The following is a 62,748-nucleotide window of genomic DNA, read 5'->3' as shown; positions in this document are numbered from 1 at the left end:
AGGATGTTCATTAAAAGTCCAAGTCCAAATACAATATGCATAGTACTCATGATATGATTGGATTAATCATACCATTTTTTTTTTTTACAAATTAAACTCATCTTCATTTATCTCTGATAACACACGTTTGGTGGTCAGTCACACCAAACGTGTGCTGCTTTTTTTAAAATGTTACAATTCATGAAGTACATCTGAACTCTGGTTGTATCCAGAAAGTTTTCTTCTGCCAGTGAACAGCATGTACAGCTCAAGCACATGCGTGATCAATGTATGTTGATCAATTAGAAGTAAACAAAGACATTCTTTTTTCTTTACATCTACTGGTCCTGTAAAAATATTTATGTATTGTTCCTATATTTACCACAGTTCTCTCAATTATTAGCTATCAAATGAAAAAATATCTTTATCACACATTCTTACTGTTAAAAAAATGATTTCATGAATACAGTTAATCTGAGGTTTTACTTTTAACTGCATTCATCATGTATAGGGTGTTTGTGGCCCCTGCTGACTTTTAATTAGGAAATCTCAATAAAATCTATCAACTCACAACCCATTTAGATCAGATTGTTTCTATTTTCTCTTAAATATATATACTAAATATGTGGTATGTAAAGAATTAGAATTAACTTATGTCCAAATGAAGTTTACCTGTAGTTTCAATATTAATTAGATTTGTTACTTATGTTTAATATAAAATATTAAAATCATGGAAAACATTGGGTTTGATGCTCCTTGGGTTAAATAGAAGTTACAAATCGGAGGAAAAGAATAATAATGACAACAACTAATAAACACAAAGGAATTAATTAAAATGGAAAAATTTAAGACAGTTAATGAACAACAAGGACATGATCAAAACAGAAACCCACAGCGTTAACAGGATCATAATAAGCAACTGGAAAGACTGAAGAGACTTTGAGCCTTAAGACTTCCTGGAACTCCACTGTCGCTCCTCTCGCTGCCCCACCCTCCTCCCTGTCCAGTCCTGGTATGAAGCTCCCCTCATACCAGGACGCAGGTCCAATGTATCACAGTCTGTTGTGCAGATGTCCGTCTTCAACTCTTAGGAGCATTTGAACAAACTGTAAGTTTGCTTTGTTTCCTACATGAACTTTGTCTTCTTTTGAATAATAATCTAAAGGATTATTAGATTATTAACTGAAATCAAGCAACACTATGAACATCTGATGATTGTGAAATTTAGATAAGAAGAACTCTGTTGACCCACTCAAAGTTTCATGGCTTTAGATAATTTGTCTAAAATCTAAAAATGTGGTTCTTACACAGAGGAATGTCCTTGATATTGAGTAAAAACCACATTTTAACCTCCAACCAAAAATCTTGGACTCTGTGAGAAAACATATTTTTTTAAAGACTCTGCTGTTGCACTAAACGTACAAAGATCCAATTGAAAACTGAACCGTATCATAAGACGTTCTGCAGATATTTAAATGTTATGGGTCATCTTGACTTGTTTCTGTCCCTTTAAGAATGAAGATCCAGTTGATAAATGTAGAGAGAGATTAAAGCAGAACTTGTGATATTTCTCTGTCAGATATTTCTCCTCCCTGTTGTTTATGGCAGCTGCTGTCCAGAAAGCAGATTTAAATAACAGCTGAACACCTGAAGGTGTGTTGAATCAGGCTAGAAACTATAAAAGCTTTAAACTTCTTCAGATTCAACATTTTAGATTGGAATACAAAGAACAGATACAGTATGTCCAGATGCAGTTGAGGCAGGTGATGTCAGTCACATTGAGTCTTATACATCCACCAGTAAAACCATTATTATTTTAAACAGTCAGACTTAAAGATTGATTTCTTCCTGAAAGTGATCAGTTTGTTGTTAAAGTGTCGACCCATGAGGGGAGAATATTGAATTAGGATTCTTTTTCTAAATGAAGTTTGAGGAGGTGAAAAAAACTTAATGAAAACATTTTATTTTCCTTAAGTTAATATTTCAGACAAATGTGACCGAGGAAGGGATTGACATGGAGAAATGGATCTGTTAGGGCCTTCTGCTTCAGACTAAACTAACCGATCAGAGCTAGTGAGATCTGTTTGAAGTAGATGCAGAGATTTGCTTTCAGATATGTTCTTCACTTCAACATGTTCAGGTCTTCCTTCAAGCACAACTCTGAGGAACTCTTCATACACAGTGTTTCACTGCAGCTTCACCTCCAACTGATGAACCAGAGGAGTCTGTGCATGTGTCAACATGAAGCCGTTCACTTGGATTGATGCTGAAAGAACTTGATGCTCTGGACTCACTGAATGTAAAAAATAGTGAACAGAACCATCAATCAGTTAGTTCATTAAAATGTTTTCATCCACATTCTGCTCTTATCATCTGATACCACTTTATTTTTGTTGGACTTTGGAATTAAAAGTTGATGTCGCCTCAGAATCCAGTTCAATAAAATCCACCATTTACTGCTCTTCCTTTCTGATCCAATCTGAATATTGTTAACTTTGATCTTTATTACCCTTCTAAAGTTGTTTTGTTAGATAAGATGGATAAAAACCTTTCTAGTCTGTCCCAAAGGTGACAGAAATTCTTTTATACCAGCACTCAGCGTTAAAAACACTCATTATAACCCACCCTTTATGCAAAAAAACAAATAAATTAAAACATTAAGATAATGCAACTATGCTGCCTTGTTTAACATGTTTTTTGCAGAGGGGATGAGGGATTTTTTTGTAAATGATTTTCCTGGCTATCAGAGCTTTATTACACCTCCCAGAGAGGAGAAGCTGGAAAAAACACTGAAGGGAATGTGACTGGTCATGTGAGTGACTACCTGGTTAATGACATGGGATATTATTTTTGTTTTTGTTTCTTTTTAATGAAACTGTGCCAGATGGAGATATTAAATATGAGAATGGCCTAAGAAAACTGTTATTGTTCCACTGCCCGTACAACACAGCTTCTCAATTTTGATAACATTTAGGATGACAGTATGAGAAAGATATTCTGTGAAAAACAGAGTTCCTCTGCCTGATTGATATAGAATAGAGTAGAATAGAATTACTTTATTCATCCCAGCAGGGATATAATGGTCCTCGCCCACTGTGCTCAATGAAAACATAGCCAAGACCAGAGTACAATGCTGTGTAAAAAGGCCCTAAAATGAGTCAGAGACTGTTGACCTGGTTGTTCACCCCTTTCAGTAGGGTTGAGTTTGAGAGGTGGTTACAGTCTTTGACAGGAAGTAGATAGTCAAGAGAAACTGATATTTTTAGCACATACTGTATGTGAAGGATGATTAGAGGTGATGTGCACATAACTTGTGTTTCCTCTTCAGGTGAAGGTACAAAGTGTGTGTGAACTGATGTGGATGTGAAATCAGCAGCATGGTTCAGTGTGAGGACACAGAGGAGAGAGTCCTTCCCTCTAAAACCACTCTGTGTGGGGAAGATGAGAGCCAGACCAAAGGTCACAGGTGAGGTCACCACCTCTAAGTGTCCACAGCCCTTTTCACACTGCGTTCACACAATAAATGTGAAGATCAGTAGATGATCACTGAATGACTGTTTCTTATTATAAATCATATTTGATCAGACATTAAGGAGCCTTATTTAGTTGCAGTTTGTCGCTACCAGAGCAGCTTTAATTTTAGTATATATCATGTCATTAAATCAAACTGTCAACCATCACATTATAGTTTAATAAGTTATCATGATTACAATTGAAACAATGGCACTGACCAGGTGGAAATAACAAACTCTTTGATTCCACCACAGTAGGTTACAAACAGCACCAACACTAGGTGAAGCTCCATCTGTTCCTCATTAAACAGTGACAATGAAAAGGTTGAATGATTATTCTCCATCGAAGAGCTCAACACTGACATCATCAAATTGTCACGGTTATGAACCTGGAACTGGACCGGAACCAGAGCTGAGCTATCTGTCCATGGAGAGTAACAGATTGGAGGAAGGTTCATCCAGTTTTAAAGAAAGATGTTCAGCCAACAAGATGTATATTTTTAAATAAACCTGGATGATATACAAGATGGCATGTCACTAAATATATTACATGTGTTTCAGAAGCAGATAATCACTTTTTCTCATATTTTAGATGTCATTTTTTTAGGCAGAATCTTATTTTACAGGCATTGTTTGAACATGTAATTGGAATTGATTTTCATTGAAAAGTATAAATAATATTTTTTGATCAGGATCCATCAAAGACTCAATCCTGAACCTGAACCCAGCTGTGTGTCCTTTAAAAGTGAATGGTCCAAGGATCTTCCTGTTAAATTTAAAGCAGCCCACCCTTCATCAACTGAGAGGTAATCTATATCTCACAACATATGAAATCTGCATCTGCTTTTTTTTCACAACTGTGTAGTTTTTATTGAACTAAATATTTTTTACATAACTTTTAACAAGTCAAAGTTTATTTTACTTTTATGGTATTATCTCAATTATAACAAAAACTACAATAAACTGTACTATACACAAATGTGTTATTATGAAACAAATTTACTAGAGTGACGATATCTAAATTAGAGCCATTATTGATCAGGCACTTATAACAACTTCTACTAATTAGAGGTAAATCAGTTTTGATTTCACCTCACTATGTTACAAACACAATACCAAAACATAACAACAGGCCAACATTGAATGATAAGGTTTCAAATAAACCTGGATAAAAGGCATGTTGTCTGTAAAATTAAATATGAATTTATTTCCCAGGCAAAAAAATATATACTTTAGATGTTGGATTTGAGGTAGCTATGTATTTTGCCCATATTGTTAAAACAATATATTGTTTAGAATATTGAATTGAATGTCAGTGAAGGGTTTTCAATTATATTTTTTCTTTCAGGAATCGTCAGAGACTCAATCCTGAACCTGAACCCAGTTGTGTATCATGTAAGACTGACTGGTCCAAAGATCTTCCTGTTAAATTTAAAGTAGCCCAACTTTCAGAAACAGACAGGTGAGCTGTATGTCTCAAAATATATGAAATCTGTGGAATGGTCTGCTTTATTGTCACACATCTACTAATTTGTTACTAGATGCTAAAAGCTCTGACAAATACCTGAAGTCTGATATGCCACATCCTGTTTGTTTATAGTTTATATTTCAGAATTATACTATTTTCATTGTGTTGAGATTTAAGTCCCTTTTTCCTGATTATCTCAAAACCTGAAAATATGAGAACATTTTTGTTTTCATTAGTGTTATTAGGATGCTGTAGACTTACAGATGTTTCTCACAACTGGTCTAATTCAGAGCTGTTTTAATTGGGATATCCTAATTTGGACTGGTTATCGTTATCATCAGACACACTCAAGAAAATCTATGATCTTCTTCATTTAGAGCAGATTGTTCTCTATTAAGATGTAAATAAACATGAAGGAAATCGCAGTCAGAAAATTAACTGAGAAATTGTTTTAAAAACAAATCCTCACAATTTATATTTTTTAATTCTTTTTTTGAAGCAGCTTTTTTATTTACAAGCATTGTTTGAACATACAAATACTTCAAGTATTAAAATTGAAGTTCACTGAAAGATTTTAAATGTGAGGATTTTTTCCCGTCAGGATCCATCAGAGACCTGAACCTGAACCCAGTTGTGTGTCATTTAAGAGTGACTGGTCCAAGGATCTTCCTGTTAAATTTAAACCAGCCCAACTTTCAGAAACAGACAGGTGAGCTTTATGCTACAAAAGATTTGAAATCTGCATCTGCTTTTTTCAGATTTGTTCAGTATTTTTTACTTTGTTCTTTTCACATAATTGTATGGTCTACTGTATTCTCACACATCTGCACATTTTTAGCATTAAGTGCTAAAAGCTTTGACACAAACCTCAAGTCTGACATGCAACATATTGTTTTCTTGTTTGTTTTTAGTTCATATTTAAAATTTACACTATTTTTATTGTGTTGGGATTTAGCTCTCTTTTTTCAGATCTTTCTTTCAAAATCTGAAAATGAGAATATTTTTGGTTTTATTGATTATGTTAGTGTCTGCTCTAGACTTACAGATATTTAAGTCTGTAAATATCTGACAGACTCAGAGCTGAGTTATGAAACTCAGAGCTGTTTTAATTGGGATGTTTTTATTGGTACTGGTTACCTTTATCATCAGACACCTTCACAGAAATCTATTATCTTCATTTAGTGCAGGTTGCTCTCTATCAAGATGTAAATAAACCTTAGTAAGATACAAAGGGAAATTGTTGTCAGCTAAATTAATTGAGAATTTACTTTAAAAACAAATCAGCTCAATTTATGTTTTAGGTTCTATTTTTGAAGCAGCTTCTTAATTTACAAGCATTGGTCGGACATACAATTATTAAATTATATAATAATTATTGAGTATTAAAATTTAATTTCACTTTCAATTTCAAGACTTTAAATGAGAAGATTTTTTTTCTGTCAGTATTCTGCCCTCATGATGTGTTGCTCTTACAAAGCTAGACAGCTAGCTAACACTTGAAAATAATCCAGTCCTTGATAGTGTTTTTTTTGTTTTGTTTTGTTTTTTTGTTTTATTTTGCAACTCTTTTCTGGTTTGTTTTTTCTTTTGTAAAACTGTAACAATGCACAAAAGTACACATCAACCACAGACAAAATGCAGAAAACAACTAGACTACTGCAAACAAATGACTCCCAATTATCACCAATTAGCTAACGATGTAGCTTTAAATTTTTGTTGGGAAACATAAAACATTTCTTATAAAATATTACACAATACTGAAATGATAATTAATAAAATAAACTTACAGACAAATAGTGTCCAAGGAACAAACATGCCTGAAGGACAGTCGATAGCATGCGTACAGCTGGACGAGTTCTGCTGACACTATGTGTCAGTAAGGCTCTATAGTTTAACTTACAATTTACCATTGGAAAACTAAACAAAACATAATGATGGAGTCAGCAGTCAGGATCCATCAGAGACTTGAACCTAAACCCAGCTGTGTGTCCTTTAAGAGTGACTGGTCCAAGGATCTTCCTGTTAAATTTAAACCAGACCAACCTTTAAAAACAGACAGGTGAGCTGAATCTAACTGTAGCTAACTGTAGCTAACTGTAGCTGCTGTAGCTGTGTAAACCGAGTCAGTCTGAAATGTTTTTACTCCAACATGTGTTAATGTGAGTTCATCTCTTTTCCCCCTATATGTCCAACTGTAAAACAGTTTGAGTTGAGTGTTCCCCTTAAACATGTGAAATGTGGAATGGAAAATGGGTAACACTTTATTTGACGGGTTGTGAATAAGACTGTCATGACACCGTCATGAACATGAATAAGTCTTCATGAAAATTTATGACTGTTGTCATAAAGTGTCAAATTTGGTAAATCATGACACTTTTAATACAAAGTTGACATTATTCAAAATGTCTGTTATGACAACTTGACATTAACCAAGAATTCATGAATTCATGACATAAATTTGCTATAAAAGTATTACTGATTAAACTATTAAAAATTAAAAATTATGTAGCTTTATGTTATTAAAGCTAAAGTTAATTCCTGGTGTATTCACCCATCCTGGAGTGTGTATGTCGATCCATCCTATCTCAGTGTTTTTTTCTGTGTGGACAATGAATAGTTGTTTTGCCTTTATTTGGTGGGACCTAATGAGTTTGTCTCTGTGTGGACAGAAAAGTTTTGAGCGTATTTTTTATGAATGCTCCCCAGAGTGGATCAGCAGAGCTCAGAGGGTTCCAGTGGTCCATCTGCCCAGCAGCACCAAACACAAGTGGACTCCATATTTATGGTCTGTACATGTTCAACAACTACTTTTCCATGGGCTCTGTTCCATCTTCTCCATGCTGCAATATGTGAATAATTAGACTGTCAGTCTGTCCAATATGAATCTGATGTTTGGCTTCATAATTTTAGGTCTAATGTGTCCGTCATATATTGTTCTGTTCCAGCTGCTGGAGGACAACATTGTCACTTTTGTGAAGAACGAGTTGAAGAAGATCCAGAAAATGTTGAGTCTAGATGATCCAGAATGCCCAGAGAGTCAGAGAGATGATGAGCAGGTGTTGGAAGGTGAAGATGAAGACCAGAGATGGGATACAAGAGAGGCAGTGATGAAGATCACCCTAAAGTTCCTAAGGAGGATGAAGCAGGAGGAGTTGGCTGACCATCTTCAGAGTAGTAAGAGTATTGCTATAAGTATTTAACCTGATGGATATTTCAAAAATAATTACTGATGTCTAATGATGATACTAATTATTCAAATAATCTTTATAAAATCACTTTGTTTCCATCCTCGTGTTTTTTGTGTTAATTTAGAACATATTGCTGCAGTTTGTCAACGCGAACTTAAATCTGGTCTGAAGAAGAAGTTCCAGTGTGTGTTTGAGGGGATTGATAAAGGAGGAAGTCCAACCCTTCTTAACCAGATCTACACAGAGCTCTACATCACAGAGGGAGGGACTGGAGAGGTCAATGATGAACATGAGGTCAGACAGATTGAAACAGCATCCAGGAAACCACACAGACCAGAAACAACAATCAGACAAGAAGACATCTTTAAAGTCCCACCTGGAAGAGATCAACCAATCAGAACAGTGATGACAAAGGGAGTGGCTGGCATTGGGAAAACAGTCTTAACACAGAAGTTCACTCTGGACTGGGCTGAAGACAAAGCCCACCAGAACATCCAGTTCATATTTCCATTCACTTTCAGAGAGCTGAATGTGCTGAAAGAGAAAAAGTTCAGCTTGGTGGAACTGATTCATAACTTCTTTACTGAAACCAAAGAAATCTGCAGCTTTGAGCACTTTCAGGTTCTGTTCATCTTTGATGGCCTGGATGAGAGTCGACTTCCTCTGGACTTCCACAACAAGGAGATCCTGACTGATGCTACAGAGTCCACCTCAGTGGATGTTCTGCTGACAAACCTCATCAGGGGCAAACTGCTTCCCTCTGCTCTCCTCTGGATAACCACACGACCTGCAGCAGCCAATCAGATCCCACCTGAGTGCGTTGGCATGGTAACAGAGGTCAGAGGGTTCACTGACCCACAAAAGGAGGAGTACTTCAGGAAGAGATTCAGACAGACAAAAGAGGCCAGCAGGATCATCTCCCACATGAAGACATCACGAAGCCTCCACATCATGTGCCACATCCCAGTTTTCTGCTGGATCACTGCTACAGTTCTGGAGGATGTGCTGGAGATCAGAGAGGGAGGAAAGCTTCCTAGCACCCTGACTGAGATGTACATCCACTTCCTGGTAGTTCAGACCAAAGTGAAGAAGGTCAAGTATGATGGAGGAGCAGAAAAAGATCCACACTGGAGTCCAGAGAGCAGGAAGATGATTGAGTCTCTGGGAAAACTGGCTTATGATCAGCTGCAGAAAGGAAACCTGATCTTCTATGAATCAGACCTGACAGAGTGTGGCATCGATATCAGAGCAGCCTCAGTGTACTCAGGAGTGTTCACACAGATCTTTAGAGAGGAGAGAGGGCTGTACCAGGACAAGGTGTTCTGCTTCGTCCATCTGAGTGTTCAGGAGTTTCTGGCTGCTCTTCATGTCCATCTGACATTCACCAAGTTCAGTGTAAATCTCATGGCTGATAGACACAAAGCCTTCAAGATATCTTCATTGTTTAAAAAGCAACCTAAAAGGCAAAATCTTTATCGGAATGCCATTGACCAGGCCTTACAGAGTCCAAATGGACACCTGGACTTGTTCCTCCGTTTTCTGCTGGGACTCTCACTGCAGACCAATCAGAGACTCCTACAAGGTCTGCTGACACCGACAGAAAGTAGCTCACAGACCAATCATAAAACAGTTCAGTACATCAAGAAAAAGATCAGTGAGAATGTGTCTGCAGAGAAAAGCATCAATCTGTTCCACTGTCTGAATGAACTGAATGATCGTTCTCTAGTGGAGGAGATCCAACAGTCTCTGAGTTCAGGAAGTCTCTCAACAGATAAATTGTCTCCTGCTCAGTGGTCAGCTCTGATCTTCATCTTACTGTCGTCAGGAAAAGATCTGGATGTGTTTGATCTGAAGAAATACTCTGCTTCAGAGGAGGTTCTTCTGAGGCTGCTGCCAGTGGTCAAAGCCTCCAGCAAAGCTCTGTAACAAAACACACAATTAAATGTTTGTTGTAAATATATCTGAATATTGATGACAAGCAACTAGTTTATAGCTATAATATAATATATAATATTATATTATATATAATTAATGTATATTATAATATTATATATAATTATATAAAAGCTAATATTATATAATATATATAATATAATTTCTACACAAGGAAATGTGCATTAGGGTACATGTTTTCTTATTTCTCAGATGTCTGTCATTTTATTATTTTGTTGAGAAAGAGAGAAAAACAAAAGTGCCTGAAGAAGACGAAAAAAAGTCGAAACGTCGCACATTTCATATAATTTCATTAGCTTAAAAATAAAAACAATCTTTTGATTCGGACTTTTTTATTTTTTTATTTTTTGAATTAATTTTTTGGATTTATTTTCATTTATTTTAAAAAAATATTTCATTTGGCTTTCCATAAAAAATAAAAAATACAAAAACATAATAAAATAAATAAAAAAACACAAAAAAATTAAAAAACATACAAAAAAGTACAAAAAATTATAAACATATCTAACTAACATAAATAAATTAAATATAAACACCTATAACTACTAATAACCTAAACTAAATATATGATTATTGTTTAAGAAATAAAGCTGCCTGAGTAAAGAAAATTAAAAAATAATAATAAAAGACAAAAACTGAAACAACCAGATATAACACACAGGGATGTGGCCGGAAGAGGAGTGGAAGGTGGTCCGCTATGGAAGGAGACGGCGTGAGCATCCCCCTGGTCCATCCAACAGATGGGAGGAAGGAACGTGGAGGAGGAAGGAGAGAGCACCTCCTGCTGCCTATAGGGGGCAGGCAAGAGCATTTGGCTCCAACTTACCTCTTCCTAACCCTCCCAATTCAACCCTAATTGACTGTATACTCTTAAAAATAAAAAATGAAATAAAACCCTAACCCAACACTGTGCATCACAAATGTATATACACCTTTTTTTAACTTTTTGTATGGAAAACCTGTAAAATTTTATAATGTATGTATAGTATGAAGGTCACTCAGGACCAATTTCATTGTAAATATCTGTATATATCATAATTTTTGTAAATATTGTAAATAATCTGCTTTCTCTTGTACATTTTTGTATTATCTGTATTATTTTGTATATATGTTTGCTGGAACGGCTTGAATTTTCGGTGCAATGTAAATGTTTGTCCAGCAGGGGGAGGCAGCGCAGTGCAGCCCAATCAGCTGAGCGGCTGGGCCGCTCCCCTCCCAAATGTAAACAACGCCGAATGCGGCGCTGACGGCCAATTAGAGCCTGCCTTTTTGTAAATAGTTTTTAAGCTCGAAATTCGAAAATGTTCATGTTGTATATATAGTTTTGTTAACGGACTTTCTGGCAGATGAGACAGTGAACTGCCTGATGAAGGTTCTTTACAGACCGAAACGTCGCAGTTTGTTTGCTGTCTCTGCTATTAAAGTGCCTAACGGCATTAACAAAAGCCGATTTTAGTCCGTTTTTCATTTAATTCTTGATTTAAAAATATTTCTACTATTATTTTTATTCAACTTTTTTTACAATTAATTTTATTTAAACAATTTTTTCGAGCTCTTGGTTTTTACGACTCGCCCAATGGCGTGGGATCCGTATCCAGATGATGAGGGGGACTGGACTACGGTCCGTTATTACCGGGGCAGACAGCGCACCTGGCAACCGGCCGACCGACAGCGCTACAGACCCCCGCAGCAGCAGCAGTACCGGGGACGCAGCTACGCCTCCGCCGTCCGAGCCCGCCCCACGAGCCGCAGCCGAAGCTACCGTCCTCCACGGTACCATCCCCAGCCGTACAGACAGCCCCGCCCCCGCTCTCGTAGCTGGCACCGAAGCTCAGCGCAGCAGCAGCAGCAGCGGCGGCAGCGCTACGCACCTAGGGTGCAGAGCCGGGACGAGCACCAACGATCGGACGACCCGCTCTTCACAGTAAAGGTCAGGGCTCTGCACAAGCTGCTAAAGGCGACACACCACCTCCAGAACGTGTCCAGGAATGACCGTGATCCGCCTGCAATCCAGCGCATCACGGCTAACCTGGCGTCTGTGATAAAGCCGGCTCATCCCAGTCCTAAGACGCTGGAGCTGATCGACGGCAACGCTAGAGAATGGTCGTGGAACACGATCCTCATCTTGCGCCAACACTATGAAGAGGTGCGTGCAGCGGAGAAACAGCTTCTCCAGGACCTCGGCGGGGACCTGCTGGCTCCGCTGGAGGTGGCAGTAAAGTGGGCAAAACGCAATCTGGGCAGCAGATTCAACCCAGAAACAGCAGATGAGGTCCAGATCTACCTGCTCAAGAGGGAGAAAAGGGCAGCCTCACCTTGCTCTTCTTCCTCCTCCTCATCTTCTGCCTCCTCGACTCCCCCGCCAGCCCCTCGCCCCCCTCCTCCTCCATCCTCCTGCTCATCTGCTAGCTGTCCAGGACGTAGAGACCAGGCGGTGGACACAGAAGAGGACCTGGATGGACCTCTCCCTCCTCCCTCTGCCACGCCCCCTCCCTCTCCGCCCCCCCGCCCTGTCATGACAACCACTGCAACCATGACAGAGCCCACGCATGGCGGCTGGACCCCACCAGGCTCAACTGAGGAGGACAACGAGACGGCCACGCCCCTTCCGCCACCGACTGAGGACGCCACCCCGCTCCCTCAGCGACAGGACAGAGCTCACAGCAGGAACACCGCACCTGCACCACAGGGGCCCCTTCCCCCTCCCCCTCTCTGTCCTTCTCCACCAAAAAGGGCAGCACCCCCTAAAAGAACAGAGAGAGAGCTCACCTCGGTCGCTGACCTGCTCAAGGAGGAGGTCAAAAAGTACCGGGGTGCAGCTTCAGCTCCTCTACTGTTCCAGGCCTCCGACCTGGCCCAGCAGGAACGCAGGGCTTCACTGAGGCCGAGGACGGTCCCCCTTCACCTCAGACTGCAGGTCAGCACTCAACGGAGGCTCACCTTTGACCCTAGGGTTGAAACATCGGCTCCAGCGGCTTCCTCTTCCACCGGTGAGTCCACTGCTCTTCGACCTGCACAGGTGACGGCCGCAGCTAGACAGGTGGGAACCCTGAACAAGAACCGCAACTGGTCTCTAGATCTGACCAAAAAATATGTCATCCTGGGTGACTCCAATGTGGCTAGATTTCCAGCCTCTGATAACCCAGATCTACAGGTGGTCAGCTTCCCTGGGGCCAGATGGAGGCATCTGACCCACCTGTTTGCGAGGGCACCGGTGATGAACCAGGTGGAGCGCATGATTCTCTCTCTGGGCATCAATCATAGAGCCCAGAGGGACAAGAGAGCAGCAGTGAGGGAAATGAAGACAGCGCTGAGGACGGCTAGGATCAAGTGTCCCAACGCGGAGATTTTTGTCCCTGCCATCAACTTCTCCCTGGCGCTGCCCGTCCAAGAACAGATGACCCTCACTCACATAAACATCGAGATCGCGCAGCTCAGCCGGTTCATCCCAGCCCTGCCTAGACGGTCCTTTACAGTGAGTAGAGACAACATTCACTGGACCAAGTCGACAGCAGCTCACATCTTCAGCCACTGGGGTGAGTGGCTAAACTAGAGTGCCCCAAGAGCCTTCATGTGAAGGAGGGGCATGCTAATATTGTAAATAAAAATATATGTAACCTCTCTAAAACTTTCACCCTTAGTGATGCACAGTGTTCCCTTTTAAATAAGGGCTTAACTTTCATTCCCACTCAGGGTAACAAACCTTTAAAACATACAAAAATGCAAATGAGGTATGATCTGCAGAAATACCACAGAAGAATTAAATTGGCCATCTATTACAAAGATGATGTTGGTAATGATAACAAGAATAATTTACCTTTTATGCCAGAGTCAGACTGGGCTCCTCCAATCGCCGCTCTCCCTCCTGAGGTGGAAAACTTAATTTCCCAGGACCTTGATTATTTGGACAGAGAATTTAAATTTATTAAAACGATACCTAACCTAAATATAGAAGAAACAAAAGCACTAAAAGAAATAATGATCAATAAAAATATTATTATAAAACCTGCCGATAAAGGCAGCTCCATAGTGATTATGGACAGGGAGCAGTATCTGTGGGAGGGATACAAACAATTATATAATGAAACATATTACAAAAAATTAGACTCTCCAATTTATAACAATACGGCCCCCCTTGTAACCAAAATTTTAGACAATTTACATAAAAAGAAATTTATCAATGCAAAACAAAAATCTTACCTGCGTGGCTCCCCCGAACCTAGAGCCAGGAGATTTTATCTCCTCCCGAAAATCCATAAGGAACCTGAAAAATGGAGTAAACCCCATGAGATCCCTCCCGGCAGACCTATTGTCTCCGACTGTGGGAGCGAAACCTACCACACAGCGGAGTTTATTGATCATTATTTATATCCCCTATCAATTCGGCACCAAAGTTATATCAAAGACACTTATGATTTTGTTGAAAAAATTAAATTAATTTCTCTACCTCAGGACTCTATTCTATTTACAATTGACATCGACAGTTTGTATACTAATATTGACATAGATGAAGGAATCGATTGTATTAAAAACGTATTTCTGAAATATCCAGATTCGAGGAGGCCAGATCGTGAACTCATTCTATTATTAGAGATTAATTTAAAAAGAAATGATTTTGTTTTTGATGGCCAATTCTTCCTCCAGGTTAAAGGCACGGCCATGGGTAAGAAATTTGCACCGGCCTATGCCAACATTTTCATGGCCGAGTGGGAGACCGGTGCCCTTCGTACGTGCAGGAGGGCACCCCTGCACTACTATCGGTACCTGGATGACATCTGGGGGGTCTGGACCCATTCTGAAGCAGAATTTCAGGAATTCCTCCAGCACCTGAATACACATAACCCATCTATCACAGTAAAGTCCACTACCAGCGTTAAAGCGGTCGACTTTCTGGACACGACCACATATAAAGGTCCAAATTTTGATACAACACACAAATTAGATATTAAAGTTTTCTTTAAACCCACAGACACACATGCTCTGCTATTTAAAACTAGTCACCATCCAAAGCACACTTATGCTGGCTTAATCAAATCACAACTCCTCAGATTTCATAGGATTTGCACACAGAAAACAGACTTTGAGGAGGCAACTAGAACTCTGTTTTCTGCTCTTCGTAAGAGAGGATATTCCAGGTCTTTCCTGAGAGCAGGCAGGAAAAACTTCCTTGAGTCCAGACCCCCCGATTCATCTCCGATGATCCCTCTGATCACAACATTCTCCTCCTCAGCAGGACAGTTTGTTTACAAGGTTAAACAGAATTTCACTAAATTCCAATCTGACACTTCTTTGCTCCCAAATTACAAAATAATTGCGGCCTACAAAAGGAATAAAAACCTGAGGGATTTCCTCGTCCGTGCTGAGGTCAAACCTTTGAAGACACCAAAGGTCAAAGGTCAGAGTGGATTCTTCAAGCAGCTGCACTGGGTACAGAACAGATTCAACAACACAATTTTCAAATCAGACCAATCAGGAAACCCCAAATCAAAAAATTGTGTTTATTTAATAACCTGTCTAATTTGTAAAATCAGTTATGTGGGTGAAACGAGTAACAGTATCCTTACTCGTTTCACCCAGCACAGACATAACATTCAAAAACACAAAAAAACACATGTACCTTTAGTGCAGCATTTTATACGCCACGGCTGGGATGCAGTTTCAGCCCTGGTGCTGGAATGTAACCCAGCCTGGTCTTCAGCCCAGAGGAGAAGGGCTGAAAGAATCTGGATCCACAGACTGGATACACAGATCCCAAAGGGTCTGAATGAGAGGTAGGCTCCACCTGGTGGACTCCTGACAGGATGGCCCGTGCACATAAGGGGAAGGAGAAGAGGGTGAGGGGGAGAAGGAAGGAGGATCAATTTTTTGGACCTCTGACCTTTGACCCTGAACCCAAACTCCAACCCCTAACCCTACCCCAACCCTACCCATCAAATCAAATTTGATTCAGGTCAATTCAGTTTTTTTATATAGTGCTAATTCACAATCAATGTAATCTAAAGGCATTTCATGAGAAAATCCTTTCAATTCAAACATGGATACATTCCAATTAATCTTAGTTTTCAAACAATATGCTCAGTTAATTATTCAAAGGAGATTAAAAATTTCTATCCAACGAAACCCAGCAGATTGCATTGTGTATTTGACCTGCAGTATTCACTCCTCCTTGACATGCACATAGTAAAACACGGCTTGCATTGTGTTGTTAACTTTACAGCAATCCCTCACGCTGAGCAAGCACGTAGCAACAGTGGAAAGGAAAAAAATTCCCTTTATCAGGAAGAAATCTCCAACAGAAACTGGCTCAGTACAGTTTAACATGAACTCAATTGGCCTTTTTGTTTATAACCTTTTTGTCATTGTATCTGAAAACCTTTCTCAGTTATGGAATGTTTCAGTTCTTGTCAGCTGTAATTGGAACAATCACATGTGTCCTAAATTGTCTCCAAATCTGATCAATTCAATCAATTAAAGCCTTTTCATTTACATTACTTTGCAATAACTCCACCCCTGCCACTGAATGTTAGCAGGTGTGGCTGGGGAAGATGTGCAGAGAAATGTGAGCTTTTGTCTGTACCAATATATCTATTTGGCTTACCTAGTAAGAAATATATATATACAGTATATATATTTTACAAGTTTCTAGCTTTTGTCACATTTTACAATAAGGTTGGGAGCGTCTGTCTTGTGAGCATTTGTCATGGAGTCAACTGTGAAACCAAAACTTTTGTGGAATTGAGCCATTCCTAAATACATACTGGAGGGACTGTTTCTAAATCTGATCAGGAAATTACTTGTGATTACCATGGATGAGCTGGTTAAATATGTCCATAAAATATAAACCCTTGTATTCATGTTCATTTCATCAGTGAATTGTATTTATTTACTGATGAAATAAATACAATTCTGAAAAAAAATAGTAATAGCTGTTGATGTGTGTGCAAAGCATTATAAGGAAGCAAAATTGTAAAAAAAAAAAAAAAGGCTCTTAATAACTGAGACTCCATAGTTCTGGGTAAAAATTCAATCAACAGAATCAGCTTGTTTGTCAATATTACATTATTACTCTGCGAACTGACCGTGTGTAAGAGGAAGAAAATAATAAATATGCAATGTCTTGCAGGTCTTGATGCTCAGTTCTAATTTTTTTCTTTGCTGAAATCCAATTTCTTGTGTGTTGTTGTTCACTATTTTATCAAAAATGTATGGTTTTTATCTTTCTTCACCGTTTCTGCTCTGGCAACTTGTTCCAAGTTTTGCTGTGGAAACTTCCTCCATGTTCACACTACCACAGATCTAGTCAGCAGAAGCTGTTGGATGTTCTGCATTGTCCTAAAGGCATGTGAACACAACCTTCCTCTTCACTGTCTACAACAGCATCCAACATATTCACTGTGTGGATGATTTGAAATCCCATTTCAAGAGCCACTTTTCATAATATCTATTGGGCGATTTTGGTGTTACTGGTTTTCATTCTTTTATTTGCTCTTCTTATCTGCTTTCTAATGTCTTAAGTTGATGCTTATATTTTCTGTTTTAAGGGTTTTTTATGTGAAAACCTGGATTAATTCTAAATGATTTGCAATTTTTCCTGGTTCCTTCACAGAGTGAACCAGCAGAGCTCAGAGGTTCCCAGTGGTCCATCTGACCAGCAGCATCAAACACATCTGGACTCCATATTTATGGTCTGTATATGCACAACTACTTTTCCATAGGTTCTGTTCACAGTCATCTCCTTGCTGCACTTTGTAGACCAAAGGATTGTCAGTCCGACCAACATGGATCTGTTCTTTGGCTCCATGACTTCAGTCTGATGTGTCCTTCATATGTTATTTTCTTTCAGCTGCTGGAGGACAATATTGTCGTGTTTGTGAAGAATGAGCTGAAGAAGATCAAGAATGTTTTGAGTCAAGATGACCCAGAATGCTCAGGGAGTCAGAGAGATGAGGAGGAGGTGGGAGGTGAGGATGACGAGCAGAGGAAGAGCAGCAGAGAGGCAGTGATGAAGATCACACTGAACTTCCTGAGGATGATGAAGCAGGAGGAGCTGGCTGACCATCTGCAAAAAAGTAAGAGGTTTTCTGCAAAGACTGGAACAGATAGAAATATCATTCTAAACTAAAATATATTAAAATGATTTATGCTTCATTCAGAAACAATTCCTGCACCTTGTCAACTTAAATCTAGTCTGCAGAAGAAGTTCCAGTGTGTGTTTGAGGGAATTGCTAAAGCAGGAAGTCCAACCCTTCTGAACCAGATCTACACAGAGCTCTACATCACAGAGGGAGGAAAGGGAGAGGTCAATGATGAACATGAGATCAGACAGATTGAAACAGCATCCAGGAAACCACACAGAGCAGAAACAACAATCAGACAAGAAGACATCTTTAAAGTCCCACATGGAAGAGATCAACCAATCAGAACAGTGATGACAAAGGGAGTGGCTGGCATTGGAAAAACAGTCTTAACACAAAAGTTCACTCTGGACTGGGCTGAAGACAAAGCCCACCAGAACATCCAGTTCATATTTCCATTCACTTTCAGAGAACTGAATGTACTGAAAGAGAAAAAGTTCAGCTTGGTGGAATTTGTTCATCACTTCTTTACTGAAACCAAAGAAATCTGCAGCTTTGAAAACTTCCAGGTTCTGTTCATCTTTGATGGCTTGGATGAGAGTCGACTTCCTCTGGACTTCCACAACAAGGAGATCCTGACTGATGTTACAGAGTCCACCTCAGTGGACGTTCTGCTGACAAACCTCATCAGGGGGAAACTGCTTCCCTCTGCTCTCCTCTGGATAACCACACGACCTGCAGCAGCCAATCAGATCCCTTCTGAGTATGTTGGCATGGTGACAGAGATCAGAGGGTTCAGTGACCCACAGAAGGAGGAGTACTTCAAGAAGAGATTCAGAGATGAGGAACAGGCCAGCAGGATCATCTCCCACATGAAGACATCACGAAGCCTCCACATCATGTGCCACATCCCAATCTTCTGCTGGATCACTTCTACAGTTCTGGAGGATGTGTTGGAGACCAGTGAGGGTGGAGAGTTGCCCAACACCCTGACTGAGATGTACATCCACTTCCTGGTGGTTCAGACCAAAATGAAGAAGGTGAAGTATGAGGGAGGAGCCGAAACGGATCCACATTGGAGTCCAGAGAGCAGGAAGATGATTGAATCTCTGGGAAAACTGGCTTTTGATCAGCTGCAGAAAGGAAACCTGATCTTCTATGAATCAGACCTGACAGAGTGTGGCATTGATATCAGAGCAGCCTCAGTGTACTCAGGAGTGTTCACACAGATCTTTAAAGAGGAAAGAGGGCTGTACCAAGACAAGGTGTTCTGCTTCGTCCATCTGAGTGTTCAGGAGTTTCTGGCTGCTCTTCATGTTCATCTGACATTCAACAACTCTGGGGTCAACCTGATGGAAGAAACACAAACATCTAAAATGTCTTTAAAATGTAAGATTTTAGAAACAAAGTCCATCCATCAGAGAGCTGTTGATCAGGCCTTGCAAAGTCCAAATGGACACCTGGACTTATTCCTACGCTTCCTCTTGGGACTTTCACGGCAGACCAATCAGAGACTCCTACAAGGTCTGTTGACGCAGACAGGAAGTAGCTCACTGACCAATTACAAAACAGTTCAGTACATCAAGGAGAAGATCAGTGAGAATGTGTCTGCAGAGAAAAGTATCAATCTGTTCCACTGTCTGAATGAACTGAATGATCGTTCTCTAGTGGAGGAGATCCAGCAGTCTCTGAGTTCAGGAAGTGTCTCCAAAGATAAACTGTCTGCTGCTCAGTGGTCAGCTCTGATCTTCATCTTAGTTTCGTCAGGAGAAGATTTGGATGTGTTTGATCTGAAGAAATACTTTGCTTCAGAGGAGGTTCTTCTGAGACTGCTGCCAGTGGTTAAAGCCTCCAACAAAGCTCAGTAAGGACACAGATTGTTGCTGTATTTATTTTTGATAGTGAGAAATATGCTAACGATGAGGTAAATTCATGTTATTTGACTTCATTCATAATGAACTAGTTCACAAGAAAAGGCAACATAGATACCTGTAGGATAAGACAGTTCCATCACTCTTTTCAAGGGGAACTTTGGTGACTTTATATTCCCTGTCTCCTCAGACTGAGCCTCTGTAACCTTTCAGAGAGAAGCTGTGAAACTCTATCTTCAGTTCTCAGCTCCCAGTCCTCCAGTGTCCGAGAACTGGACCTGAGTAACAATGACCTGAAGGATTCAGGAGTGAAGCTTTTATCTGGTGGACTGAAGAGTCCAACCTGCAAACTGGAATCTCTCAGGTACAACGTTTTGCAATCATGTTGAAACCAAATTTATGTCTATTACTTACCATCAAAGATGATGTAAATGTTATTTCAGTGATGAATTTCACTACTTTTTTATTTTCTTGTCTGACATTTAGTTCATGTTCACACATAAACTACAGCTTAATTTTTTTCTCATCTTCATTTCTTAACTCCATCAGCAATATTAAAGCAATCGAAAACTAAAACATCAGAAAAATGTTTTCCTGGGGCCAGAACAAAATATATATTTACTTATTTACATTATTTAATATGGATTTATATATATATCAGAGGTTGCGTTAACAGAATATTTCCTGTATTTGACCAGTTATTCTTTTAAATCACTGGAAAATTTGAAGCCTGTCGGTCATTTGATAGATTATAATTCACACCCTTGACTGTTGTGAATTATAGATTTTACTCAAAGAGTTCATCGCAGAGGCAACTAAAATCAATTAATAAAAACTCCTTTCTGAATATCATTTCATGGACACTGAGCTAAATGTGTCTTTCTGATCGGGAGCTGATAGCGTGTTGAAGTGTTATGGACCGGACGCTTTGGAGTATCTGGTTCAGAAGACCAAACCTTTGGTAGAATTATCAAGTTTAATTCAAGTCTCCATTACAGATGCAGTGTGCAGCACAACCAATGCGGACGCGGCTCCGCATTGGTTTAATAAGAATTAAACTTATATGTATATATAAGTTTAATTCTTTATATATATATATATATATTTTTTTTTTTTTTTTTACCAGTTAAGCATGGCTATCATAGGGCTTGGTTTTTCTTCTGTACTTTGTCATCTTCCAACTTCTCACCATGTATTTATAATTATGTATGCAGCTTGTCAGGCTGCCTGATCTCAGAGGAAGGCTGTGTTTCTCTGGTCTCAGCTCTGACCTCCAACCCCTCCCATCTGAAAGGGTTGGACCTGAGCTACAATCATCCTGGAGGCTCAGGATTGAAGCTGCTATTGGCTGGACTGAAGGATCCACACTGGAGACTGGAATTTCTCAGGTATGGAGGAAGCTGCTTTCTCTGTCCTGTAGTCAGCCTGACAGAATCCAGTACTTTCTCTTGCTGAGCTTCTGGTTGGATTTAGATAATGTTAATAATCATGGTGCATTTTATTCCAGTCAAAGTAACTAAACATATTAAAAATGATTATTATGTACACCACAATCTCAGCAAAACATTAAGTTGTTTCAGACACAAAAGGTCATAGTTCCAGTTCAGCTTTAATCTCAATTTTCCACAAATTGCTGTAAAGAAAGTGCACAAAGACAGAGTTACAGGGGATTACTACTGTTGTGTATACTAGGTCAAATAAAATAATGTTCAAGCAGATAACTGGAAGTAGCACATGGCAACGTTTATTTTTGAACGGGGGACATCTCTCTTCTTCACAGGTTCCAGCTCACCTTTCTTGTGCACAGCAAGAGCGCCACCAACGGCGAATTGTTATATTTCGTTTACCTTCAGATTTTACAACCAAACAGCCTCCAACACATAGGAGCATAATCAGACCAAAAGTGTCTAACAATCTTAAATCTAGAGGTTCAATTAGTTCTTTGTCTGGAACACCACAACCACAATATATCTTTACTCAAGAAGAAGTGAAAAAGCCATCCCAAAAATTACTTGATTAAAAAAAATTGATAAAATGCCTCCTAGGTACATAACCTAAGTGTCATAAGCAAATTCTGGTTAAACACAAATCAAATCCTCAACAGCAACTTTGAGGCCTGGCCCCACTCCGATTAATATGTACAAAAACCTCAATCTTGATAACTTTTCATCCTCTATGCCTTAAGGGAATATTGACCTAATATGAAACTGATAGCTCAGTATCCCATGGGTTCTACCTACATACAACATTTAGCTCTTTACGTTTGACCAGTTGGCCAATCTCAAGTTTGGAGGTTGCTGTAGAGCCATTTGGTCATGCCCTTTTCCGAATACATTAAAATAAATTTTAAAATAAACCTATAATCTATAATATAAATAAATCTCTAAAATAAATAAATTTCAGGTAGGGGAATATTTTGGGTAGAGTTTTAGTGTCAGGATCTGTGTTTTCCTGTGTGTTTAGAGTTTGTCTGTGTCCCTGAGTCTTCGTGTTGTCCTGTCTTCCCCTTGATTATTTCCCAGGTGTGTCTCATTTCTGTGATTACCCTCCCATGTATTTAATGTCACCTGTGTCTCAGTATCTCTGTCGGGTCCTTGTCAATGGGTTCTTGTCCATGCGTGTAGCCTGTTGCTACCAATGCTGAGCCCTAGCCTTCCGCTCAACTGTGCTGCCAGGTTTTTTTGACTTTTGGAATTTATTTGAGCCTATTTTCATCATTAAACTTCCATCATTCATCTCATCTGGGTCTGCTGTGTTTCCCTCACCGCTTCCACCACCACAGCTCATGACATTTAGTATATTTTTAGGCCTTCAAATTAACTTCTTTGGTGTCGAGAAAAAAACCATTTGGTTTAGAACAGGTTGTTGTAATAGAACAACAATAGAACAACTTTACAGCTTTACGTTTGCTGCTTTTGGCTAATTAGAAATGTTTCAATTATAACAGGCTTTTGCAGTGATTTCACTGTTCAGCCCTAATAAACAACTTCCAGTTCTGGTCAGGCGTGGCTGACTCTTTGGGAGGGCACTGTCCCCCAATGCCCGCTAATACCAGAGTTACATTTTTGTGGTGTTACATAAGCTGTGTCTGAAATTAAAATGATGAAATACTATGACCAACAATGCCACCTGTGATTATAGGCAGGGCTGAAAGTAAGCCTGTATGGTCCGGTACGCAGAGTAGCGTACCGTTGGAAGATTCTGAGCTGGTACGCAGTACTGGGAGTACGGCTGCAATTAGACCGTCATTTAGAATGGGTGCACTTTGAGTCAGAATAGATCTGCTAGCAATGGGCAGTCAATCTGATTGTCTGTTCCCTCTCCTCCTTTCAGGGTGGAGCCTGCTGGAGTCCAATGATTGACACCAGGTCTGAGGAAGTGTGAGTGTTCGTTTGATTAATGATAACAAAACAGTTCACATTCAACCATCTTCAAACTGTCACATCACTCATTCAGGAGTCATCACCAAAGTGTCAATAAAATTCAATAACTGCAGTTGAAATGTGTTCTCTCCAACAGATTCCTGTGAACTCATCATTGACACAAACACAGTGAGCAGAGAGCTTCAACTGTCTGAAGACAACAGGGCGGTGACATGGGTGAAGGAGCTTCAGTCATATCCTGGTCATCCAGACAGATTTGATAATCCTCAGCTGCTGTGTAGAACTGCTGTTAGTGGTCGCTGTTACTGGGAAGTTGAGTGGAGAGGCGCAGTTTATATATCAGTGACTTATAGAGGAATTAGGAGGAGTGGAGTGAATAGAGACTGTTGGTTTGGAGAGAATGATCAGTCCTGGTGTCTGGGATGTTCTCATTTTCATGGTTACTCTGTTTGGCACAATAACAAAGAAACACAAATCTCTTCCTCTGTCTCTAACAGAGTAGCAGTGTATGTGGACTGGCCTGCTGGCATTCTGTCTTTCTACAGAGTTTCCTCTGACTCACTGATCCACCTCCACACCTTCAACACCACATTCACTGAACCTCTGTTTCCTGGATTTGGGTTCTGGTTCTCTGGTTCCTCAGTGTTTCTGTGCTGAGTTGAGTCCAAAGAGTCTAAAGAGTCTCCTCCTGTCAGAGAAACTCACTCACTGTTGAACAGATAGTTCAGTCTCTCCATGTCTTGTCTCTTTCACTCAGAAACATTATTTCAGATTCATGGATTGGATGTTTCCTTTTTAAAGTCTTCTAAATAATTCCTAATAAACTTCTTCATCTTTCAGTCCTTAAAAGATGGAATAAAGAATTGTTCCAGGATCAACAATTCTCTGTTGAAAAGTTTCTCTGTTTCCAGTCAAAACTTCACACAAAATATTAGGATGTTGTGTTTCTTGTTTTTTTTCTTTCATTCATGAGTCAGTTTTTATTGAAATGTTGGGCATTTTTTCCCTCATTCACTGGACATTATCTGTTTTTGTCATCAAGCCCTGACTGAATGAATAGACTCATCATTATAACCTATTTATGTCACGTTAACAATGAACAGCCAAAAGGTTACCGGGTTTATCAACTGTGGTAGCAACTTCACTCCAACTAATCTCCTTGTCATTACTGAAAATATTCTTTGCACGAAATGTTGAATGAACAGTCATGTTGTTTCCACATGTCACCTCCGATGTCCACTGCGCCATGTCAGATGTTTGGGATTCCTCTCCGTGGTTTCTGGGGGGAAAGCAGGGGAATCCGTGCTTTCTGACTGATTGACTAAAGCAACCCGGGCTTCCTTAACACACTTAAATAAGCAAATACTGAGAGAATATACTGTACAATAAGTAAACATGTGTCTTAATGTTTTTCTGTTGTTATTTAATGCACCTGTAATAAAGCCAGCACAGACGTTTAGCTGTTTTCTCTTTTTTTTAAGCATATGCTTGCAACAAATAGCTTTGTGAATGTGATACAGTCGTTGCATTTCTGAATATAAAATCTTCTACTTGGTAAACAAAAGGCCGTTGTTTTCAAGCTAGCAAACCATCAGGGCGGCACTTTCAGCAGAAGTGCTTCCAAAGGTTGAACTTTTCACAAAAAAGAGCCGAACGACATTTTCTGCCAAACCAGAACGAGAAGAGATGCTTCCCACTGCACATGAGGCTGGCTGCTTCTCCATAGCAACAACAAAAGACAGAAATGACACTTCTTCAAGAGTCATGTAACAATCAAAGTCTGCCTATTTACTCTGAATGCTTCATCAGAAGCAATATGTAGCTCTCTCATGAAGAAAATCCTTTGAGGAACGCACACTGCAGGGGCCCCAGCTTGGTAACGGGGACTGAAATTAATTCTAAAGGTGAAAGGTGCTCTGAAGTTTACCTGTCAAAAATCTGTTATGGCACTTAAAACGATCGCATGCCTGAAAAGAGAGAGAGATTGTGTGTTTTGTGTGTCTTTACTGTTGAAAACAAAAGTATTAAAAGTGTCACTATTTATTAATCCTTACCATTGGTTCCTGTACTATATTATATGCACAATACTTTGGAATTTCATTTTGGTATTTAGAAAATATAGAAAAAGAAAACAGAATAAGATAACATATTTGTAGTCCCAGACTTTATTTCTTGTTCCATTAGCAAAAATTTTATTTTACTCCATCCATCCATCTATCAGTCCATTCACAGAAAAAACATACAAAGGACAGAGAGCTCTATAAATGTAAGTTGCTTGTAGCTGTAGGTCTGGAAATGTTTGGAGTTGATTGATAAAATGTGTAGTTTAATCCTCCCAAAGCATAAATTTGGGCATTAATCTTAAACATCTGACCATGTTTATGAATTATTCTTGATTTACAATTAATTTTGCTTCTTCTATATCAAATTCTAAAAATGATCACTCATATCTAAACGTATTCTTGTCTCCCTTGCCAGAAGTTTATATAATTACAAACAAGTTTTGCAGTGTTAAGTGTGAAAGCTAATGGTGAATACATCATCCATACTGGGTCGCAGATTACAAGATAATCTGAGATCACAGGCTTGATTGACAGCGCTAAGACCCTCCTCTTGGCTCTGATTGGTTGCTTCTGACTAAGACACTTTGGCTTAGGGGTCGAGAAGGAGAATCATATTTGTATAACACATTTCAGCAACAAAGAAGTTGTACCTGTCATTGACATGTTCTCTCACACACCCTAATATATTTGGTAATCAAAGAAAGCTCTAAAGACTAACTTTTGTGTAATAAACAATAACAAACATTACATTTTAAATAACCTATACATTTATTTATTTATTTGTCAGGAAATGTGTTTTTGTTGTTCTCCTTCTGGCCTCTCCTTCCACCTCGTTTAATTAGTGCAGGTGTTTTGTGTTCGCAATCATGTGTTCAGCCTATTTGAATTTCAGGTGGCTAAAATATATGGTTCCCCCCTCATAACTTTGTCAAATAATGATCAAATGTTTTCAAACTTACATGATTTGTTGTTGATGATAAGAGGAATAAACAGAGTTAAAGACTTGTTGGTAAATTAATTTGTTCCTGTGTTTTGGAGGGGGAACGGATTATTTCAGGTGGCTAAAATATATGGTTCCCCCCTCATAACTTTGGCAAATAATGATTAAATGTTTTCAAACTTACATGATTTGTTGTTGATAATAAGAGGAATAAACACAGTTAAAGACTTGTTGGTAAATTAATTTGTTCCCATTTTATGGAGGGGGAACGGATTATTTCAGGTGGCTAAAATATATGGTTCTCCCCTCATAACTTTGTCAAATAATGAGCAAATGCTACCAAACTAACACGATTTATTGATTGATGATGAAAGGAATAAACAGAGTTAAAGACTTGTTGGTGAATTAATTTGTTCCCATGTTACTTGAGGGGGAACGGTTTATTTCAGGCAGCTGAAATATCCATTCTCTCCTCTCCTCCTCCCATAACGTTTGGGAATAAAGGGCAACTGTTGCCAAATTCTCAAAAATTGTTATGTGTGATAGCCTGTAGTATACTAGAAATTTCCTTACTACTGTAATCTGTCATAGTTTTACATTATAATGGGATTTACCAGAAAGTCTACACTCTCGTCTTTTCAGAAAGTCTTAATTTTTGTGCCATGCTTTCGGTCAGCTTCCATCCTCTTATATCAGCAATGAAAAATTATAAATACACACTACGTGTTGGAAAACTGTGTTTTGGTGACTGACTTTTATTTCTGTCAGGCGGAAGTGACAAAAGTTGGAAAAAGACCGATTCTCTTGGCGTTTAAAATAACACAAAACAGCGTAAAAAGACCTCGTTTATTTAATTATTTTTAAACAATAGCTGCCGATTAAACTAAATGTTACAAGCTTGACATGATTAACTGAGTTGTTTTTACCGAGAAATCGATAAGAAGCGCCGTGAAAATGGTCAGATCCGCCTCTGTGGCTGTAATGCGCGCTCCCGACACAGGGGGAACAGATTTTCACAGGGGAACAGAATTTCGCACAAGACTCTTGTGATGGTCTTGTGCGACCATCACAAGACCATCTTGTGATGGCTTACCACAGCAGAGCGCAAAACAAACTGTGGAATTTTCGGTTTCCCTTCGTATTTATAGTCAACCAGCAGGGGGCGCCAAAAAACAATTATGAAACATAATTTAGCAAGAATTTAAATCGTATATCTTATCTAATACCCGTTGCATATATATATATATATATATATATATATATATATATATATATATATATATATATATATATATATATATATATACGTCACTTCCGCCTCTCAATTTGAGAGGCGGAAGTGACGTACAATTACTACGCGGCCCATCCAATCTGATGGTTTTGTTGTGTCAGTTAAATGAGGTCATGTCGCCATATTTCGCCTCTTTAAGAAAACGGAAATAAACACTTCCACAAGGCTGGAGGTAAGTATGGCTCTGAAAGACCAGATAAAATGGCTAAGTGTTGTGTTGCGGTGGCGTTAGTATGCTATTGGTTTAGCTAACCTCCATCACCAGTCACCATTGACTCTTCTGTTATGATTTTGTTTCTCTGCTGCTGGAGGTGAAGTACCAATCACCAATATACCTGCGAAAAGTGTTCCGTTTCGTTATTACATGGTATTTTTATGTGTAAAATCAAGAGACTACTGCTGCATTATGAATATGACGTTTATGTCCCGTTACTGTTTTTGGAATCGTCTTGGAAGTCAAAAATAATATTGATACAAAGAGAGCAAATTGTTACAAGACTCATTCAGGTCACGAGGGAATATGTTTGGCATATTTATTAGAAAACATCAGGGTGTGTGGGGTTTTGTTTATTGTAACCACTTTATGGTTCTAATCCAGGTGAAGCACATTATGTAGAACGTTTTCCTCAAGAGTGATGGAAATAATTTTAGAATCGCTTCAACCTCAGTATGTCTGATATTGTAGACAGAGTTTAAAATGAGCAAAGGCTGCAATGAGGTTCTCACAGTAAAACATCAAATACCTAGGTAACACATTGATGATCAAAGGTGGAACAATTTTATCAATTTATTTAAGATTTGAATTTCAATACAAAGGTGGAAAACATAGAATAAATACTCACTGAATTTACTTGTAGTTTCCCAGTACTGATTTGGGAATATTATACAGTTATGTAGCATAACAAACTGATATTTTCTGGTTAATTATTGAGGCTCTTTTCACCTGTAGACCCTGCAGTTGGTAGCTTGGCCGTTCTGTAATTTGAAATCATGTAACTTCCACAAGACTGTCTTTGTAAACACGTCCAGATGTCCAAATTTGTCTTAATGATTTCACCCTTACCCTGCTGTATGCTTGTCCAGGCCAATGTGTGTGTTGTATTTTCAAAACCTTGTAAAAGGAACTTTAGGCAGTGGTTAAATACAGAAAGTCCTAAGGGAGGCTTTCTTAATCTTGGCGTCATGGAAGCTTACATGTGCAGTTTACCATTAGTTAAATAAAAAGCTACAACTGTAAAGATTGTGTTTTTTCCCTTTAAATGCATAAAACCTGAAACCTTTCTGTTTTTCAGTGAACCTGAAACGTTTGTGAACCAGAGGAGGCCTCTGTCTCTGTCACAGTTATGGGAGCGTTAATATCTCGATGGAAGGTATTCAAATCGTTAAAAAAATGTTAGTCTAACTTGGAAGATTGGGTTTTTCTGAACCTAAACATCTTGTACCACTAAGAAGATGACAACTGTGTCTCAGCAATATCATCATATAACTGACAGTGACATTGGAGGTAGTGGTAATGATTCGTTTATTCATCTACGTAGTTACCATTCATCTTGGCCAAGAGCCAAGGCTTTCTTGGCTTCTGATTGTTTCTTTGTTCAATCCTCCACTATTCATACCTCAGTAGAATAGTAGTTGTGTTTAAGGGAGTGGTCACTGTAGATCAGGGATTGACTAATAAATGGTAAATAGCATGTACTTGTATTGTGTTTTATCAAATTCCGAGGACCCCAAAGTGCTTCAGACTACTTTCAGTCATTCACACATTCACATGCTGACATTGGCAAGCTATTGGATTGTCCTGATTACAGGACGAACACCTACCACCATTGCCACTGTTGCCGCAATAACGTAACACAAAGTTAAAATGACTTTATATTGGCATTAGACAAAGTTAGCCTTAATATCTGTAAATATTAGTTTCTTTGTTTATTCCTTGAAATTAAAAGCTTTATATGCAAATTCAGTGAGTTTTCCTTAATTTTTGTTTCAGCAAACAGGAAATATTTACATTTTAAATAGATTCGTCAACTTTTTTGTGCTTTCTTGGACTTGATTTTCAACACTGAGGCCAAACTGCTAAAATTGAGTCCTTTTTGTTTATTAGCGACTGCCACACAAAAGACTGTTGTTTGACCTGAAGGAAGGGAGAAAAAGAGAATTTGTCGACAGAAATAGATAAACTGCTAACTTTAGATAGAGAAGATTTGGCACTAATGTGGAGGATTTTGTCACTGTTTTAATTTAAGAAAATTACATGTGCACGAAGATGTAATCTCAGAAAAAACATGTTACGAAGGGTGAGGAAGGGAGTGTGGAATTAGACTTGGAAAAGTAGAGCAGAGTGTCTGCAAAATGTTGATTTATGGAAAACTTTGTTTAGCAACCCTAGCAATGAGAAATCCACTGCTGATTTTCAGCTTTAGCAACCCTTAATGCACTGGGGTTGCTAAAGCTGAAAATCAGCAGTGGATTTCTCATTGCTACCCTAGTTTAGACATATGATATCAATGAGCAAAATCCTTTTGTCAAGGAACATTAAACATGTACTAAGTTGTACAAAAAATGTGATTCACAAATACACTGTGACAAAACCACAGTGTACATATTTAGAAACCCACAGTATGAGGGAAAAACTGTGATGTGTCAAATATTTGTACAATGTTGTTAATCATCTGCTTTGTGTTGTTGTCAAGAGTTTATTCAATTATGAATATCAAGATTAAAGGTGGAGATAGATGAACAGCTGTACAGATGCACAATTTTGTTATTTACATTCAGGCAAAAATATGAATTTTGTCAATACATTTGCTTTATTTAGATGTTACTGAAAGATTCATAAACGAATGATTTAATGAAGCTGGCATTTATTCTCATTTCAGACCAAACAAACCACAGTAGAGGAGCTGGAGAACCTGGAGAAGGTACCGATGAAATAGTTCTATTGGACTCAGTAAAAGTCGCATTTGTGATGAATTCTGGATTGTCTAGAACTTAACACAAGCTTTATATTCAACTAAGTGTACAATCTGGCTAGCATAACCTCTAGAAAATGAATCTTGTATTATTTTCCACCAAATTAAGTTTCTAATATTATTGTCTTCTATAGGAGATTAAGAAGTTGGAGGAGTTCAGAGGCAAAAATCAGCGATTACAAAAAGTAAAGGCAGAAAACCATCGAACATGAGTAACCCTTAGTTGTTTGTTCTTGGACCTGAATGATGTGCTTCTATCTGTCTGCAGCTCTGGGTCGGTCGCTTGCTTCTTTACTCATCTGTCCTTTACCTGTTCACTTCTTTCACCGTTTACTGTCTCTACCTACCTGATGAATGGCTACAGAGACTAGCCATGGCCCTGCCTTTCTTTATATACCCCATACTGTGAGTCTTGGTTTTCATTACCAATCCAAACAGTCTTTTAAATATCACTGTGTCCTGTTGGTATTTTAGATTTGTCCTATACCGTGTTTTCTGATTTGGTTCGATTGCAGTTTATGAATTTAACAAGGCAATAAAAACTGAGGCAAGAGCCCCAACAGACGAGTTTGAAAATGTTGAGTGAAACACTAACCTCTGTCTTAATGTCTTGTTTCCATCTTTTCCAGTGTGTGGTTCATCAGGAAGCTGCTGCTTTTCCTGTTTTCCAAACTTACTGAGAGAAACCGTAAGTTCTCAGTCAGTCTTCTGAGGTTTCTTTCCTTCATTGTTTTTTTTATAAACCAGCAGCTGCATTTCCATTGAATTAGCCAATTTGACATTTTGAAAATAAATTTGCTTAATAAAAACACATAAATAAAAAAACAACAACTTGTTTTTTGATGAAAAGTTTTGATATTAGGATGAGGTGTTTTTTTGGCTGTATTAAAACTGGTTTATTTAGCAAAGCGGCAATAGAAACACTTTTTTTGCAACACTAGTCACATGATCAACAGTCTGATGTTGCCGTTGGGGGTGCACCAATTTCTCGGCAAGCTGATTTCCTGCATTTTGGCCCACCAGGTCATGTGGGTGCACTTCGACATGTTTACAGTTAATAGTAGTTATCCCACTGTTGCCAACTCAGCAGCTTTCTTGCTATGTTGAGCAACATGAAAAAAATTGGTATCGGCCAAAATCGGAATCGGCAGATAAGGCTTCTTAAAAGATCGGTAATCGGTGACCGGCCAAAAAAACTGCAATCGGTGCACTCCTCGTTGCCTCAGGTGCAAACGACAAAAAAGAAGACAGGAAGTTGTTTAACAATGGTAACACAGTATGTTTTTAAATGACGTTGCATGAACAAACTTATTCAAGTGTAATTTTAAATAATTATTTAATGGAAACACTGCACATGTTTTTCAACAGTTTTAAATATAGACAAGGTTTTGTGCACATTTGTAATGAAAACGCAGCTAGTGACATAATATATTGTTTGCCTCGTTATGCGTACAGTGGGGGAAAATAAGTTTTTGATACGCTGCTAGTGTTTCATGTTTCCTCACTTCCAAGGAATGGAGAGTTCTGTTATTTTCATAGCAGGTACACCTCAACTGTGAGAGAGATTTGAAAATAATCCAGAGAATGACATTGTCCGATCTTTAAGTAATTTGCATTTTATTGCATGAAATCTGTATTTCATACAATAAGTTGAGGTGTACCGATGATAAAAATTCCAGACCTCTCCATGCTATGTAGTTGGGGAAACATATTACTTATTTTTCCTACTTCATATTGATGTAATTATTAATAGTTTAATCATTGAGTCATTTGCGACTTAGATGTATTATGATTATTCAGTTTCATATTAAAGAGTGAAAAGAGCTTATGGGAATAAGTATTTTGTCACTTAGACTTTTGCTAGTTTTGCGACTGATATGTTTTCATTAATGAAGCTGACATGGATTTAACTTCATTCTGATTCTATCCATGCATTGTGTGGAAACGTCAGTGGGACATTCACATCCATTTCACTAAACATGGCAGATATTCAGTCAGTGAAAAACTTAACTGAAATTATTCTTGTTCTTCTTTTAGATGATAAACTTGAAGATCTGAAAGCTGCCAGGAAAAAAATTGTAAGTTGTGTACGCTTCACATTGATTAATGAAATGATATTATTGTCATCATTTTCAGTGAGTGTTGCCATGCCAATATCTCTAATACTTGGTTGGTTTCATTTAATAAACCTTTTGGTTATTGAATGTTTTTATTCCGAATGTCATTTATTTTCTGACCTACAACCGAAGTTTCCTCTGGTTTTCTGTGTTCAGCTGGAGGAAGTGATGGAAACAGAGACGTACAAGACGGCCAAACTCATCCTCGAACGCTTTGATCCTGAAGCTAAAAACAGACGTGTAAGTGAAGAGATCTTGGACTTTTTTACATGATCTATTTACCTGCTGCCATGTTTTTGTTTGTATTTTACTTATGTTTGTTTTGTAGGGACTGGAGTCGACACCGGTGGGTCCTCAGCTAACTCCCAGACCTGGTCAAGGTACGGCAGTCAGCGCTATGCTGTTGGCTGTTTGTGGAAAAATGAGCTATAGTTAGATTTGGTTGGTTCTAGCTATAGCTATAGCTATAGCTATAGCTAGCTAGAACCAACCAGCTAGTTCTAGCTATAGTTATAAAATAAAGTTGTGTCTTTTCAGAAATTCGTCAAAGGGGTATGAGACCGATGGGCTCCTCAGATGTCACGGGAATGACTCTCTCTCCAGGAACACGGCCTCAGATGGGACCTGTGGGTGAGAGGATGTTTTCCTATGTTGTTTGCATATAAACCATCTATAACATTACCATAGCACTCATCTAGTGTACGCTATACTGTAGCTCAGTAGGACGATCCACATGGCCAGGTGCCTCGCCTTGGCCTGGAAGATCAGGATTGTGAACTGTTGTAGTCTCCTGAAATTCTTGATGCTGCTACCTTAGCTACTAATCACGCCAGATTAATGTAGCTGTCTATGAGAACTTGAATCTCTGACCAACATCTCACCTTTGAGGTTCTAGGAATTGCAGATCGCATAAGAAAAGTTAAGTCAAGGGCTACTGGAATGAACAACTCATTCAACTTTAACTGAGTTCTTCTACTTTTTGAGTGTCTTTTGTCAGCTTTTACTTTTCCATCAGATATTGATTCTCTGTCAGCCCCAGGAGGACCTCCAGATAAATCCACCCCCAGCACTTCTATGCTCCAGGGAGCTGTTGAGAGGACACCCTGCACCCCAATTAGAGGTATAGGTAGGTTCCCGTGAACTGGAGAATATTGCATCTGCAGGACCTTTATGTACGAGTTTCACTTTCTGAAGCCAAGTGACAAAAATTATAGAATATTCAGTTTTCTTTTTTTGGGAGTGTGGGGGGTTTCGCTTTATGTGTTCTGTATCATTAGTTTATGTATAAAAGTTGTATGTTTGGATTTTTCTGTAATTATTTCTGTGCATTTGGTCTGTTTGGTTGCAGGCATGTACTCCCCTGGTCCTCCATTACCAAGACCTATTCTGCCCAGAGAAAGAGGAACAGTTGACCGAGTCATCGAGTATCTGGTGGGAGACGGACCAGAGAAAAGGTAGAAGACCCATTATTGACTTTGAGCCTATAATAGATGAGGTTTGTAACTTGTACTCTCCAACATCAACTACTTATGAAGCTCCGCCATTGCTGTCTTAATCAAATTCATATAGAAATCCTGCAAAAAAACAAGCTGTTTTCTTGTGAAAACATAGGAGACAGGAGACTGTTTTAAAATCTCAGGGCTCATTTAAAATGGTTGCAGTCTTAAGCTACATTAACACAGCAGGTGCTAATTCTCAATTCCCATTGTTTTGCTGAAATCCAATTTTTATTTTATTTTTCATGGTTGTTCATTCTATGACTGCAGTCTGACTTCTGTGTGAATGGTTTATACAACCCCAAAGTGATCTTCAAGCGCAGAAGAAAAAACGATGACTGTTTACAGAAATAACAATGGATGACGCCATCTATGGATGGATTTTAAAGCTTATTCACTATTGGGAGCCAACAGTACTGTCACAAAATCAAAACGAGACAAAAGAAGCTAGCAAAACGAAAGCCTAGCATTTAGCTCTGACTTTGTGTGGAGCGTTGACTGCAGCTTCTGTAGAGAAGTCATTTTGGATGTGCTGTCAGAGATAAGAGTGGTGGGATTGTGATGTGCTGCACTGGCACAGACTTCTTTCATAAGTTCATAATCATAATTTTCAGCCATTATTTACATCTGGATTTGCAGCATATGACTTCTTGTTGTGCAGAATTATGTCTAATATCAATGACATAAATGTTGGATATAATCCAGCATGACCGTTCAGAATGCAGTCTAACTATGAAAACTATTGAATACATATTGAATACACAGTTCCACATGTGGAAGTGGCACTGATTAGATTTTTTGAAGGTTGAAAAGATTACATTGGGCCATTCAGACTGTCATGAAAAAGTTGAATAAATCTGACTTGAGTCACATTTGCCTGCTGTGTGAACGTAACGTTAGTACAGAACTAAATTTTAAGTATAGTCTACAGATGTTTGAGTTGCCTGGAAAATTTCAGAAGCTATGTTTCAAAACCGGTTTTGATGTGTTTGAGGTCATCATTCAGTTGGAGCAACTACATCCAAATTCTCTAACTTTTCCTCAGATCAAGAGTTAAATAGTTGGAACATGAGCTCAACTGGGTGTTGCAGTAGAAAATGACCCAAATAAAAATATTTCATTTGAATGGAAAATTAAAGCGTGAACTAAGTTTCAGTAATTGAGCTGAACTCAGCCCTCTTTAACATTTGTAGATTGTGCTTAAAAGAAAGAATTTGATAAATAACCAGCCAATTTAGATACGATCTGAGAAGAATAGTCATCAGGTATGTTTGTGCAATTTAAAGTCAGAAAAGAAACTTCTAACACTGTCTTCATTTGTGAGTAATAACAAATTCTGTACTGCCTAGTTTTGTTGGCAGCTTTCAGATTGTTCCTTAGGAACATTGCATTAAAAAAAGAACTAATTCCAATGTACTGACCATGCATTAAATCTTCTGGAACATTGTTGCAGATATGCCCTGATCTGCCAGCAGTGTTTCTCTCATAACGGCATGGCTTTGAAAGAAGAATTTGAATATCTTGGTAAGATCAAAATCACCCACTGAATTGGTCACGTCTCGTTTGCGGTTGTTAAATCTCGCTTCCCGTTTTCCGACGTCTCCCATCAGCATTCCGTTGCGCGTACTGCTACTTCCTGAACCCGGCCAGGAAGACTCGACCTCAGGCTCCCAGACTCCCTGAGTTCAGCTATGAAAGGAGGCTGAGAGCGGATCCGTGCTCTCCTGGACCGTCGCTTTGCTTCGACATGGACGCGGAGGAGACCGCTGCCCCCAGTGGAGGTACCAAGAATAACAGACATTTGAACACAAACAGGAGAAGACAAAGGGAGAAGATGAATTGAAGACAGATGTAGGTTTTACCTGAACCCATTCGAGCTTTAGTCCTATGTTTGTTTTCATCCTTTTTTAATTTTCTGTTATGTTTTAAAGATACTTTGCATCTATTTAAAGTGATTTTATTGTCACACCTGTCATTATACCATTAGTTAAAGCTTCTGCTTTTTACAGTACTGTCTTCCTTATGCTTGTCTTTTCTTACTTCCTCTTGTCCTTTCTATCTTGGTCCCCTAACTACATTATCTCCATGTGTCCTTTCTGTCCTTCCTTCCTTTCCTGTGTCATTTTCTTCTTGCTTTCCCCCCACTTTTCCTTCTGGCCTTTCTTCATTCTCATCTCCTTCCTTTCTTCCCAATGATCTTTTTTGGCTGTCATTCAATTCTTCCCTTAAGAAAGTAAGCTTCTTCTACTTACTTTCTTAAGTAGAATAAAGGAATTTTTTCATATTTTATGTTCCAGCTCATTTCCTTCCTTTCTCACTTCTTCACTTCATCCTTTCTTTTTCCTTTTTTTCCAAGAATGTAAAGTAGTCCTACGTTATATTCTTGTGCTTCCTAATGTCCTTCATTCTGTTCTTCTCTTTACAACAGAGATTTGTCCATGAGTTGTTCGAGGGGGGGAGGACACAAACCGGAAAACTAAAAGTTGATGTGAAGCCTTTAGCAAATAACCAAACTTCATAAAATCGATACAGTAAAAGAAAACTTACAAAATTGCTAAAGCCACAAAATAATCCACCAATTTGTCAGTAGCTGGAGCGTTGTCAGCTACTACCCTCTAGTGATAGCTGCGATGTATTACAAACAGATGTAAACATTTTGATGTTCCAATTAAAGTTTCGCAAACCAAACCCCATCCCTATTTTACTTTTTTTCAGTACCAACAACATTTTGATGTTTGATTTGTGAATCTTATTTTATGTAAATATTAATTTTAGAACAACTCCTGTGTCTTCATTTACCAAATGTGTCAAAGCAATGAAGTAATGAAATGTTTCCACTGTCTTATGACACATTTTTTGCTGGTTTGGATGGAGGGTGGTTTGGGTACACTCTTCATCACTTCCTGTTCACCTTTTGCCAACAGGAAACAAAAGAAATTCTCATGGTGACTAACAGATAAACAATCAGTTTATTTCATCTCACTGAATACATCTTCTCCACAGCTGAGGAAGACCTGGGTCAGGATGACAGGGACTCTGAGGAAGAGAAGGAGAACGTACCGGAGGAGAATCGGCAGGACGAGGAAGAGGAGGAGAAGGAGAAGGATGAAGCTGTTAGAGAAGAAGAGAAGGAGCAGGACCAGAGCCAGAATGAAGAACCTCCAGCAACATAGAGAGCTCTGAGACGAACCAGATGAAGAGCAGCCATGACAGATGGCTCCCATGGCAACACAATGCTGAAGAGCATGCTTTGTTCCAACAGGATTGGCTAAAGTAACTCTGGTTTGGTGGAAATGTGATTTTAGGTTTATGACATGGGTGGAAAGTGAAGATTCATGCTGATTATTGATCCTCTCAGTGATGCTTTCTGGGAAATCAAACCTCCATCTTTCATTTAGGCTATTTGAAGATTTCCACATTAAAATCATTTTAGGTTTAAAGTTGTAGAATACTGAAGAGTTGATGATACAACTGGTTCTGACCCATCAGTTTTAACTATCCACACAGGATTTGATCTCAAACCTGTTATGATGCAGTTTATCATAACTCATTTAGTCTATTTAATGAAACCTTTAGTTTAGTGAACTGCAGTGACTCCATGTGGAAAGTTAAGGCCATTAACATTAATACATCCACTATTTAGGATTATGTTTAAGACAAATTCATGCCTTTGATTTAATTCTGCTTTAATAACTTATTTTCTACATTATTTCATAATAAAATGAGCAATAGATATATTTTTTAATGTTTCTTGATTTGGCTTAGGAAGGAACTTTTAGGGGCCTCTTACTTCACCTTCAGGGTCAAATGAGTTTTATTATTGTTTTCAAGTTGACCTAAACATAATTTGGCATTTTATAGATAAATCTCAGAAAATTAGAACATTGTCAGAAAAGTTTACGTTCATTTCAGAGACTTAAATTCTTATGGATTCATTAAACATGGAGAGAAATGTTTCAATCCTTGTCATCTTTTATGATTACAGATGAAAAATCGCCTGAGTGCAGAGTCTTAGAGAGTTAGAATATTGCATAAGATCAATTAAAAAATATTTAAACTTTTCGACCAGGTCTTGACTTTGACTGGACCGGTGGACCACATTGCTTCTTTTCTGTTTCATACTGCTGTGTTTTGTCATGTTGACCCAGTTCAGGCCCAGTTCAGACTGGTTGCCTCACGTCTGAGTTCAGAAGCCTTTGATATGTAGATGAGCTCCAAAATGAGTCTAATACTGCTATTTCCTCAAATATATCAACTCTAAGGAAATTGCTGATTTCTCTCCTCATTGGTCTTTACACAAACCTTTGTTCCAGAGCAGAAAACACTCAAAATCCATATTCTTAAGGCAATTCTCCCAATAATAATCAGTTAATCAATTGGGGCGTCATGGCTGCTTCTTTCTCTCTGGAATCTTGTGAAAGCAGCAGAGTTTGTAGTCAAGCTTTCATTTGTCATACAAGATTTTCTTTTTTTTTTTTTTCCAGTTTGGCATCATTAATGATTACATTCTTCAATTCTGTGTTGTTTTTTGTATTTTTTAATGCATTTCTACAGGTTTTAAAAAATTTTTTAGAGACTTGTAAACATTATTGTATGACGTCTTAATACACAACACTGGAAGTGAAAGAGGATGTACTGTGATTGTACATATTTAGAGAAAGTTGTTGGATTTTAGTTCAGAAACTCAGTAAACAATGAAATTGAACCTCTTTTTGCTCGAAGAACTCTCACTCATATTTATCCTCATTTAGGGGACAATTTGCCAAATGTTGTTTCTTTCTGTGTTGTATTAATTTATTTGTGTTTTATTTTTGTTTATATTTCCAGTCTGCGTTTACTGTGCTGGTCCTATTCGTTTCAAAGAGCAGCTTGCCGTTGTGACTGTTTACTGCTGTTTTTAAACCCAAGTCTCCCTTTTAACATTTGTTAAACAGTTTACAGTTTAACTTCATCATTTGAATGTTACTAAGAGATTACTTCATGAACTTTAGCTCCGCTATTTGCAGAAAGTCATTGTTACTTCATAGATTTTTCTTTTTAAACCTAAATAGGAATTTCTGGAAACCTTCCAGTATTCCTTCATTTTACCTACCCTCGCTGATTGATGAGTGATTCCCTGAATGCTGCCATGTGGAAAGATCATTTTTAGTAAAATGCACGTTAGTAGGAGAAGCTTTAAATTCAAGTCTGTTACCGAGTAAATTATTACTTTAATAAAGCTCTTTATTGTATATTTTCAGTTACTTTTGCTTGGTTAATTTATTGGTGCATTTTTGATTGCAAATCCAAAACATTTTCAGCAGAAGAGAAAAAATATATATTTTGTCTCCATAGATCCAGTGTTTTTCATTGGTTTTGATTTAGCTAAATAAAACAATTTGCTACATTTTGAATAAATTTGTTGTTAAAACAGAAGAAAAGTGTCAGTGTTACTAATGACACTACAAAACAGAAAATATTAAGTTTTTGACGTTTATTTCCACATCTACACAATAATATATGATTCAGAGTACTCTGTTTCAGTGGTTGCTTTGCCTGAGAAAACTTCCAAAGTTAAAATTAAAGGGTTTTTTTCTCTCTTTCCTCTATTTAACCAGGTAAACCCCATTGAGATCCGGATCTCTTTTGCACCAGAAGGAGAAACAAGAGAAAATGGATTCCCAGTGAAAGTGCAATGTTAATAATTTGAGCTGAACTTTTCAGCTGAGAACTGCTGAAGGTAAAGTCTACAAAAGAAAACATTAGGGGGAAAAAAAACATCAGCTGATTTGCTTAAAAATCAAAACTGTTGGACGAAAACAACTGAACAACCTGATTTTAACACAAAAACGTTTGACATGGGAAATATTGATAGAATAAGTTTCAGATAACTCACTTTTTTCTCCTGAATATAAAATAAGGTTATAATTACATGTAACTACACAAAAAAGTAAATCATAAATAACTCAGGCAAAACCAATAAATAAAACTTCCTGGTTAGGAAATATTTTGCCTGCATCAGAAGATTATGAGAACACAATATTCTAACTATAAAAAAGCAACTAGAAATAATTATTTTACACATCAGAGTAATGGTGCACCCTGCATTACCAATAAAGTTACAATAATAATCTAATAAAATCCATTCATGACAAAAATTGTACGTATTTATGAATGGACAGTTAACTTGCTGCTGAAGTTTCATCCGTCTTAGTAAAAACACAAACCCTCAAATGTGACTCAAGACTCAGGGCTCCTTACAGCGTTTCAGCTATCAGCTCAGCCTTGGTGTGCCAGAAATGCCACACAGACCGCCTCAATATCACAACCTCAAAAGGGTCCACGAATGAACCGTTCTGATCCCTCTCAAAGCACGGCTTCTAATTTTATTGTACACATCCTCCTTTGTGGGTTAGGTTTTCATAGCATGTTGAGCTCTATTAGTCTCCCAGCGAAGACAGCAAGCGTTCCGATGATGCACACGGCCATGAAGACGCACAGCAGGATGTGGTCCAAAACCATCGCCACAAACTTCCATTCTTCTGCCGCCTACAGTGAAATGAGAAGACGTACTGTATATCTTTGGGTTTAGGCGTCTTCAAACTTGGCAACATTAATAAGGAGCAATTGTCTTTTAGGTGGCAGAAACTGCAATGGAAAACTGGTTTGCAAATGATTAAAACTGTATTTCACAATAATAAATGTTCTATGTTTTTTTATTTGAGAGCTATGCTACTCTAAGGTATTTGCTGTTAATTAGCAGCTTTCACCCTTTAACAACTATTTATTTTACTCAGAAGACTACATGCCTAAAAGAACTTGGTAATGTTTGTTATTTGTTTCTATAATATTCAATTTCTATTCTAAATATCTTATTGATCAAGAAGAAAAGTGTTATGTTTTTTGTAACTCATACTACGTATGTTTCTTCAGTGCATCACTGTAGATGGTGATAGCTATAAGTAAGATGGATTCTCTGATTTTGGGAAGAATCCTTCCTTCCACATTCATTTTCAGAGGATCAAGAGCAATCCCCAGAAAACAACTTTCTTTATTAGTTCTTTCAGTCCCTGACTCTGATGCTGCTACCCTAACAGATGATAGCCAAAGAGATCATACTCTCTACGGCAGACTTTGAGAAGGTCTGCAGCATTTTCAGTAGTCCTTAGCACTGAAGGACCTAAATGCTTATTGACTTTTGTAAACATTTGTCTAGATCTTTCTTTGCCTAAGTCCATCAGATGTGCAGACGTTGTCTTACATTGTTAGATTCCTCATCTGATTTCATGGTTTCAGCAATGTACTTCACTCCTTCAATGGCACTGCGAACATCAGGGTTCTTTATGATGGGAGACTTATAGGTTACGCTGGCTGGGGTGGGGTTACCTGTAGAGGAGAGACGGCAGTTAGTTAGTCTGCCATTTTGGTATGGATTGTAAGAACAGAGTGGATGGAAAAACTCCTGAACTAGAAGGATGAATCAGCCCTTTATTAATAGCAACCTGTCAACAAAAACGTCTTTAGGTGAAGCCATGAAAAATCAGAATGATAACCAGGTTTGAGAGAAATTAAATTTTTACCCAATAAAAGATTGACATATCTCTCAGGTTCTGTCATGTTTTTGCAATGTTTTTTCCACAGTGATTCTTAAAGACATAAGCTTAGCTCTATACCAGAGCCACCTCTCCACTCTGAGGCCCTCCTGGATGACCAAACTTCTCACCCTATCAATGAAGGCCCCGAAATACTTCATGCGAAGTGCTGAAATCAGTTATTGTTGATGTAGACACATGATAAAAACTGTTCTCAGAGACCCGTTTGCCTGCTGAACTTTTCAAACTATTTCGACAGAGATCTCTGCAAAGTGTTGTGTGATTGGTCAGAAGTTTGTTGCTGTACTTTATGCTGAAATACACTCGGACAGCAGTGTTGATATTTCTCTTCAACTACTTTGCTTCCACTGTTTCGTTTTTGCATCTGCAAGAGACATTGATATTTTTGAGGAACATTTATCTGATGAGGTGAGGAATGATGCAAGTACGATTCTTCACTAAATAACTCCTATATAAATATTGGCGTTATTTAGATTATTATGCATCAGCTAGCATTATTTAAACCCTAGTCGATGCAGGAGGTGGCTTCTCATTGCTTAAAAAAAATGAGAAGCCACCTCCTACAAACATTTGCAGGAGGTGGCTTCTCTGGCAAATGTTTAATAGCACCTGGGTGAAAATTGTAACGTCTTTGCTCACAGAAGAAGCTGTCTGCAGAAAAGTATGGCGCTCTTGTAGTGTCTTCTGTCAGTCTCCTCTTGATGTGGGTGTGATGATGCTGCAGGAATAAGACTACATGCTACAGACTTTGGTTGAACAGCAAAGCTTTATTACAATACTGTAGCCTTAGTCAGCACGACCGAATTGTGAGGAAATCTTGGCCCAATCATAGTGAAATCCCCCCGATCGTTGGACAGCACCCCGTTTATAGAGTTCTGGCCAACACACTCTCTCCCCAAAGTTTACATTATTACTTGCCTTTCTTCCAGATATACCCATGTTCAGGTCACGGTTGTGGGATATGTTCAGTCCGGTTTTTTGGACTCAATGTCTCTTTTCTCAGCTGATTTTCTTGCACATTGCCAAAAAAAGTCCTCGTGTGACCAGACACTACACCCTCTCTGTGACAACTTTGTAAAATAAAGCTACGGGAAGGTGAGGGGGGGACCCCCTTGAGTAGTGGCGTGAATTATAATGAATTGGGAGGAGTGTCCCTCCGGTGGTCTGCACCGTTGTATGAAAGGCATGTACAAATATGAACCGTCGGAAACCACCCAACTGTGCATCAACTGTGCATCAACTGTTTGGCTTTGGATGAAGTATGTCAGGGCCTCATGGGTGTACTTTCTTTTTACTATCAACTTACCGTACTTGGTTTTGTGCTACAGTGTTTAGAGTGGGTGTCTTGCCTGAAATATCTGATATGTCCATGTCAGTAGGGAACAGTCTCTTCTGGCTGATCTCCTGACTGGGTCGCTTCATCGTTGAGAAAAACATCATGTTTGGAATGGTTTCAATGAAGACCTAACAGGACACAGAAAAAAATAGATCAAGTTCCGCCATTGATGGAACAGATGCATCATTTCTCACTTTCTACCACAGAGCAAACAGCATGAACCTTGCGGATCCATGCGGGCATGGTGTGTGTGCTGGGCGAGCGGTGGTGTGTGTTGATGACGATGACCGTGATGATGATGGAGGCGATCACAAAAACCATAGTGAAGAGCATGTATTTCCCTATGAGAGGGACAGCGCTGGAAGTGGAGGGAATCAGCTCAACGATAACCAGCAGGAAGACAGTCAAAGACAACAGGACAGAGATGGACAGGGTCATCTTCTCGCCTTGAGTCAGGGAGAAAAAAAAACATTACGTCTGAAAACACAATGCAGGTAACAACAAAACACCTCCACACAATACCACACTATACTTTCATCATGTTGAAGGTATGGTGTAAAGTACCTATGTTTATAAAGTAATTCAATTAACAAAAAAGTTATTTTTTGCCCGGTCATTAGGAAGAGTTTGTCTGTTTGGCAGTATCCTGTTTCCCTCTCTCAAAACCTTTACCATAAAACAAACTACAGTGGTAGTAACAGCAATTAGAAACATCAGCTGACTGCAATCGACAAATACTTGAGACCCCCTCTAAAAATGCTTATATTATAACTGCCAATTTTGATAGTTCTAACACTAAATATACTGAAATATGCTTTAATACACACAGTGGAAATCCTCTTAGCACTGTAGGTGTTACTGTAGAAGCTAACATCTACAGTAACCTTTATCTCTGCTCTTGGAGAGCAGATCGGTTGTACCAACCAATCTTGTACCTCCAGGATTGGTTGTATCTTGGAGGTACAACCAATCAGTTCCAGGGAAAATAGATGGCGCTCCTGATTTGGCTACTTTGCAGACACCAGTCAGCAGCATGTCATTACAACATTACAACATTAGGGACCATAATGGATAATTGACAGGTCAGGCTAAAGGTACAAGTTGATTCAGTTTCCATGCATTTATGAGTAAAACACATTTTTGTGCTGCTTTGACTGCAATAATTGATGTAATTGCACCAAGTTACTCTTCCAACCCTTACCTGACTATTTGTTATAACGCTTTAGTTCAACAATTTTTTCTTCTTTTTTTTCTGCATTGAGCCTGAATAATAATAATCTGCCCATCTGACATTTTTTGTTTACCGTGAGACATAAATCGCCACTGAGATAAATACACATACATATCTGTGTTTTACTTTTTCCCTAATTCATACAATTCATCTCTCAGCGCACTATTAAAGTTATAAATATAAACTACAACTTTTGTGAAACAATACTTTAAACTCAAAATGTCCAAGAAAAAAAATTAGGAAAGTTTTTATTTTATTAACCCGTTTAATCCCAAATTTTTTTCCTGCAAAATAAATGCATGCATTTCAATCCTTGGACCTCCCTAACACATGATGTTTATGAATTATTACATTTTATGTTGGTTATTTTAGTGAAAATGTAGGTTTTATACTCAGCAACAATTGTTGCCAGTGGGAAACTGCATAGTCTGAATTACACAAATCTGGCCTATTTATACATATAAAAGAATAACAAAAATCATGACATACATAATCTATTATAACAACGAATGGTTAGAGTGTTCAGAAATATTTTAAACACATAAAGATCCAATGCCACATCCTGCAGATGTCATTGTCTCAATGTGCCAAGTGACCTTTGACCTCATTTGATTATTTCATCAATTAGGCAAAGTCAGGTGAAAATGTTAGTATGAACAAATCTGCATCTAAGAGGAAATTCTCATTGTTCTAGCAGACCGATCACTACACCTTGTCTCTGTCCTAAACTAGTTTCAGGCGTGGCGTCATCTTGTAGTCGTCATTCAGTGAATAGGCCACACTTTGTGGAAAGGATCGCCCTTTGGGGAGGGTTAGGGGGGAGGGAGGGTTTCAACTGTGGGAATGACAGTGATGTAGAAGACATCATGTTCAGGTTCCTTCAGATCTAGAAGATCTAGAATATCTGATAGTTTTAAGCTGTGTGGGAACAGCAAGATATATAGAATAAACAGCAAACCAATGGACGCCTAGCATAGTGCTGTCTATGTATTATGCTGGCGGCAACAATTGTTGCCATGCTTACATTCACTCCTCTTATGATCAAAAGATGAATGAAGGGACACAATTTTCTTCATCTATCAGTAGAAGACACTTCAAAGAACATATGTTCAAAATATTTTATTTATATTTCTTTATTTAAGTATTTTACTGACTTCCTCTTGTACAGGTTTGTGACTGACATTTACCTCCAGCGTTACAGGCAGGAAGTAAGGAGGTCTGGTCATGTGACCTTTCACACTTGCTACATGAAATTGATATTGGTTAGAGTAGACACCCTATTATTTTATTTTAAAACTTCAGTTAGCTGCCAAAAGTCAAAACAATTCTTTTAGAGCTTCTAAAGTTAGAAAAAATGTCTGGCAACAATCGTTGCCGGTGGGATTAAACGGGTTAATATGGCTTTTCTGCTGGTTTTGTCATGTCATTTCATAGGTTAACTTTTCTGTGCTTTCTTTCTTTTAAAAATGTTTTCTTTCCAGATTTCCACATTATTTTATGGTTGTTCTGCTTTCATGTGTTACACTTTGAACCTCAGCAAACACTGAGGTTTAAGAATAACATCAATACATGCTTCTGCAAATTCATTGTGAGAACTGTGAAAATTAATTATTCTCTTAAATCGTAAAAGAAAAAGGGTGCTGTTTCTACATTTACATACCTGAATCAGTAGGGAGGTAGAAGACTAGTCCAGTGAGAAAGGAGAACAGCATGCAGGGAATTATGACATTGACAATGAAATAAAGGGGAAGCCGCAGCATCAGGAAATGGTAGGTGATGTCCAGATAGGGCGTCTCAAGGCAGCATGTGTAGTAAACCCAGTGTTTCCAGCTCCTGTAGTCCTTCAACACCCATTCACCTGACTCCATGAAGTTACTGAGGTCCGGTCGGTCACTGTCCTAAAGCCAGAAAGCAAACTTAAGATATGCAAACAGATAAAAAAAAGGAAGCCATGTTTTGCAAACCACAATTTTCCTCCTAAGTCATAATTATGATGAAACATGAAGTTCAATGTGTGTCACCTTTACTCTGATACTGCTGAACAAAACCAGTGCAAGCAATTGCTTGACAGAAGTCACACAGTCAGTAAAAGGAATTCACCAGAGTGTCATTTATCTCAGTATGAATCCAGCTCTTATGTGTATTTATCTTAGCTGTTGTGAAGTTCTTGTTTGTGAACCAACAGCATCATGAATAAGAAGGAACACAAGTCAAGTCAAGGTAGAACGGTTTTGTGGAGGCTGAGTGTCTCTTAAGGGCACGGTGTAACCCATTATCTGAAAATGGAACCAAGGCGTGGACGTCCACCTACAGAGACCTGCAGAGATCCATAGCTCAGTTAGAAGACAGGACAGCTATTACGATGATTTATGTTGTGCAAATCATTAACCTGGACTTTATGAAAAACTGGTAAGAAGAACGCAATCAGAATTTCCATTCAAGGTTACCTCCAAGCCACAAAGAGGACTGATCAGTTGAGACAGCAACTTTTTCACATATGGAGGAAAGCTAACATTTTGCACCTTGAACACACCCACAGTGGCAGATGGTATGGGGATTGTTTTTGTTTTCTTTAACAGGAACAGGGAACTGGCTGCACAGTGGTGCAGTTGGTAGCACTGTTGCCTTGCAGCAAGAAGGTCCTGGGTTCGATTCCCGGCTGGGGTCTTTCTGAATGGAGTTTGCATGTTCTCCCTGTGCACGCGTGGGTTCTCTCCGGGTACTCCGGCTTCCTCCCACAGTCCAAAAACATGACTGTCAGGTTAATTGGTCTCTCTAAATTCTCCCTAGGTGTGAGTGTGTGTGTGTGAATGGTTGTTTGTCCTGTATGTCTCTGTGTTGCCCTGCGACAGACTGGCGACCTGTCCAGGGTGAACCCCGCCTCTCGCCCGGAACGTAGCTGGAGATAGGCACCGGCAACCCTCCCGACCCCATTAGGGACAAAGGGTGAACAGAAAATGGATGGATGGATGGATGGAACAGGGAATCTGGTTCATCGTGGTATAGTTACTGGATTTAGGTGCATTGCAATCCAGAAAGAAAACCTGTCAGAGGTTGCCAAGGGTTTTGGAATTAGGATGGAGGTTCACCTTCCAGGTAGCTTGGCTATTGCCTTTCTACGTAATTCCCCTCAATTTGTATTTCCTTTTAATGCTCTGTCTGGGATTTCTCCTATTCAGTTTGATCTCTCCAATTGAATTTGAATGGGTCCAATCGACAGAAGGAAAACTTGTGAATGATGAGTTTCTGCAATGTTTTAGACTTGTAGTCTGCCTATGGTTGTATTTAGACAATAGCAGCGGAGGAAGTGAACGAAACTATCCAGTATGTGTTGGCCATGCTTCCAAATATTGAGCAATTAAAGTCTGGTAAACTTCATCAAGCCGGCACATTGCATACGTCACAGCCAAACGTAAGCGATTGGGTTAAATTAGATCCACAAAATGCACTTTCCTTTCTGCATCACAACTCTGCACTAACTTGTGATGCTCTATCAAATACATTTTCAAACACAGAGACATTTCTTATTGTAAAGCAATGCATTTTGAACAAAGACAACATATTAAAAGCTTCACTCTTACTGGGTTGATGATGACCAGTGTGCCATCATATGTCCAGGTAAAGTCTGGTAAACTTCATCAAGCCGGCACATTGCATACGTCACAGCCAAACGTAAGCGATTGGGTTAAATTAGATCCACAAAATGCACTTTCCTTTCTGCATCACAACTCTGCACTAACTTGTGATGCTCTATCAAATACATTTTCAAACACAGAGACATTTCTTATTGTAAAGCAATGCATTTTGAACAAAGACAACATATTAAAAGCTTCACTCTTACTGGGTTGATGATGACCAGTGTGCCATCATATGTCCAGGTACCCAGTTTCATGCTGCAGTTCTGGAGGTCAAATGGGAAGTGAAGGACAATGATCTCACAGTAACTCTTGTAGATAGCAGGTGGGTTCCATGTTATCATGCCTGTGTGCTCCAGCAGCACTTTGGTCTCATGGATGATGGCAAAATCACCATCAGCACTGGAACGAGGAACAGGAAGGAAGCAGAGGGCAGACAGAGTGTGACCACATATTCAGTTAGCTAAAGCTGAGAGTAGATGTCTGTGTAAACCAGAGCAGCAGTTCTGCTTACTTGTTGTACAGAACTAAGTCGGGTTTCCATATGTCTGTTGAAGGAATTCGGATCTTTTTGATGCCTCCATAAGCATCTGGATCCCACTGAAGGTTCACATCTTTCCATTGCTAGGATGAAAAATGGGAAGACATCCCTCCAAATAATTAATCTGTTTATTTATTCTTCCCCAGGTGATTGACCTTATTAAACCAATGTAATTTGACATAGATCAGGCTGATCTATTGATGATGAATGATCTTTTAATATAAATGTTCTGGATTGGATGTGTATGGAAGGCCAAAATAAACTTGGATTGCAAAACTAGTGGATGTCAACAGATCAGTATGGATCTTAATAATTTATTGATGTATTTACTCGTTTAAAATAAATACATAAATAATGGCCCTTTTGGCCCTCCATACATGTGTATCAAATTCATGTTTAAAACCTTCCTTGTCATGCTACCCACCCTTGAAATGAATTGATAAAATGTTTTGAATTAAATACATTATAGCTACACACAAAACAGCTACCTGTCGGAGTCGGACATTAGTGGTCACAATCTGGTTGACTTCATCCTGAGAAAAAGAAAAGAACAACGTCAGAGATAGAAATGAACTTGTTGACCTCGAGATAAACTGTCCTGCAGCTTTTAGATGCATCCCTGCTTCATTACAGCTGAATCAAATGACTGAACTGCCTCTTCAGCATGCCATCAAGTTTGACAAATGCCTGCCTTTCTTTGGGAATCGCTAGTAGCAAATTGATGTTTACAAAGCCTGACCTGCCTATTCCAACTTTGGCCAATGCCGATTTTTTTATCTGAATAATTTCTAAATATAGTAACAAAATAGTTAAGATGGCAACAGTGGGGGGACTATTGTTAACCAAGCACATCCAGATTAGATAGAATGGGCAGATCTGTCAGTCAGCTCTCTCTCAGTCAGGGCAAAGAAAAGTTGACAATGGCTGATTTTCAGACTTGTGCAGAGGTAGATATCATTGATTTCACATGTAAGTATTGACCGATCACCAATCACCCAAAATTAGGAAAATCGTGGCTGACTTATCGATGGGCTCCTACTAAGTACATAATAGGACTGATCAAAGTTGCATCCAGTATTATGCAGTGAAATGTGTCTACAAACATTAAGACAGAATGTCACAACAACATAGTGACTCAATGTCAGTAAAAAAATATTGTAAAGAAATTTTACATAAACTGACATCACTGGGACTTTTAGAAACATATTTTGTTAGAAACTAAAAATAAATCCCAATCATATTGGTGTATTTAAAAAGCAATTGACTTGTAACTTGACTTTAGAATCAAACAGTGACGAAAAGTAAAGTAACTGTTCATGATGTTTGACGTCTAAAAATGTATACAAATGATAGTGATATTATGTTGCATACTACAGTTTAAAACATGGTGCAAGATTTTACTGATTCTGTTGATCAACTACTCTTCATGAATTCAAAAATCCCAAGACTCTCCTCATAAGGACTTATTCAAATGATCACCTTTAAAATAAATAAATCCCTTTAAATCCTTATGCAGAGCAGACCCTTTTTACTTTTTGATATGTAAAATGCTACAAATGATAGAGCGTGTACATTATTTGCGCCAGGACCACAAGTAGTGTGCAAACTGTTAAAATGACATGCCTTCAACTCATTAAACTATCAACTTCGCTACACCCAGCAAGCTCTGCATCAAATGGGAATGAATGGGACAAGAGAGCCGCACCATATGTGGGACATGTGAAATAAAACTAAATTATTTTTGAAGCACAACAAACATGAGGAACCATGTTACATTGTTGAAGGCTAAGCTAATTGTAAGTTTGCTACCCTTCAGCGTCATTGAGACTCAGGGCATTTGCTTTACGGAAAGGTCTTTTTTTAGAAAACATTCCTCCTCTAAGATAGTTTGATGAAGTCCAGAGGCCCACAAATTTTTTTTCAAATTGTTTTCATGTATTCAATAGTTTTGTCTCTGTTTTGTCTGAGGTATTTGGTCTTTGTGTTTTTTGAAGTATGGGATCCTGTCTGGTGATCTGGTTGTAGTTTGTATGGATGCAGGTGACAGGGGTTGATGATGGGGGATCATGTTGAGTCAGTAACTGGTTTCTAATCAAATCATAGCCTTCTGAATCCTAATCTAACCATGAAAAGCCAACAAATCTCCACCCCTAAATGCTGGTTGTAAATTTCCAATATTTTCCAAACTGTTTCCACTCTTGGAAATACACTGGGAAATTTTTACCCTTACCACACTAATAAGTTGGATAAGCTGCAGGCCCACTGTGACTTCTACAGCATCGCTGAAGTGGTTAACTGGACGAACCACTTTGTTATAACCGGTAAACAGGGTTTTCACCAGCTTCGTCTCGTCTTCTGAGCAGGATCCCAACCCTGAAGCAAAAAGAGATAAACACAATTTCAGCTATGGCTTGCCCAACTTTAGGTTCAAGTTCAGTGAAGTACATTCGGAGGTAATGCCCCCCTTTCATGCCCTTCAGAAATATTTTCACAATGAGAGCTGCAGTAAGGAAATTCTCTTTACTGTGGATCCTGCTCTGAACTTTTCCTCGATTTACAACCAGCGATCTGAAACCCTTAATTTCAGAAACATGAGGACTGAAAACAGGTGCAGAAGAAAAGCAGGGTGAGAGGACACTGTCTGATTAGAGGCAGGCAAGGACAAACAGAGCAGAGAGCTTCATGGCAACACTGGACAAGTGACTGACATTCCATGTTGGTGAAAAGCTTCTCCACTGGCTGTCGCTCAATCAAATCCGTCTCCATAGGTTGTTTGTGGATCTAATCTCAGCGCTCAGCAGGTGTTTGGAGCAGCCGGCTCTGGCCAGCAAATTGTCATGAAATGACTTTCAGCTTGATATGAGTACACATAAAACACATTTAACACCTCTCCATACTCACAATGCTTTAAGTAAACAGACTTAGATGTTTTCATCCTTACTAAATGTTTGTGATGGCTGCAGTTACAGCCACACAAATGTGGTAATATTCACTCTCACCACACGCAATAAGTTCATTTCACTTATATTTGGATTTCTTTAAGTTTAGGATTTAATTTACAGAATAACTGGTTTTGTTTAGAAAGCAACACATCACAGTGTATTCTAGAATAAGTGCGCACATTTTAGTTTACATTGTTGTGTTTTGCTTGATTTAATCTTTGTTTTGTTTCTGAGTTTAAGTGCTGGCTGCCCAATCCTTAGGAGAGCAGAGAGGTGGAGAAGGGGTGGCGCAAGCCAGCTGAGACTGCAAATTGGTTCACACCATTACTCATCATCCAGAGGGGGGGGATGGGATTTGCTATGTTAGTTTCAGTTAGGTTTCTGTGTATTTTCCCCTTTGTGTTTTGTATGTGGCCTGATCAGCCAGTATTTAAGTCCCCTTTTGTCTCTGTTTGTTAGGTCTGTTTTTTGAGTTAGTCTGAGTGGAGGTCTGTTTTTTGAGTTAGTCTGAGTGGATGTCTGTTACTTTGACCTCTTTTATGGGCCCAAATTTTGTCATTTTTTCTATTATTTACCCAAGTTTTGTTTTGGGTTAAATAAAAAATAACTATTTTTGACTTTGAACCGGTGCCTGGCTGTTCTTTAACTGCTCGGTCCGTCACAGTGGTGTCAGAAGTGGGATCTTGCAGTTAAAGGCACCGGTTATTATTTTTTTTGAGTAGTCCTCTTCCTCCTCTTACCAAGCCATGCAAAGAGCAGGAAGGAGTGCCAAAGGACAAAAAGGAGATCCTCAAAACCAGCCTGCCGGAATGGAGGAGCAAGTTGGAGAGGAAAATGGAGCCTCTGGAGGGGTGGATAGCACTGAGGGTAAGGAGCCAACAATATCAGAAGTAATTTTCCATTCTTCGTTCTCATATGGGCCAGCAGGAAGCCCAGGAAACAAGACGGAGGGAGGAGTTTAATCGGCAGGAACAGCGCTTCAGAGCACTGCGACACCAATTTCAGCTGCTACAGGTGGAAGTGCAAGCGCGTACCACCCTTGCTCCTGAGCCTCGATTGGATGAGTCACAACAATCCGATGCAGAATCAAGTGAAGGTGATGACCATACCTGCGGCAATAATGAGCAAATATATGCTCCCTCAGGTCAGTTTCACTCTCATGAACCCAGACTTGAAAAACTGACGGATGAGGATGACATTGAACATTTTTTAACAACATTTGAACGCATGGCTCTAGTTTGCCGGTGGAAAAAAGCAGATTGGGTTTTTTACCTGATTCCATTACTCACTGGCAAAGCAAGAGCTGCGTATGTTCACATGGACATGGATGACTCTCTGGATTATTATAAAGTTAAAGAAGCGGTGCTTCGAAAGTACGACATTAATCCTGAAACATATAGATTGAGATTTCGATCATTGGAAGTAAAACCTGAGGAGAATCCAAAAGAATTGTATGCAAGATTGAAGGACTTGTATGGAAAGTGGATGATGCCAAGACAAAAAACTGTGCAGGAGGTTGGGGAGATCATCATTTTAGAACAATATTTAAGAATGTTGTCTCCTGAGTTGCAGATATGGATTAAAGAACATAATCCAAAATCGGCTGCAGAGGCTGCCCAGCTGGCTGACGTGTTTGTGGCAGCACGGAAAAAAGGACAACCCTGGAGTCAAAAAGCATGGAAGTTGAGGGAGGTTGCAAGACCTGTTCCCCATTACCAAAAGGCAGGGGTGAGTAAACCTCTAAAGGGCCAATCATTGAATGCTTTATCAAGAGTCCCAGCCAAAACAGTGATTTGTTATCTGTGTGGGATGGAAGGACACACAAAACCAATGTGCCCGAAGAACTCCACAAAAATAACACAAATGTGTTTTGTGCCCAGACAAAGTATGGACTCCAAAGGGGAGTCTAGTTTAAGAACGACCTCAATTGAAGTTGAGGGTAAACAATTAGAGGCACTCATTGACTCAAGAAGTACTCAAACTCTGGTGCACAGAGACTTTGTTCCAGCAAATAAGGTTAATGTGGAAACAATCCCTGTCCGCTGCATTCATGGAGATGAGTTGTTGTATCCAACAGCAGACTTGTATATTAAAGTACAAGACCAACTTTATCTTCTAAATATTGGTGTGGCTGAGAATTTGCCATTTCCAGCAGTGCTGGGTCAAGACCTGCCTGTGTTGGGTGATTTATTGAACTCCAGCAAAATGTGTAACATTGCATTAACCAGATCTCAGGCTAAAAAGAGAGAGGAGTTTATACAACCACTCTGTGCCTTGCCTTTTTATGACGCGGACCTGGAGACCACACCCGGGAAGTCTCGCAAGTCCCGCAGACAGCGACGGCAAGAGAAATTTCAACACGCTGTTAAGTCACCTTCTAGCTCTGAGCCTGAGTTACCAATGGGGCTTAAAATCCCTGCTAACATTAGAGAATTGCAGCACAGCGATCCAGCCCTAACATCTTTATTTCAGAAAGCAGAGGGAAATAAAAATCCTGAACGAGGTTTGAACGGCCTGGGTGAATTTTTGCTGAAAGATGGCATCTTATATCGTCAGCAGGGGTCAGCATTGCAGTTAGTGGTTCCTGAACCAGTCCAGAAGGTGGTGCTGTCTTTAGGACATTCCATTCCATGGGCTGGCCATCTTGGAAAGCACAAGACACTGGCCCGCATCAGAAAATATTTTGATTGGCCTGGAATACGATCTGATGTGACTCTGTTCTGCAAAAGCTGCCCTCAGTGCCAAAAGTCTTCCCTAAAAATTCCCCCCAGAGCTCCTCTTCAGTCTTTGCCAATCATCAACACCCCGTTTGAGCGGCTGGGAATGGACATTGTTGGCCCCCTAGAAAGAAGTAAATCAGGTAATCGTTACATGCTGGTGATCCTGGATTATGCTACAAAATATCCAGAGGTTTTTCCTTTGAAATCAATAAAAGCTAAAGCAGTTGCCTTCTGTCTCATACAGCTCTTCTCACGAGTTGGGTTTCCAACTGAAATTCTCACCGACTGTGGAACTAATTTTCTGTCCACTTTGTTGAAGCAGGTGTACCAACTCCTAGGAATTAAGAGTCTAAAGACTACTCCATATCACCCTCAGACAGATGGCCTGACAGAGCGCTTCAATCAGACCTTGAAGCAAATGTTGCGCAAGTTTGTCAATGAAACCGGCACAGACTGGGACCAGTGGCTACCTTATCTTCTCTTTGCATATAGAGAAGTGCCACAGGCCTCTACTGGTTTTTCACCTTTTGAATTGCTGTATGGCTATGAAGTCCGGGGTCCCTTATCTCTGTTAAGAGAGACATGGGAGGGTGACAAAGAAAGATCTCAAGCTGTAGATGTTGTCTCTTATGTTGTCCAGATGCGGGAACGACTGGAAAAGATGATGGCGTTGGCCCAAGCTAATAAGGAAGAAGCACAGAAACATCAGAAAAACTGGTATGACCAGTCAGCTCGCCAGAGGTCTTTCAGCCCTGGCCAGAAAGTGCTAGTGCTCCTTCCTAGTGCTGACAGTAAACTGTTGGCAAAATGGCAAGGTCCGTATGAAATCCAGAGCAAGCTGGGGCCAACAACCTACAAGATTGCCATTCCAGATCAGCCCCGTTCCACCAGGGTGCTCCATGTCAACCTGCTTAAAGAATGGGTAGAGAAGCCAAAGGCAGATGTTTTTCTTATTCAGGATGTGACAGAGGAAGAGGAGGAGGATAACCAGTACCTGCCAAAGCCCTCACCTCAATCGCTGGATCTGGACCACCTCTCGGAAGAAAAGCAGGCTCAGGTGAGAAATCTGTGCACCCCAAACATGTTTCAGGGAAATCCTGGTAAAACGGACCTTGTCCAACATGACATTGTATTAAAAGATGGAGCTTCTGTGAGAAGACTGAGTTACAGAATACCTGAGCGTCTGTTGGCTTCACTGAAAGAGGAAGTTGATCTGATGCTGTCACTCGGAATCATTGAACCATCAAGAAGTGAATGGTGCCACCCAGTGGTCTTGGTGCCGAAGAAGGACGGCAGCCTACGGTTCTGCATTGATTTCAGGTATTTGAATGGAATAACACAATTTGATTCATATCCAGCCCCCCGCATCGATGACATGGTTGAGCGGATTGGGAAGGCCAGATATTTAACAACCATAGATCTCTGCAAAGGTTATTGGCAGGTACCCCTGACGGAGCAGTCAAAAGAACTTACTGCTTTCCGGACCCCATGGGGCCTGTTCCAGTTTAAAGTCATGCCATTTGGACTACATGGTGCCCCGGCAACATTCCAGAGATTGATGGATCAGGTACTATCTGACATGTCTGATTTTGCTGCAGCCTACCTTGATGACATAGTCATTTTCAGTGCTACCTGGGAAGATCACCTGAAAAATTTGGAGAAGGTGTTGGAGCGACTTCAATCTGCAGGGTTGACTATTAATCCAGCCAAGTGTACAATTGCCAAGTCTGAAACTGAGTACCTGGGGTTTGTTATAGGAAATGGAGTGATAAAGCCTCAAATAAATAAAATTACAGCTATAGAGTCCTGCCCTCTGCCTGAGACCAGAAAACAGTTAAGATCTTTTCTGGGTATGGCAGGGTTCTATCATCGGTTTATCCCTCATTTCTCAGCCAGGGCCGCGTTATTAACGGATCTCACTGGTTCACGAAGCCCCAATAAGATCCTCTGGACAGAGGAGGCTAAAACCGCTTTTCAGGATCTGCGGCAATCTCTCAGTAAGAGCCCAGTCCTGCACAGCCCTGAATTTGAGAGACCTTTTATTCTACAGACTGATGCCTCTGAGAGAGGTTTGGGAGCTGTTCTGTTGCAGGGACCCCCTGGAGAGCGCCATCCAGTGGCTTTTATTAGCCGCAAGCTGTTTCCAAGGGAAATACGATATTCAACCATTGAGAAAGAGGCACTAGCCATTAAATGGGCCCTGGACTCATTCAAATACTACCTTCTTGGCAGAGAGTTCACCTTAGAGACTGACCATAAAGCTCTCCAATGGATAGAGAAGATGAGAGATACCAATGGAAGGATTACGCGATGGTACCTTGCCATCCAGCCATTTCGATTCACCATCCACCATATCCCCGGCAAGGACAACTGCATCGCAGACTGTCTCTCTCGCTGTCCCAGTGAGAGATCTGAAGAGGGGGAGTGTGTGATGGCTGCAGTTACAGCCACACAAATGTGGTAATATTCACTCTCACCACACGCAATAAGTTCATTTCACTTATATTTGGATTTCTTTAAGTTTAGGATTTAATTTACAGAATAACTGGTTTTGTTTAGAAAGCAACACATCACAGTGTATTCTAGAATAAGTGCGCACATTTTAGTTTACATTGTTGTGTTTTGCTTGATTTAATCTTTGTTTTGTTTCTGAGTTTAAGTGCTGGCTGCCCAATCCTTAGGAGAGCAGAGAGGTGGAGAAGGGGTGGCGCAAGCCAGCTGAGACTGCAAATTGGTTCACACCATTACTCATCATCCAGAGGGGGGGAATGGGATTTGCTATGTTAGTTTCAGTTAGGTTTCTGTGTATTTTCCCCTTTGTGTTTTGTATGTGGCCTGATCAGCCAGTATTTAAGTCCCCTTTTGTCTCTGTTTGTTAGGTCTGTTTTTTGAGTTAGTCTGAGTGGAGGTCTGTTTTTTGAGTTAGTCTGAGTGGATGTCTGTTACTTTGACCTCTTTTATGGGCCCAAATTTTGTCATTTTTTCTATTATTTACCCAAGTTTTGTTTTGGGTTAAATAAAAAATAACTATTTTTGACTTTGAACCGGTGCCTGGCTGTTCTTTAACTGCTCGGTCCGTCACAATGTTATATATATTTATATATAAAGTTTACATATAGTTTATGCTGCCATAAACTATATGATGCCACTGAGACAAATGGCATCGACAAAGGAAAACAGATTAAACAGAATTGAGTAATACAGTGTCATTTAAGTAGTCATACCTCTTAAGCTTCTTCACATGTTGTCATGTCACAACCTCAGACAAACACCAGTCTCGTTATCCTTTGTGGATAATGTACAAAGGACCTTTTGTGGACATTTCTGTGGACTGTAGCTTGAAATTATTTGTGGAAAATTTGACCATTCACAGATTTGTTTGTACACCACATCTACAACGTTCGACAGAAAATGCAGCTCGGAAAGCAATGCTGCCTGACACACTATTGGCTGCATTTGCAAAGCTGCCAATTCAAAAGGACCAACTAGGTTTTGCCGTAGTGCCAAAGTGGTTCGTATTGTGTGTGCTAATGCCTATTAAGGTATTTTTTTGGTGTGTGAACTACTAAAATAGGAAGTTCTAAGAGTTTTTAGAGGGATCTCAAATATTTGTGGATTTTAGCTATTTGAGGGTGAATGTGTCCCTGCAATCGCTGGGTATCTACTATAGTGCATAACTGTGAAATGGAAGGAAAATTACACCTTGATTTAAATTCTTTACACCAGTCTGAAAAGAGTGGTGTACAGTATGGCTGTCCACCTAAATTCATAGACCTAGCAAGAAGAAGCCTGTAGTAACTCTAATGTCTAACTGGGAATCTGAGGTGAGAATTGAATCTGACTAAGCTGCAACTGTTTTGCAAAGACTGGGCAACCCTTTCAGGTTGTACTGAACTTTACAGTACCTTTTGACTTGTACTACTCAGAAGAGCTTTTATATAATAAGCCTCATTTCCCCAAATGTATTCCTCCTGTTTACAGAAATTTGAGTCTCTAGATGTGCAATGCTGGCAGAGGCATACCTCAAGAATATTGCAGTATTGTTTAAAAAATTAAATACTTTGTAGCCTTTTCCTTCCACTTCACCATTGGAAGCTACGTTGTGCTGGCATATGACATAAAATCCCAAAGAAATACATTGAAGTTTGTAGTTCACATTATTTCATTCTTTACAGTAAGTGGGATGGTCAGTGCATTTGCTGTGATAGTAAACATGTCAGACAGACCAGTACAAATGACCCAACAGACAGCAGTGGGAGCCGAGTGGCATCCTATGTGTGCTATCCCGGGAATGTACTGGCAAGTTTCCTCCAGCCTGAGCTGGACAAACTGGGATCAAGTTTCATTAAGCCAGCAACAGAGAACATGCACATGTACCCTGACACACATGAAGGTTTGGTTTTCTTCTATACGTTCTACTTCAAGTTTTCGTCAAAGATCAGGAGGTCAGGGTTGGTGTAGTGTAGTGTACATTCCTTGTATTTGTCATTATCCTTCCCGGTTAATGTCTGCTTACATCCTGTTTGTTGTCAAGTCCGTGTTATTTTATCCAAGAACAGAAATAGAAGGGAAGGAGAAACACCTGGAGCTGTCAGTCACTGACCACTCTGTGTTGCTATTTGCTGATGTTCTCCTGCGCCAGCAATGGGGTGACAAAAAGGTGGAGGGGGGCTTTAGATGTCTCTCTGTTCCAACACAACTGATTGAAGTTGGTCCAATTACTTCCTCTGCATGTCAAAGTTCTGCAGAGGTCTATTAACGGGCCGTCATTTTGTTCAGGTGTGCTAAACCAGAGAAAGCTCTAAAACATGCACAATGCTGGATGTTGAGAACTGACTTTGGACACCACTGCTCCAGACAGCATGGTATTTGTTGTCTCTTGCCTCCACCATTTTAATATTGTTACATGTATGCCAGTAATTTGGTTTGTCTTAGAAAGAAATTGTGTTAGGAAATATGCAAATCATTTGTAAGCACTTGAGAATACCGCAACTGCTGAACTGTAAAATGCAGATCTCTGCGTCTGATTCTTAGTCTTCTATCACCAAAATACCTGATGTCTATTTCATCTTCTGTGGTTAATATAAACTACATATACTGATCAAATCTGAACTAATATAACGCTACAACAGAATAGATTTTTTAAAAACAGTTTAAAATAATGAAACTCTGACTTTATTAGTTAAAACACATAAGGGACAATTAGTGTTTTTATTTTTGTACGAACCACCTTAGAATTAGATAAGAACATTTTTGACAAACCTGAACTAAATTATTATACGCTGACTAAAATTTCTTTTTTTATCCAATTCCGATGGTTGCAGGAAGTAGAGTGTACCTCTATGTGAGACTAAAAGGTCACTGTGACAAATATGTGACCTTAGCTATCAGTCTTTAAGGGGATGTCACCTACAGTAAATTTCATATACAAATTAGGCAAAAAATTTTTAAATCCTTAGATTTATATGACTTATATTTTCCCATACAAACACCTGCATACCATACATACATTGTTAGTCATAGTACTTTCTGAAAATCATTAAAAATTCATATACATTTTTGGATTTTTATCATTTTCTGCCTACATTTTCATTGGAATATTTTTCAATTTATAAAAAAATCTCATTTTCTCAAAGGTAGGTATCAGAAACATCTTGGACTAAGACTGTTTTTCACATTCTACTTGTTAGATACCATTTTGTACAGTTGGGTTAGGGTAACTCTCCCCTGTGTCTGACCACACTTGATATCACTACATACCTACATACTGTATATTACAGTGAATATGATATGTATCTTTAACATATAAATTAGATTCTTAGGTCACACGAATACCAGTTTTAAAAATGAATTCCTATAAAAACAGATCAGTGACCTCACATGGTTTCAATTTCTAGGATGAGAAGAGTTATGTCGTAAATTAGACCCTTCAGAATCTCTGTTTTCAGAACCAATTGCCAAATTCCTTAACACCAAATTACTCAGAAATATAAAGAACTCTTACCAGAATATGCACAAAGAATCCATGTGATACAAACCAGGACCTTGTGAAGGTGCATATCTGTGCCGTAAAAATCCTTAATCCCACAGGAAACTGTTGAAGTGTGTCCAGTTTGAAGATTTCAGTGTGACACATATACTAAGTATGCATTGAAATAGATACACTGAAGCTGTAGCGTTCAACGAAGAGCTGCAGGGTATATGTGGTAAGGTGGCTCAGTCCCGGTTGTGAACTCTGAGCGCTTGCTTTTAATAGAAAACACTATGTCGCTTCCCCAACCCACCAACTTCTCAACCACTCACCAAATGTCCAGGCAGGAAGACAGCTGGGATTGCTTGTCTTTGGTGTTAGCTGCTGTGAGTTAAAATGGAATGTTAGGATTACGGTTTGGTTCCTTTAGTTAGTAACAGGTTTTGTTCATGGTGTTCATGTTGGTTATCTGTTAAACGCAAGAAATAAATATGTCTTTGTGTGTATTTGTTTAAGGAATACTGTTAAGGTAAAAAGTAGTAACAGTTCTTTGGTTTTCTGTCTGTCTGAGCACCTTTCTAGAAAACCTGCTTTATCAGGATGTAGATATTTCCATTTTTTGGAAATGCCCTCTGTCACGAAGTGGTGCGGGTGAGGTGGTGAGGCAGACGCTGTAGACCCAGGTAAGACGAAAATGATGATTTTTAATTATAAATAAGTCCAGGAACAAGCAGCAGGCACAAGGAAACACTGACCACACAGAAGCTAACATGGACGACGACAATGACGAGGACCCGACGAGGAACAAAGAACACAGGTGGAGTTAAATACACGGGAGGGTAATCACAGAGACGAGACACACCTGGGAACAATCAAGGGGGAGGACAGGACAACGAAGAGACGCAAGGACACAAAAAACTCTAAATGAACACAGAAAACACAGATCCTGACACCCTCTTAACCTCTACCAGATTGATGGGAAGCATCTATTGCTTCTCTTTGGTTATTATTGATGTCTTTCTTTAGTGGCATTATGTTAACACATATGTATGCTGTAGGATAGCAAAGTTATGGAACCTTTGCTTCTACAGAAGAGATAACGGAGAGATCAATAAACAGTTGCTTTAGGACACTTTTAGAGCCAGGAAACTGACACAGAGAGGCAGACAGACAGCTGTGCCCTGCCACTGATGAAATGAGAAGCATGTCTGGGGACATGCTGTTATTTGACTGACATGGACACATACACACACACACTCACCCCTACTTATCAGCTCATGTGGCATGAAAAAATTCATTGGGTTACAGTCAGACTGAACAACCGAACAACTGAAATGAATCACGGACAAAAATTAGCAAGTGTCTTTTACTGTATAATCAGCTTCCAGTAATCGGAACATAATACAGTAAAGGCAAGCACTATAGTCTGTGACATACTGAATCAAGTGCTGAAAAAAACGAGGGAATGTATGCTGATCAATATGTGATGCATTCACTGACAAAATTTGTATGGGAATTGTTGTTGCGCAACACCCCCCCTCCCCCTTCTTTCTCTACTCTCTCACTCTCTACTTCCTCTTCTGAGAGGGGAGATGTGCTACCAGCTCTCCTTCTAACGGGTTAATTGAGTTTCCTAAATCTGCTGGGATTTACCCTGTCCAGAACTGAAGTAAACTCTGTTTAAGCTGGTTTCGAGAAACGATTCGCCTGGTTATCTGACGGCCTACATCCAGGTGTCCCACCCTTCTTCCCCCTGTGGATTAGCCAGACTGAGCAGCCTACAGCCAACTAGTTTCACAGAGCACACCTGTTAACGGTCGCTCGTTCTCTATTTTACAACTTGCATTTGTTATTGAACCAGGTAGGTTTTAGTGACTCGGGCGAGTCCCAAGGATGACGTTTTAAATTTGGGCTACCAGCAACCTAAAAACATTTTAAACTTTTTCCTCTCCAGAATCAAACATCACAGCTATTTTACAACCATCAAAGAACTTTAAGGTGACTCATTAACTGAATGTCCACAACATCTTTTAGATTTTCTTTATGCTAAATATTTTATTAGTAAGGCAGTTTTGCAAGGGTCAGTACAGCTTAATTCAGTAGCAGAAATAATCAAATAAGTAAAATCAATCATCTAGTCTATCTTTCCCTACTGCTGACACTGAGAACTAAAAAAGGGAACCTTTGAGAGAGACGGACGGAGTTTGGCGTTTCGAACCCCAGACCTGGCTTGACGATGAAGAAGGTGTTGCAGCAGGAGGAGGATGTTGATCGATGAAGGCAGGGATCTCCGCAGGTCTGATGAGCTTCTTCTCCGCATGGATGGTGAGGTCACACAGGACTTGGTGCTGGCAGGAAAAAAGGCACCAGTTCTTCTTCTTTGTCTTTGCCTTTGTCTTCATCTTTGTCTTTGGGGTCTGAACCCAGCCGATGAGAGAAGTGCGATTTGAAGCCACAGGTTGTGGGCCAGAC

At 39.3% G+C, this 62,748-nt stretch overlaps 3 protein-coding genes across 7 annotated transcripts; 2 read left to right on the top strand and 1 right to left on the bottom strand.

Annotated features, from left to right (window-relative positions):
- The first annotated feature begins 3,699 nt into the window (after window positions 1-3,699).
- Window positions 3,700-24,888, top strand: LOC116713423 (uncharacterized). The gene is given in 17 exon segments (XM_032553576.1): window positions 3,700-3,713; window positions 4,184-4,297; window positions 5,561-5,668; window positions 6,911-7,018; window positions 7,666-7,744; window positions 7,905-8,133; window positions 8,272-10,069; window positions 10,841-10,901; window positions 11,653-13,575; window positions 14,745-14,860; window positions 17,707-17,785; window positions 17,944-18,169; window positions 18,254-20,039; window positions 20,237-20,410; window positions 21,261-21,434; window positions 23,380-23,426; window positions 23,566-24,888. Coding segments are annotated over 17 exon segments (7,557 nt in total). The 3' UTR covers window positions 24,087-24,888.
- Window positions 24,889-27,748: 2,860 nt separating this feature from the next.
- On the top strand, window positions 27,749-39,548 carry LOC116713233 (endoplasmic reticulum junction formation protein lunapark-B-like). 5 transcript variants are annotated; one of them, XM_032553337.1, is made up of 15 exons: window positions 27,749-27,895; window positions 29,016-29,093; window positions 30,603-30,644; window positions 30,830-30,880; window positions 30,964-31,100; window positions 31,325-31,383; window positions 32,733-32,773; window positions 32,969-33,052; window positions 33,141-33,192; window positions 33,350-33,442; window positions 33,846-33,938; window positions 34,155-34,266; window positions 35,762-35,832; window positions 35,919-36,089; window positions 37,312-39,548. In XM_032553337.1, exons 2-15 carry the CDS (start codon window positions 29,067-29,069, stop codon window positions 37,479-37,481), a joined length of 1,203 nt encoding a protein of 400 aa, XP_032409228.1. In that variant the 5' UTR covers window positions 27,749-27,895; window positions 29,016-29,066; the 3' UTR covers window positions 37,482-39,548. The 5 variants fall into 5 exon arrangements, with proteins under 5 accessions (XP_032409228.1, XP_032409229.1, XP_032409226.1 ...); XM_032553338.1 differs by having other exon boundaries at window positions 33,347-33,442; window positions 34,161-34,266; XM_032553335.1 differs by having other exon boundaries at window positions 33,347-33,442.
- Window positions 39,549-39,761: 213 nt separating this feature from the next.
- On the bottom strand, window positions 39,762-60,557 carry chrna1 (cholinergic receptor, nicotinic, alpha 1 (muscle)). Its single transcript, XM_032553334.1, has 10 exons — window positions 60,310-60,557; window positions 50,874-51,016; window positions 49,132-49,176; window positions 48,617-48,726; window positions 48,309-48,504; window positions 46,128-46,365; window positions 43,459-43,682; window positions 43,250-43,364; window positions 41,549-41,673; window positions 39,762-40,836 (listed from the first exon to the last, which is right to left on the bottom strand). The coding sequence occupies exons 1-10, from the start codon at window positions 60,362-60,364 to the stop codon at window positions 40,708-40,710; spliced, it is 1,380 nt and encodes a 459-aa protein (XP_032409225.1). The 5' UTR covers window positions 60,365-60,557; the 3' UTR covers window positions 39,762-40,707.
- Window positions 60,558-62,748: the final 2,191 nt, after the last annotated feature.

Source organism: Xiphophorus hellerii, chromosome 22 (assembly GCF_003331165.1).
Source record: "Xiphophorus hellerii strain 12219 chromosome 22, Xiphophorus_hellerii-4.1, whole genome shotgun sequence".
Lineage (NCBI taxonomy): Eukaryota > Metazoa > Chordata > Actinopteri > Cyprinodontiformes > Poeciliidae > Xiphophorus > Xiphophorus hellerii.
This window is presented reverse-complemented; position numbering and strand designations above follow the sequence as displayed.

Bases quoted from the DNA above. Each gene is read 5' to 3' on its own strand.
- LOC116713233 (XM_032553335.1), top strand. From the start codon at position 29,067: ATGGGAGCGTTAATATCTCGATGGAAG. The intron at 30,881-30,963 runs GTAAAGGCAGAA...ATCTGTCTGCAG, and splicing joins AAAATCAGCGATTACAAAAA to CTCTGGGTCGGTCGCTTGCT. The intron at 31,384-32,732 runs GTAAGTTCTCAG...TTCTTCTTTTAG, and splicing joins CAAACTTACTGAGAGAAACC to ATGATAAACTTGAAGATCTG.
- chrna1 (XM_032553334.1), bottom strand. From the start codon at position 60,364: ATGCACCTTCACAAGGTCCTGGTTTGTATCACATGGATTCTTTGTGCA. The intron at 49,177-50,873 runs GTAAGGGTAAAA...TCTTTTTCTCAG, and splicing joins TTATCCAACTTATTAGTGTG to GATGAAGTCAACCAGATTGT. The intron at 41,674-43,249 runs GCAAGACACCCA...TCTCCTCTACAG, and splicing joins GGACATATCAGATATTTCAG to GTAACCCCACCCCAGCCAGC.